Genomic DNA, 69,159 nt, shown 5'->3' on the forward strand with positions numbered 1-69,159 from the left:
GCCTACACATCACCCTCCACTTATTGCTCCTTTCCAAATGACCTCACTTCTGTCATCCCCTCAAATCAAAGTGTCTGCCATCTCGTCTGTCTCAAATCTCAACTTTATATTGTCTTCAATTCAGTCTCATACCTGTCAGGTGACCTGACCCAAGTCTGGATTACCAACAGGGCAAAGAGCGCAACTGTCCAGGGGCACCAAAAGCCCAGGCTTACTCTATATCATTCGGGTTTATGTTAGAGCTGCAATAATTGGTTGATTAATTGATTTGTCGATCAACAGAAAATTAATCAGCAACTATTCTGACAATCGAATGATTGTTTTAGTCATTCTTTTTAAAGGAAAAATGCCAAACATTTGCTTGTTGCAACTTCTTAAATGAAGCTTTTATGTATCTTAATAGTGAACTTAATATGTTCAGATTTTGGACTGTTGATCAGACAAGACATTTGAAGATGTCACCTTGGGCTCTAAGAAACTATAATAGGCATTTTTTTTTCTATACTGTAATGTTTTGTAGAAAAGGTTTTTTGAGAAAATAATTGGCAGATTAATTGATAATGAAAATAATCATTAGTATTTGCAATTATTACTAACTGCAAATTTGCAACACTGAAGTATAATGTCAACTACAGGCGGGTGACAAATTAAAGGAAAAACCAACATAAAGTGTCTTAGTAAGGTGTTGGGCCACCACGTGCCACCAGAACAGCTTTCTACAAGTCTCTGAACTCTACTGGAAGCATGCACACGATTCTTCCAAAAGATATTCCCTCATTTGGTGTTTTGATAATGGTGGTGGACAGCGCCGTCTAACACATCAGTCCAAAATCTCCCGTAGGTGTTCAATTGTGTTGAGATCTGGTGACTGTGAAGGTCATAGCATATGATTCACATCATTTTCATACTCATCAAATCATTCAGTGACCCCTCGTGCCCTGTGAATTGGGGCATTGTCATCCTGGAAGAGACCACTCCCATCAGGATAGAAATGTTTCATCATAGGATAAAGGTGATCACTCAGAACAACTTTATATTGATTTGCAGTGACGCTTCCCTCTAATGGGACAAGTGGACCCAAACCATGCAAACAAAATGCCCCCCAAAGCATAACAGAACCACCAGATCCCCTCACTGTAGGGGTCATGCACTTAGGCCTGTACTGTTCTCTTGGTGTACGCCTCACATGCACTCATCGCCTTGTCGAAAATATGAGGGATGAATCATCTGACTATATCACTTTTTTCCACATCTCGGTAGACCAGTGCCTATGGTTTTTGCACCACTGAACTCTCAAATGTGCATTCATCTTTGTAATGAGGGGTTTATGCACTGCAACCCTACTATAAAATCCCTCTCTATGTAATTGTCGACGGACTGTTTTTGCTGACACAGTCTGATCACGTCCTGCATTGACATTCTCAGTCACCTGAGAAAGTGTTGCTCTTCTGTTTTTCCTTACATAATGCACTAATGCGCGAGCATCATCGTCATCAAATGTGCGCTGTTGACCACAATTTCCGACCCTATTTATTGATGTCTTTCCCATAGTGACACTTTAGTAACTGTTTCTATTGAAACACTCGCCAGTTGAGCAGTCTTTGTGACAGAAACTCCCGCCATCCCTGCCCGAACAATGAACCCTCTTTCAAAGTCACTTGGATATTTTCCTCTTGCCATCTTGATATAAAGTCTGAATCAACTGGGCCTGCTCAGCATTGTTATACATGCCACAGAGCATGATTGGATGTTAATTGCTTAATTGTACCATGTAGTGCACCTGTGTGGAAGCATCTGCATTCATTATGTGTCTCCACTCATTTATTCAGGTTTTTCCTTTAATTTGTCACCAATCTGTATGAGCTCCATCCTCCATCTTGTGGCCCTGGTCCATGTCAAAATCTAGTTTTAAGACCTGAAATGTTTTAGTTTATATTGTGCTCATTTACACACAAAACTGAGGGCAAGGTAGTATTATTCCATCATAGGAGTACTGTAAGGCTGCAACCAACAATGATTTTCATTACCAACAGGTCTGACAATTGACAACAGTGTATAAAATGTCATAAAATAGTGAAGAAGTCCAAATTATTATATTTAAATTACTTGTTTTTGTCTGACCAACAACGGATGTTGAGTTTACCATCATGGAAAACTGGGAAAATGAGCAAATATGCAGATTTGAAAAGCCAGTTCCTGTGCATTGTGGTATTTTTTTAAGTTAATAAATGATTTAAAAAATTACTCAGGTATCAATATTGTTGCCAAATCATTTCTGTCAATCGATAATCAGCTAATCACTGTAGCTCTTGAGTCTGTGCCAAAATACGCTATAGTTAGACGGACTCTGGCCCTCCACCACACAGTCCCCATTCAGTCTTTTATTTTCAGTTTCACCTGCTTGGTAAGAAGCCAGACCACCTTCCTGTCTCTCACCACATGTGATTGAATCCAGCCTTTGAACAGTCTGAACATCACACCGACACAGTGTGGGGGCCTTAGACCCCTCTGTACTGTAGATCTGTACTGTAGATTTCAGACTTTTTGATTTTTGACTGGTTTGGAAGTTGCCATGGTTCCTGATTACAGTATAAAACCAAAAGCAATACAGTTGTGTGTTATCCTTGCACACTGTTAATCATTCATTGTAATTGTAAAGCATAGCAAGTTTATTTGCACAGCACGTATCAACAACAAGGAAATTCAAATGACTCTCCTATAAAGACTGTGTGTGTGTGGGGGTGTGTGTGTGTGGGTGGGTGTGTACAGGGTAGGATTAAAGCATTTATGTGTCACTGCCTGCTAGAAACACAGCGGAGTAAACAAGGTCAAACAAGGCCGAGATGTGAAGGAGACAGGCGAGCACCTGCAGTCAAGAGTCCCTCCGCTCATCATTTTGTCATCCCCCTTCTTCTCTCATGACATGCTAACCAAAAAACATCCTGGCATGTCATTACGGAGCCCGCAGCTGACGAGAGCCTCCAGACTGCTTATTAAGCGCGCACCATTTGACATGATCTGCATTTCTAGTGGTCCTAGCTTGTATTAGATCATCGCATATGGAGCCCCAGGACATGCAGAGCTGCTCGGTAGCAACCAGAGGCAGAGGCCCAGTGGTTTTCTGAATAGGGGGAATTCCACTGGCATTACATAAGCAGGTGTGAGTGAAGCAAGCGGGTTGGACCAGCAAATGCTCCAGATGTACAAATGCAATTATTGTGCTCTGGATGAAAGACATTCCTGCATAGTTTTGAGATGTCTAAATGGCAACACCTTTGTTAATGATCTGCCATTTTTTAACTATTTTCTTCCTCTTCTGTGTGTTTCTCTGCCTCTTAATAATCAGTCACTGGGGTCTTTAGGCTTCAGGATTCACACTCATGAAAGAAACTGCCCCCCCTAGACAGACAAGGCAGACACACACCCGTCTCATCCTCTTTGTCTGAGAGAGAAATGACGACAGGCTCCAAAGGTTCAAGAACAGCACGTAACCCTACACCTCTTCCGCCTAAAACAATAGACCACACCTCCATCCTCGCTCCCGCTGTCTCTCTCTCTTACTCAACCACTCTTGTGACCATATAAGGCAAAAAAAGACAGGGGAAGCCAGCGGCTGCTGAACAAACGGGCTGAGAGGCAGAGTTGCAGAATTCTTCTAGTGACTTCCAGTCCCAGTTTGCCTGCCTTCCTTGGAACCTCAAGCTGTTAATGTTTGCTGTGTGTTTGTTTGAAAAGAAATTGCCTGACTCTCAGCCAAATGCCTTTGCTCTGTGTGTTTGAATTACATGATTGTGGGCTTGCATTGCATGTTTTTTTTTTTTTGTTGAAGTGTGTGTATGTGTGTGTGGGCAGAGAGAGAGAGACTGCATAACAACACCCAGAACTGGCACAGCCGGAGAGTATTGTGTGTTTATAGTAAATACATAACTGTATTTATATTTTAAACACATGCTGCCCTCCACCGTGTTAGGTCTTCATTCTGTTCCAGACAAATACCAAGCAGACACCAGACAAAGCTGCTACTGTTGCTTTTTCTATCATTCCGTCTTTTTCCCATGCAACATAACACACGGCTTACAATACCACACCGACTTAGCGCGTGTTAGAGGTGTCGTCAAAGCAGTACAGATGATAAATGAGCGGAGACACAGCTCAACAAAAGAGGCAAAGCTTTGCGTACTTTCCCTTTGCTCCACATTCCCGAGTTTTGTGAGTCAACATGTGTCTTATCACTCCTTCCTGTGTACTGATTACTAAAGGAAAGGAGGAGGATGGAGGCGTTAGAAACAGGGTGAGACTAAAGGATAGAAGAGAGAATAAACAGCCAGTTAGTGCCATACTCCCATTATAGCATATTTTAAAAATGGAGGTTGCTCTAGATTGTTCGTTCTGGCCTTTTAGATACACACAAACAAACACTCAGCTTTGCTTGTTTTATTGAAGCAAGTTGCGTAAATATTGTAGACTTGGCAGAGGTTTGTATGACTGCGGTGTGTTTACACTCACATTCAAGCATGTGTGTGTTGAATTTCCTCTCAGTGTATGTCAGGTAAGAGGATCTGGGTCAGACACGAGCATTATATAACCTACAACATATATCAGATTTGACACAAATCTGAGCCGCAGCGTGTACATACAGATCTATATGTATGTGTGTGCATGCATGAGGACACAGGTTCTCACCAAGACCCTCAAGCGTGAATGCCCACACACATGAATTCACACAAGTAATTACCCAGTCAGTGAGTTAACATGCCTCACTTTTAACATGCTGACATTGAATGGGTCTCTTTCTTTCTGACTGGATGATATAATGGCTTTACACACCCTGAATTACAGACACACCCTGCTGCTATTACAACCGACTGAAGGAAAAAGAGAAAGAGAGAGAGACTAGGTCACAGTGAAAAGGAGAGCAGAGAGAGGGAGGGAGGGAGGGAGATAGTGAGGTCAGAAGTGTCCATATTTGGTAATTCATGCCTGCATTTTAATCCTACATTTCTTTCTGTGCCCCGCTCTGTTTATTTGGAGTCTTGTGCCGTCATTGTGTAATAGTGTAATATATGTAAACCCAGCTGAAATTCATGTACTTTTTTGACACACGTTTTTTATTATGTGTCCTTTTTTTAATTTTGAAATTGGCTTTGAATTGAAAGTTTTTTTCTTCTTTTTTTTTTTTTTTTTTTTTTACAACTGTCATGTGACAAGTCTCTCTTTCTCTTACTCCCCATCATTCTTCCTCCTCTCTGCCTCTCTCTCGGCATCTGCTCCTGCTCAAGTAATCGGACAGGATGACCTTTGACCTCTCTGCTGAAATTTCGGATATTTCCCATCTATCCCAGAGAGGGAACGAGTGTGAGATTTATTGATTTTTCCAGGCAGGCACGTTGAACATGTTCAATGTTTTGCTCCACATACATGTGATGCCCAGCTGCTAAACGTATAGGAAAACACACCGACACATTCCTTTCATAATGACACATAGCAAACGTAAATCACACATTGTACTGAAAATGTGATTTTCCTATGTTTTGTCAGGGGATGCCAGCCATGCCTGAGGCGCTGTTATCATATAATGTGACTTCTTGGGGTAAACGAGCACAAAAGTTGTCTTTGTGTGCCGTGCTGAATGTGTAAACTGATGGCGCTGTGTGTTGATGTCACCAACAGAGGAAATATTTGCATCTGGTCTTGTTGTTTATCTCTGGACATCACAACAGCATCTGGTTTGTATTCCTGCCTCTTATCAGAAATCACCCTCTTTAGTGACAAAGGGAAGACAAAACAGAAAGGGGTCAAAGCTTTTGGCTGTCTAAGCGGAATTACCTTTACACTTCCTTCCTGTTTCAGCCATTAAAGTCATTACTCGTCACAAAGTCCACAGTATAATCTAGATGATCTCCCTTTAATTAGAGCTACTGATTTATTAATCCACTGACAAAGTGAAAAATATTTATTTGCTATTGCTAATGTCTCCCTGCTGGTTGTGGCATGTGCGTTGGCCCCATGCCTTCAGTTCCACTCGCAAAACTGGGCTCAAATCTGAATCCCAGGAGTATAAGTGAGGTAAACAGGTTCACATTGTACTGTTCCACTCTTCTGTGTAGACTTTGGCAGCAACGCCTCAGAACTTTCATCTCCACATCCATCATTTCACTCATCTATTTTTTTTGCTCATTTTTCACGCACTGTCCCACCACCCTTCCTCTTTTCTACTAGTGTCACACTCAAGTCTTATTATTTCTCATTTTCTGCATCCAATGGAACAATCATTTTCTAGATATCTGTTGCTTTGTATGTGATTTCACCTACATAAACATCTGTTTTCTATATATAAATATTGCATCTTTTCCTCTTCCTCATTGCTTCTTGAGAATAACAAGTCAGGTATTTTTGAAGTGCAAAGGAAAACAAATGTCAAACGTGATTTAAAGACTGAACAAGTGTTTCTCTCCCCCACATTAATTAGATCATCGCCCACAGCGGTTCCCATGTTGTGTTAGCATGTCTGGTCATGTATCCAGGCTTACCTGTTTGAACTATGGGAACCTGCGAGAGTGAATCACATAACTGTACTGCGCTTTACTGTACGTTCTGTTGAACTAATTGTACTTTACATCTGAGAGGTGCACTGGTGCAGTTAAAAATATGCAAAACATTAATTCAAGTACAAGAGCACTGAGAGACATGCTGAGAAGTTTAGTGAAGAGTTTCACAAGTGAAATTGATGAATCTTATATCAAACAGTAGAGGAGCGTGGGAAAAATCTGATCAAATTAGCATATCATGCTAATTTGATCAGATTATCACTACCTTTATTACATACATATCATCTGACTTTTATTGAACCAAGATTAGAGTGTTTTTAACTGAACTATCCTTAAATTTACATGTAAAATACATTTTAAACATTTCCATATAGTTTGCTAAGATTTCATCCACCTTCACTTCTCTTCACTTGCATTAAAGAACTCAGGCAAGCAAGTAATTTTTGATATATTAGATTGTGTTGTATGTTGTACTGACTGTAAAGCAATGTGAAGAGAATTTCTGATTTGTGCTATGATAAATAAAATTGACTTGACTCGACCATAATTGCTGAGTGTTTTAAATTTGAACTTCAGCAGTGAGATGTTCCAGATCCTATAGGCCAATATCCACCCTGCCGACGTGTCCTTGGGCCTGACACTGAATCCTTACTAGCTCTGTGTGGCCCTGTTCTGCTGTGGACTGTGACCTCTGACCTCCTTTTCAATGGAAGAAAACAACAACATACAGGCATAAATTAAGACATAAATTAAGTACTATACTATTAATATAACACCTATGATTATATCATCTTTAGTCCAGTATCGGAGAGAGGCGGCAGAGGTGTACAGTTTCAACAAGCTTAAAACACTGCCAGAGTGTTTGTTACAAAAACCCCCCTTCTTTGTCTGTGGAGTTAAAGTATTTAAGCTAACAAAAACACACAATAGTGATATTAGTGGCAGTATTGAAAAGCCCAGTCATGCCTGTGTGTGTTGGGTTTGTCTGATTTGGCAGCTTTACAGCAGAAGTACTAGCCAATCAGGGCCGGTCTGTGGCATGGGCAACATAGGTGGTCACCTTGGATTTTTTTTTCTTACCAACTGATGTCCTTGTATACAGCTTTTGGAAAGATGGACATGTTCTCCCCTCTTAAAATGTTTCCTGTCTTTTTCCCCATTGACTTGCATGAGTTTTCATTGAGTTTTTCCAAAGCTTTACTGTTCAGTCGGTTTAAGCATGACAGCTACCAAACTTCATTTGCTACCCCAGACAATGCCATCAAACACTCATTGAATGGCACTTTGACTCCCACTTGAATTTTTGTCTGGAGGACCTTGGAGGACTTTGTCTGGCCTGGAGGTGCCATTGTGGCAATTTGTTTCAGTGTGAATTCATATTTATCACTTTTTTGGGGGCTCTGACCTAAATTTTTTGCGGCCTCAATCTAAAATCTCGCCTAGGACAGCAACATAGTCAGGGGCGGCCCTGTATCAAATAGTTGGAGCCATCACTGCCTCTTATTTTCAAAGCAGAAGTCAGACTAGACCCTGTTGACACATGAGGGAAAACCTGGATGATGCAGTCCATCCTGAGAGTGACTGGTACTTATATGGTCATAAAAATCCTTAGTATGCACATACCTCTCTCATTAAACACAGCTTTATCTGTACCCCCCTCCCTCCTCTAAGCTCTTTCAAGTTCATTTTTTTCTGCTCCTGTTGCCCTGCCCAGTGGCTGTCACCCCTCCACCCGGGTACGCCTTCAGCAGAACATGATTGGCCCAAAGTGGGAGAATTATAGAAGACACGGCAGTCATTGGTTCAGAGGGGCGGTACAAGCGGGACGGTACCCGCCTCGTCCAGGACCGCACCCCGGCTGGCTACGTACTGAGGGAAATTAAGCGAACCAGTGAGCAGCCAGTGGAAGAGGGAGGGCAGAAGGAAGAGGGGGAGAAAGAAAAAAAAAAGATAGAAAGAGTGACTGAAGCAGAGAAAGAGAGGGAGGTAGCGAGCACTGTAGTTTAGCCTGAACTCTCTGAGAAGCTGCTGTCGACTGGAAAAGAAGTTTGACTCACGGCGACGCTGACTGAGCCACCTGGTTGTTGTTAGCCATCCTCTGAAAGGCGTCCTGCACCCAAAAAGCAGGTAATACTCTCAACTTATTTCTGCCTGCCATGCTCTCTCTTTCCCTCTGTGTACTCTTTCATATAACTCATTCAATCTGCTCAGCAAGTGCGCCGAACCAGGAAGCACGGGTTGCTACTTCATCGTTGCAACTTCAGCAACCCGACCTCCGGAACTAATTTAAACCGGGGTTTCTTCAACTTTGCAGCACCACAGTACATATAAGTTGTTATTCAAGCTTTTAAACACGCACCTGTGTGCGACATGTGAGCTCTAAAGCTCGACAAAACTACATCAGCAGCAGCAGCATTGTGGCAGCTGGCGAGAAGCTGAAGCCATAACGGCAGAGCAGGAAGTGATTCGCTTGAATGAGTCGCAGAAAAAGGCCGGTGAAGAGTTTTTGAGACCAACCGGGGAAGCAAATTGAAGAAAAGTTGAATTGAGACTACATGGACACAGCGGGAAGTGTATGAGTCAGTTTGTGGTTAAAGTTTTTGGTGTGCAGCGGCCAGAAACGGACGCTGTGTGTGTGTGTGGTCGGTAATATGTCTGCTTGCTGGCGGCATGACGTCACTTGGTTCACCGGTGGACTGAAGAAAAAAGAAAAAAGAAAAAAAAAAAAAACGGCGCTGCGCTTTTCCGCCGCTGATCAGCTTACCCTCAGTGAAGCATGACATCTGCATGTCTGTGGACTTTGTCTTTCTGTCCCTATAGTTTCGATGCCAGCCTACAGGGCAACCTTCAAGAGGCTCTGACAAAAAGAGGAACACATTTGGCTGTGATTTAGTTCACAAGAGGTGAAAACTGATTATCCTCACCATGTGTTTCCTTCCCATTTTATGTAGATGGCTCATTAGATTGGACGAAATCATGAGTTGAAGTGATATGGTTATTTTTGCATGTTCAGTATATCTATTTGTTAATCAGTCATTGTTATATGTGATTTTTCAAAACATTGCATCATTTCTTTTTATTTATTCAACTTTTATTCAACCAGGATGCCTCTTGACATACATGATCTCTATTACAAGAGAGGCCTGTTGAAAATTGCAGCGTAGAATACCAGAGTCACATAAAATATTTAGAACATTCACACATAACATAATACAGGACTTGAGAGTTGCACTTTAGGGTTGGGCCATATATCGATATTCTGTTGATATCATGATGTGAGACTAAATATCATCTTTGATATTGGATATCAGGATATGGCATAAGGGTTGTCTCTTCCTGGTTTTAAAAGCTGCATTACAGTAAAGTGATGTCATTATCTGAACTTAACAGACTGTTCTAGCTGCTCTAGTATTTCTTTACTCACTTAGTCATTATAAACACATTACTGATGATTATTTATCAAATATCTCATTGTTTAAATATTTTGTGAAAGCAGTCATCCCTGCAATATCGTTGCAATATTGATATTGAGTTATTTGGTTAAAAATGTTTTTGATATTTGATTTTGTCCATATCGCCCAGCCCTAGTTGCATTCTTCATAAAAGACATTTCCAGATGATGTTTGGGTGTGTAGTGTGAAACTACAGTTGTGTCAAATTCAGAACAGAATTTGGAGACTTTGAAGATTATTCATGTGGAGTTCCTGGTCTGATAAATGAAACTGGAGAACGCATTTAACAGAACTAAATGAGTATTGTCATACACAATTTGGGTTTTTTTTATCAATTAGCCAGATTTTACTCAGAATAATTACTGAAATACACAATTATGTCATCTGAAAATGACCAGGTTTGTCTTCTAATTACCGTGCAGTCTGCTGTGACAAACATAAACCAGGCAACACAAGAGTTTTCCATGGTTTAAGAGATTTTATATCAATATAAAGCCAAGTTAAATCAATTATATTTCATAGCCCAATGTAATAAATCACAAATTTTCCCCAGCAAACTTTACAATCTGTAAAACCTACAAAACCTTCTAATCTTAGACTGTTGATTTTCATCAGAGGAGGAGACATGCAGTAAATGTACAAATGTAATATGGAAATATTAGTTCAAACATATTATTAAGAAAAAATCTTTGAGTGTCAGATAAAGTGTAAAAGTGTTTGGAGCGCAGAATGTGAATCAGTAAAAAACATCAGATAACTTTGTCTTCAGATTATTGTCATTTCTTTCCATATTACCCAGCAACAGTCAGGACATAAGTGATCACAGGCATTTCATTTTTATTCATTCAGGCTCATACAAAAGCACATGTTACAGCACCAAACTCCATTTTTTTTTATTCATGCAGACCAATCTTAGCAAGGTTCTTATAATCTCAGACTTGTCTCAGATCTGAGGTTTCACATTCTCTTCCGGCCTGCCTCTGCCATTTTATTGTACACCTACAACACAAGTGTTATGCTATGTCAGTACAATTTGTGTTTGCTCTCTCAGATGGGACATCATTGTATTTGCACTTTGGGAAGCAAACAGACTCTGGTATGCTTGCACACCCTTCGGATTTTAAGTCAGAAAGGCGCTGCGTGGCTCACTATTTGCAAAAAATTACTCATGAACTCAACCTCACGTCAGACTGTGCATCAAAGCGCTAACAACTCTGGTATTCCTCTACCAAACCTGCTTCTCATTGTACAAAGTGTTAGCGGTCTCACGGGGAGTGAGAGCAGCACCTTTTTTGCTTTCACTTGTAATCAGAGCCATAAACTTCTATCCAGCTGACGCTTGCCAACATGCAATTAAACCACAGTGTGAACATACCACATTAATAACTTTTGGATACTCAGGCATCCACATAGTGGTTCATGGTGAAATAGTCATTACAGTAGATGAATAAACAAACATATGTGTGTAGTCGTATGTAGCCTGTAAGCATTTCTTTATGAAGTTTTTCTGTGTCTCAGACGACACACCTACATAAAGCAGTGCTAGTCATTTACTGCTTGAGGAAGACATATCGGTAAATACTTATCCTTAAAGGGGCACGTTGGGTGACAGGTAGTATGTCATATCCTGTTATTGCATTTGAGTCATGAATTAAATTCAGCTCATGTATTGCGCAATGCCTTCTCTAGAGGCCAGTGATTCTCACTCATTGCCAGTTTTGGTGCAGTTATGGAGCCCCCCACGGAGAGCGTTACATTCCATCAGTTGTGTGTCAGCAGTGTCCATACTTGAGGCCCCCTGGGAGATTTACTGTAGGCTAGACAAAATTAAACACAGACATCTTAAAATCTGAAACAAGGAGCTGGCTGTTCAATCTTCTCAAAATGATACAGTCTGAGTGAACATGCCTGTGGATGTTTAGATTTCATTGAAGGGCAGTCATCCTGTCTGAGGCAGATTGCCTTCAGGCCCTTTGCTTTTGTTGTAAATGTTAGCACAATGTGAGGAGGGCAGCGTGACACAGTTTGGCACACTGCAAACCACAGTTGTCTTCCGCTATGAAGTTTCAAAGAGGTTTTAAAATATGTGAGGTATTTCTCATCTTTTGTTTGTTTGTGTGTATGTGACCTCTTAACTGCATTCACCGGTCCAATTATATCTTCACCTCTGATTGTCTGTACGAGGCTGACAGAAGAGACACATGATAACACAGGCTGGAAAAGCTCACAAAAAGTGCTCTAAGCTAAAGCTTGAGCTAGAGCTGAAACAATTAATGGATTGATAGATTAGTCAATAGAGAGCAAATGAATCTACAACTACTCTGGTCATGAATTCATCGTTTGTCATTCATGAAGCAAATATGTCAAAAATTCACTGGCTCCAGCTTCTTAAATGTTAATATTTGTGATAGTAAATATATATTTTAGGGTTTTGGACTGTTCTTATGATAAAAGCTATTTGTTAAACTGTGATGGGCGTATTTCCCTATTTTTGACAGTTTATCGAAAAAAAACTAACTAGCAGTAGGCAATAAGAATTATCGTTAGTTTCAACCCTAGTCTGAGCCAAATCAGTCTATAATGTACAATATGTCCACATATCTACCAGCTTGTCCCAAACAATGAAAAGAGCTGAAAAGGAGGCTGTCAGATGGGATGGTGCCAATGTTCTTTTCTCAGTACATTGCTTGTGCATTTTCTTTTAATACTTAATACTAGTAATACTTGTTGTTGATGATTGATAGGGTAGGGAAATGTCATGCATATCCTAGTTTTCTACAAGCCCCAGTCAGCTGAGATTCATTCATGCAGGCAAAACATTCCAGTCTGAGCGGAGACGGCTGAGATTCTCCATTAACCATGGCAGAGCTGATCATGCCACTCCTCGGTATGTAGTTATTGTGCTGCTTATAGTCAACACTGGGTGAAATTCACTTGTTTATCCAGAGGTAGACATAATGTCTGTTGTCAGACTGGTAATGGAGACGGTATCAAACAGACTTGGACACTCACCGTGAAGTGTGTGCACTCTTTACATTGTGCCATATTTCACTAATGTTGGTCTTTTAATTCAGGTCTCTCAAACAGCTACTTTTTCTTGAATGTTTTGTCTATTTATGTTCTGCCCAAAAATATTTCTTGGGGTTGACATGAACAGCATAATTAAGTTGCCTCAGTCAGAATGCTTGAACTGGCTTGGCTGGAGGATAAATTTGCACCAGTGTCTGCTGTTGGTTTCCCATTTCCTTTTACTGCTGTTTATTTCTTACATTTCCTTGTTGTCTCAGCCTCTTCATCAGACCTTTCTCAGTGCCCCCTGTTGCCTGTCTGTGTTCTCCTTCATTTTCCCTTCCCGGACTCCCCCTACCTCCCCCTCCCTCCCTCCCTCCCTCACAGCACGCACCTGTAAGGGTACAATAGAACTGAACAATACCAGGAAATGGCTGTGCTCTGACTTCAACCACATACAGAAAGGAGTTATTCAGACTTGTGATCCCAAGGATGGACCTTGACCATGCCTCTTTTAATGATAACTTGTGGCCCAGTAGATAATACTGCTGTCTGCTTTGTGGTAATAAAGATGAGGTAGTGCTCCATCAGAGTGACCTACAGTCAGTAGTCTTCTCCGGCGTGCCAGTTTAATGATCCCAAGTTCCTGTTCGTTTAAGATTAGGTCACAGTCAGCACCTGGCTGTCTACTTGCCAACATAACTCCCTTGTAGAGAAGAGTAAGTTTACTGTAGTTGTCAAACATTTTAGGGATATTCTTAACACACTACTGTTGCCTCGCATTTGGCTCGTTACTGTAAATACAGGTGATACCAAGTGAAGTAAAACATTTTTACAGAAGCAAGAGATCTAATTGGTGGTGACTGCGGTCAAGCACAGTTGTGTTACTGTGTCAGAAAATGGAGTCTGTCCATGATTTGGTGTGTGTAGGTGTGGGAGCTGCACACCTGGCGTGTTACTGTGTGAAGTGAGTGATACCTCAGAGATTGTGCAACACATTCACCACAGTCACTGAACTTTGAAACATGCTGCGTCTACCTTCTGGCACCCATTAGACAATATATTCCCATGTCAATCTAAATCACACTGCACATCTGATACCAAGGTTGTCAAACTAGCATGTGGTCCTGAGGTCTGTGAGTGCATCATTTGATGAGATAGACTTATATTGTCTGTTCATCATCTGAGTTTGCTTTCTTTACTGACTCAAAGGGAGTATCCCAGATAGAGATAACATGTGATAAGGCTAAAAAGAGCCATAAAATAATCCAGAAGGGTGAAGGAGATATAGGTTTAGAGGTGAAATACTGAAAGCAGATTGTCTTCACTGGGTCTGTCAGAAATGAACGACCGAGCTGTGCCAGTGCAGCATTCCTCTGAAAAAAAAAAAAATATTGCTGACAAAATTATTGCTGACAAACAGAAATGTGTATCTTAACTCCCCTCTGCATTCTTTCAGTGTCTGTTAAAAGGCTTACGTAACCCTCTGTCTATTTATTGAATGGGTCAATACTGTCAGGAGTGCTTTAGTAAAAGGGCAAACTGGTACTGTGCAGTATCTGTTCTGTTTTGTCAAAGAACCAGTCAATTGTGCACTCAGTGGTTTAATCAGATAGCTGTTTGAATGGTAGACATGGAATTTGTTCTATGACCCTGAAAATGATGTGCTTATCTCACCAACACCCTCTTTATAATTATCTGTCTTCCCTGTCATTTAACTTAAGTGTGCAACCGACGGTATGCAGAAAGTAAATTAGGGAGGAGTGTGTGAAAACTAGTTAGCAAGCGAGCGGTAATGGATATATGGCTGAAATAGGTGGCTAAAAGTAGTGAAGAAACAGTTGATTAGTTAAAAGTAACGGATAAATAGTTGAATAGTGAGCTTAAAGTAATAAACGGAGTGAGAGAAGATTCAACCCAAGTGGTGGTTTTGACTGTTTAATTATATTTAAAAAATGTAACCCTGTTATCTGTCCATTTATCATCAATAATTAAATAAAATCCAATTAAATCAGTTCAGACTTAACATATTTGGAACATGACGGGTCGTTTCAAAGAAGGGGCACATCTGAGAGGGCTGTTGGGGTACATGAGACAAAAAAAAGTTGGGAACCACTGGTGTAGGTGAAGTACTGAGAGCTTTAGTAAGACCTTGAATGGGCCTCTAGTTGTAAATGGTGGATGGCATTGGCCAGCTTACAGTTCAAAGTGAAATTGGATCTTGGTCGGGGCAGGAATGTGAAAAGTAATGTGGAAAGTGATGCAGATCTGTCATGCAGTGCGGTTATTTTCCAGCAAGGGCTTAATTTACTTCTCAGTCTTCGGAGCCGCTCAGCGTGCGCTCAAGAAAACGCCACCTTCCCTCCTCCTTGAAAGACTCCACAACAAGTTCCACAAATGGCAAAATAGTTTTCTCAGTTTGTCATTTCCTCTTTTCCTCCCCTCTCTTCTCCTTGCCACACCCTTCCCACTTTCAGGGAAGGAGAGCGAAGGGGAGAGAGAGAGAGAGAGAGAGAGAGCGCGCGCTGATGTGTGAGCCCATAATGAATTTTGACTGACTCAGTACCCTTCCAGTCTTTGTCTGGCACCCACTCTCTGTTGCATGAGAGAGCAAACCACCAGTCGGTAGATCATTGGACAGTGAGGGGGATGAAAGTGGTACAGCCAAGACAAAAGAGGGACAGCAGTATTTGTTTGAAAGGGGGAACATAAACAGAAAGCAGTGACAACAGTACAAAACAATATCCACAGCATGAGGAGGACAGCTGAGGACTGGCTCAGGTTAAGCCAGCTGGGATGTTGTGATGGGATGCAGTAGAGTGTTATTGACTGTGCTGTCATGCTATTAATATTCCTGTCAATGGGGCAGTCAACACAGCACAGCTAGTTTATGGGCTCCCTTAAGCCGGGCCAAGAGGGGAGATGCACAAATTTGACTGTACATGGTCATGCTGTGGTAAAAGTCGTCATTCTTGGGTTTTTACAGTAACTCAGGGAGAGTCAGTGTGGTGGAAAGGAATGAGAGGGAGTCTGATGGACGGACGGACGGACTCAGACTTAGAAAGACCAGGGTTGACCTGATTTCTAAACAGGACAACAGTGACGGAAAAGGACGCTCCGTAGCGCTTCCCTCTTCCTCTCCTCTCCTCGATCCTCCTCCACCTCGCTCTCAAAGTCCTGCATTACTTCCTCCTTGTGTAACCACATTCTGGTCTCTGTGATGAGGCTAGTTTCTAAAACCGGCCTCCGCTCTCTTCCTCTTGTTATTTATTTTATGGTTCCTTTTCCTCTTTCATGTAGGCAGCTGCTTTGACTGGATACTTCCAACTCTGTTTTCATTTGGGCATTTTTAAAATATAATCCCTTAATGGTATTTCAGTCAGGCTCCATAAAGTTCAGAGATTTTTGGCAAGGTTTAGTTTTGGGATGACAGTGTCCTACCTACTGTCATGTATTCAGTTAATTGGTAATCCTTGTTATGATTAACTCGACCAGCTAATCTCATCATGAATGGGTCTCAACAGAATAGATGGTGAATGCTTTCACAGCTGAGCAGTGTTCGCAAAGTGACAAGGAATCAGGGAAAACCTTGATTGTTACAGGATTATGGAGAACCTGGCAGGGAGGCAGTGGGAACCCGAGCCATGAACTTGAAGTGTTGGGTGGGCGTGATTAATTTTATTGCACACCGTTTTATCTCAATGTCAAGTCATCATCCATGTCAGGCTCCACAAGGAAAGGCCTAGGTCCTAAATTTGTCCGATGGGAGTTTTTTATCCATCTTCTTCTCTCTACTTTCAATATAGAGCAGCGCTTGTCAAACTAGAATAGCTGAGTAATTTTAGTCCTCATGCCACTCTCTGGAGAGGTAGCTTGAAGTGTGTCACCGTTATCTGTGTCAAGCATGTGTGGCAGACATCAACAGACTGGACTTGTCTTTTTTTCTCCTTAACAAATAATGTCAGCAGCTTGCAGAAATATATAGTTTAGCTGTTTCTGTAGTGAAACATAAAACTCCCTGCAGTGAATGAACTTTGGTTCACGATTTATTAAGGTTGCTTCCTTTAAGCAATAGATGCTTAAATCATTTGAACAGTGAACAGATGGTGTCTGTATTTGTTAAAAGTATTTGAGATGCTGTTTTCATGGTGGCCTCCCTGCACTCGAAGCATGATGTTAAAACATAGCAAGCTAAAGCAACACCAGAGCCTGTGGGTGTGTTCAGTCTGTTCTATTTCACATCTTGTTTTTGGCAAACAACAAAGCAACAGGGATTATAATCAGCCATGGCTCATATTCAACCCTGCATGGGGCCAACTGATCCAAATATACTGGAAAAAGTAAAGGCGAAATGGACTCTAAAGGAGCATGGGAACATAGTCAAACACACACATGGACTGAGAGCTCTCAGGTCTGTTCGATCCATGCAGCAATGGGATGGGTGTGTGCTTTCAGTGCGAGGTGATGCTGATCTCTTCTGAGTGATGAAACCCCTGAAGGCACACATGACCTTCTGACGTGATGGGAATAAGGGGAAGGCAAAAACAGGAAGGAAAGCCAGAGAATAGGTCTGAGAAAGATGTAAGGGGGGACATAATGGGACAGAGGACAAAAAATTTGTGGAATTCCTTTGCTTGCCGTCTCTCCTCTGATAAAGAGTGAGTATGGGAGGAATGTGACCCTGAAAAGACTGGATAAACAGGAGAGGGAGGGAGGGAGGGAGGGGAGGTGGGGGGGGGCGGGGGCAGTTAGGATCCTGGAGAGGGAGAGGAGTGTGACTGAAGGCAGAGGAGGGCGAGTGGAGCCAGCTGAGAGGTATAGGAGGACTAATTTGCCCTGCTCTGTTACAGGATGGGGTCTGTAGACTAGAGATGAGTTTAGAGGGGGGGGGTGAGCAGTGATGGACGTCAGCTGTAGCGCAGCCTGACAGTGTTGATGGAGGATGGAGAGCGGCAGGGGTCATGAGAAGAATGGCTCTGCCTCTGCTTTCTTTCTCACAGATCAGGGTTAATGTGCTGGAACAGACGCAACCCCATTAAATTCAGCGACCTCTCTTTCGAAAGACTCTCAAGGGTCTGTCACCTCTTCTCAATACAGTTGTGGAATGTGTAGTTTCTATTTTGACAAGAGCATTGCCCTAGTTGATGTAACTTTGCAATATTTATTACCAGTACCCATTACTACGATGATGGTAACTAAAATAAAAGTCACTGTTATTTTGGAGAGACAATGTGTGAGCTATGCAGACAGGTGTTTTTTTTTCCCAGTCAACTTTCTTAGAAATGCTTAGAAATGTTCATTAATAAAAGTATTATTCTTGCATCGACTACACTGCACTGTTGTTTCCAAGCAATTTTTAAAAATGCTGAGCATGAGAATCAGGCACCAGTGTCCCATCCCACTGGACCACATTGCAATGCGAAATTACTCCCATGGATTATTTTAGTCATGATGAATATAAGAACGGGCTGAACCCGACCTCTGCTGTGATTTTCTAAGTGTTTGCATATGCAAACATGGCACTGCTCTGGGGACATTGAGAAAGGCTATAACGACCCTGGCAGTGGTGGGAGAAAGGTGTCACGCTCCCGCTGTGCTTAAATGATAATTGAGATGGTAAAGTCTGGGGCAACGGTGTCAGTGAAAGCACACCATGTTCAGTTAATTGCCCAGAGTCTCTCTGCACTCGCTCTAGTTGGGCTTCTCACACGGCCTTCCTCTCCCTCAATACTGGTAATACTTGTCTAGTCACTTTCTATGTGGGTTGAACCGCAGTACTCCCTGACAACATGTTATTTATGAGTTTTCAGGTGTATTAAAGCAGCTTGTGGAGCACTTATGCTGGCTCAAGATGTATACCAAAATTCAGCATGTAGTGTTCAATATCAGGACGTTTAATCTAGTTTGACAATTACCCTCCTCTTCAATCTGATCTGCTTATCAACCCAATATTAAGAAACAAATTGTTTGAGGACAGTCCTCCTCAAAGCGCAGAATCTGTGCAGTTGTTACATAAGTTCTGTCTTTTAAAGCGCTCAGCAAGTCTGCTTCACCAGTGACCCTTTTCCACTGCAGAAACCTGTTGGGAAATAAAGAGTTTTACCTGCATGGTGACTGCAATAACCTAGCCCCAGCTGTTCCTGCACCTAAAAAGTCACTGCTCAAGATGTAGCATTTACTGATGGGTGGAGATCACTGTACATAACGTCTCTTACTGGTTAAACACAAGCCTCAAGACTGCCACAGCTCACGGTCCACATACTGCCACAGCTATTAACAGCATTCATTCAGAGTCATTGGTTGTTGTTAGTATCAATAATAGGACTCAGGATAGGAATATATTCAAGTGTTTTTAACTTTAAAACAAACACAGCACCTGATATCCCAACTAGACTAAAAAAGAGCAACACAAAGAGATACTAGGCTACAGAGAAACAATGAACAAGACAAACAATTCTTCATTTACTAATTCTTATGTACTAAATAAGAAAAATAACCAAGAATCATTACTTGAATACCAGAAACTGTAAAGGAACAAGATGACTTTGGGTGTTGTCTGCAAGACATAGTGACTCAAATGAAGCTTTCCTCTTTTTAATCCTTCATCTCTTATCTTTGATCTTCACAGTTCTTTGAAGCAGAAAGAGACTTTTGATTCCTGATTTAGTAACCAGTTTTGGTTCCTGATACTATTTACTTGATAAGGGCCATGCCATTCCTGCAGAGGTATATGTTATCTCTCCAAGATCACCCACTGAACTCCCCTCCCCTCTCTGAACAGGCGCCCTGACCAACCCAGTAGAAACATTAATAAAGACATGCTCCTTCACAGGCTTCCGAACCAGCAGACAGACGTGTGTGTGTGTGTGTGTGTGTGTGTGTGTGTGTGTGTGTGTGTGTGTGTGTGTGTGTGTGTGTGTGTGTGTGTGTGTGTGTGTGTGTGTGTGTGTGTGTGTGATTGTGTGTGTGTGTTGGAGCACTCAGCCAAGCTGGAGGCACCTCTGCTGTGAGATGGACATGAGTCCCTGTGATCCTGGGCAAATGTTTCTCCTCTGTCACCCAGATGGTCCAGCAGCTGGAAATTTGATTAAGTATCCACAGCAGTTGAGCAGGGAGCAACATGAAGCCTTGTTTGACATGGTTGTGCTTTATGTCGACCCAACCTAACTCGAGCAGACATTTCCTGTTGCACATCACATCAGTGGTGACCTTTGCATTCCTCAGATAGCATGTGAAGATGGAAGAATAGCAAAGGTCTAGTGCTGTAAACTCAACCTTTTCTTACACAACTACTCTGCCTTTTTTCTGCTGGATATTATTGAAGAAGTGTAGCAATAAGCAAATATGCCCTACATATATATTAAAGCAACAAACATAACGAATGGTTTGATGTCAGAGTTTCTGACCTCTGTCAATGATAGTCTTAATTTTGTAGCACTGACCACAAACATTCTTTCTTTCTCTCTCTGAAACAGCCACCATGTCAGACGCAGACAAGTTCCTGTATGTGGACCGCAATCTGGTCAACAACCCGCTGGCACAGGCTGACTGGGCCACCAAGAAGCTGGTATGGGTGCCCTCGGAGCGCCTGGGCTTCGAAGCCGGCTCTGTGAAGGAGGAGCGCGGCGATGAGTGCGTGGTGGAGCTGGCAGACTCTGGTAAGAAGATCAGGGTGAACAAGGATGACATCCAGAAGATGAACCCGCCCAAGTTCAGCAAGGTGGAGGACATGGCCGAGCTCACCTGCTTGAACGAAGCCTCCGTGCTGCACAACCTGAAGGAGAGATACTACTCTGGTCTCATTTATGTGAGTATGGAGCTGTCTTAAACACAAAAGGCCTTGAACAAAGCATTGATTCATACATTGTACCTCTTCTCTTCATTGGATTGTACCTCATGTTTGCTGAAATGCAATGCAGCAGTGATGCATGAGGCTAATTTTAGTTTCTGTCCCACTTCTGGTTCCAGCGCTAGTGTATTTTTCCAAGACGATTCTTTGCAGTCTTCATTAACATTTTTAATGCCTATCTTGAGTTTTAGAATAAAATGCAGCTACATGTTATATTTCACATCCCTAGCGTTATGTTCCTGCTATTACGTTACCATTGTCCGGGTAATGTTTTGGGTTGGTCTAAAGCATTTCCTTTAAATTCTTATGTAATCCCACTGGCTTATAGAAAATGATCTACCATGGCCTGTCTCCAAACCAATTTATCTCTCTGTCCAACCTCCTAATTACCTCCATTAGGCCCCATTGTTTTAGACAACCCATTGTGTGCAAATTGTCACAGCAAACAAAGAGTGCAATATGTTATTGTATGAATGGTATGCAAGCACTCTTTTCCTTCACCCCCTAACTCTGCCTCTCTCTTTTTTTTTTATTCTCTCTAATATCTTGTTAGCTCCCTCTCTCTCTCTCTCTCTCTCTCTCTCTCTCTCTCTCTCTCTCTCTCTCTCTCTCTCTCTCTCTCTCTCTCCCTCTCCCTCTCCCTCTCCCTCTCCCCCTCTCTGTGTTTGGAGTTATCTTGTAAACAGGAAGCTGCAGGGAACAATGCAGTGTGGGGTATGAGATGTGAAGACATAGCTGGGGAAGGAGGGAGGGGTTTCACAGTCCATTTTTTTTTTTTCAAATGGACTTGGAATGTAAATGATGTTGTAACTGCTATTACTTCCCCCATAATTAATGCCATTTATCCCCATGTCCCATGCTGGGAGTGATTTGGTCTCCCTGACTGTGTGGTGTGACCGAGGTCATATCAACACACCCCTTCCTCACTCCCTCCAGAGATCCAGGCTACGGTTGGCTGGAGTGCCTCTACGCTTTGTAGTCATTAGATTAACCATCTCTCAGGGGAGAGCGGGTACACAGCAGAGGGGAATATGCCTGGTGCAGAAATGTTGGAAGGGCAGCACAAGAATCCAGCAAGTTTTAGAAAAAAAAAAAAAGAAATCTGAAGTTATGTTAGGAGTCTAGATACACAATCTGAATGTGGAAGAAAGAAAAGATTTACTGGAGTTTATAGGAAGGAATGAAGGAGGGATTTACTTTTGGCCTCGAAGCAGAAAAGACAATTTACAATATACAACTGAGATAGCACTTGGCTAGCCTGTTAAGTAACTGTAGTCGTACATCGCTCATCGGTTTTAACTTGTAGCAGGGTGGGGTTGAGATTGCATAACGTAGGAGAGGACCAAATCAGAGTTCATGAGAAACTTTTAGCTTGGTGTTAAAGGGGGATGGGTAGGCTCAGCAAATGGAGAAACTTGTACAGCAGCATATGAAATAACCCAATCCATGATCTTGATCCTGCACTGCACACTATTATATAAATCTCCATTGTGGTACATGTCCAGTTTCTAGGGTTTGGCTTAAAATCATTTCATCTATCCCATTTAACTCAAACACCCTCTTTCACTGGTACCTTCACCCTCCAGGTCTTATGCCATGTTCAAGTGCAGCTTTTTTTTTTAACCACCACCTCTATCTGTTCTGCAGACATACTCTGGCCTCTTCTGTGTCGTCATAAACCCTTACAAGAACCTGCCAATCTACTCAGAGGAGATTGTCGACATGTACAAGGGCAAGAAGAGGCATGAAATGCCGCCCCATATCTATGCCATCACTGACACATCTTACAGAAGCATGATGCAAGGTAAGTCACTGTCGCAGCGCTGGCATTGCAAAACTTGCACAAGAACAATAAAGGCTTTATTGAAGAAAATATTATAGTGATGTTTGAAGGCTGTTGGCCTACAAGATGTTTTTTTTTTTCCTTTTGATTCAAACTTTTTCTCAAGCTTGTAATATGAATGTCTTTTAATATTGCATTGTTTTGAGTGGTGACACACAGGGCTATACCTGCAAGGCTCCTAGGAAACAAAGTTTTATGCATACATACTGTAATAATGGCAGCTTATTTGCATCAATACCCTCTTAAAAATGAACTGAGGTGTATGAGAGTATCCTCTATATTGAGTTTGAACCTTCAAATACAAGACAAGGGAGCTGCAGAGTATTGGAGTTGATACTAGCAGAGTATTTCATATGATTTACTGGCTCCACTGGCCTCAGCAAATACCAGACTCTAAATTCTAGCTAAGAAGGGTTGTATTTAATAAGAGGCCTTGTGCGGGAGAATGTACAGGGGATGGAAAAAAGTAAATCTGCAATAGATATTAATTTTGTTAAGCTCATATTTCTTGCTCTGGAGACAGATTTTGAAGACAATAGTTTACAGCCATTATGTTAAACAAATATCCTGTCATGTGCTCCTCTTCCTTTGCTAATGCACATTTCCTGTGTTTGGCATACTGTATGTCATCTTACTTTTTTCCTTTTTTTTTTTCCCTCCCTCTTACTCTTACCGCATTTTGTAATTATGCAGTGTTTTGTGACTGATGCACCAGTGAGTTGAATCAACAGTTGTGACAAAAACCTGAACATTACAAGCACCTAATTGGTATTTCCTGCAGGGCTATTGTTTTGTAGTGTGATTCTTTAGTGCACCTCCTGTATGTATTGTCTTAGTTTGGCAGCACATCCCCATTTTAGGCCTGTTTCCCTGATGTGCTGAGCTCTGTCATCTGTCATGCGTACCACCCAAACTACTCCCCTTCCCACTAGTGCTCTTTTTCTCCATTTTTGGCTCCAGGAAAGAGTTCAGACCACAACGGGTAATTAGCCAGTAAGTTTGAAACCCAGCAGCACCTCCTACAGTTACAGGAAGCCAGATATTGATTTCCTGTCTGTGGCCAATGTACTTCCTGTTGTACAGATGAACTGTATGCGCTGTGGCGATAACATATGCTCGCTTGGAATATGCAGCATTGTTGTTTTTGCAAAGTTTGAATGATCAATATTTGTACTTCTTTTCTGCAGATCGTGAAGACCAGTCCATTCTTTGCACGTGAGTTACACACATCACATACACACATTAAAGAAGCAATCCTTCTGTTATATTAACTTTTTTTAATCAACATTTTGTGTTTTAGAACATACTTTTCTCAGTCTATTTCTGTACCTCTACTCCCTGTTTAGTTTTTGACTCTCTATTGTTCTCTGTTTGTCTCATATAGAGGAGAGTCTGGTGCTGGTAAGACAGAGAACACCAAAAAGGTCATCCAGTATCTGGCTCACGTGGCCTCCTCTCACAAGACCAAGAAAGATCAGGTCAGTCCTGCTTCTCATCTACCCTGTTCATCCTTCAAACCTTCCTCCCATTACTCTTTTACATCACCCAGTTGTGCCTTTTTTATCTTTCATCTTACTCTCTCATCTCTCACTTCACTCCACTCCTCTTTCTTTTTTATTTGATTCATTTTCAAGGGAGACACAAGCCCTAATTCCTTCAGTCCTTCAGTCACAGGACCAACATTTTCCTCGTCCTCTGCTCACTTCACCAACCAACTTTTTCATTGTTACTATGATGTGTATCTGTGTGTGTGTGTGTGTGTGTGTGTAAGTGTTCACCAGTGCTACTGGCACTTAACATTAAATGACTGTTAATCCATCATTACATTGTTGTATTCAAACAGTTTATTTTCTGCAGTAGCTGCCACAGAAAAAGAACTGCCATCAAAGGAAAAATGGGCAATCAAGATAATAGCCCTGGAGGTTCAGAAAAACAATGGTGCAGATTTAAAGGCTGAACTGAAAAACTCCTGGCACTGACATGTTATATAGACCAGAGGCCTTACTTCATCTGTCATGTATTCGGTTTTGCTGATTTAACCGCATCAAAAAATAAAACTCAGTCGACCACCAAGAGTCGAGCATTACATCAGACTTCACCGGAAAACTTGCACCACTGTTATCTGAACTGCCAGCGGTATGATAGATGCTGCTCAAAGTGACCCAGTGGGGTTCAATAAAAAAAAAAAAAAAACACATCAGTATCTATCATCCTTTTTTTTGAGGTTGTTGTATTTCTCTTTTCCCATCAACAGAACAGCTCGATCCTGTCACATGTGAGTTAACTCTCTCCCTCCATTCGCTCTTCCTCCCCACCTGCTTCTATCATCACCCTCTTCCTCCAACCCCGCCCTCACCCCTCATTCTCCATCCTCCTCTCACTGGAGCGCACTTTTGTGGTCGCTTTGTATTCAGGGGCAGAGGTGACGTGTTTTGCTAGCCAATAGGAAGTCAAGAGGAAGTTTGTTTGCAGATCAGTGGCAACCGTATGTGTTCCTGTGAAAAATTCAGCCAGACAATAGTAGGATAAGAGGGGAGGGGTCTTCGCTGAAAAAATACAGCGCTTTTTAGACCGTGTGTCAAGAGCTGATAGTCTGGTTGAATTTTTCATAATTTCTGTTGCTCTGTTACTCTGTTCGTGCATCTCAATCCAAAATTTAAGTGTCCTTCTATCTTTGTGCATAAGAAATTTTGCTTGAGAAGCGTGTGTTCATATGAGATCTGTTGCCAACATCCTGCTCAATTCCTGCTGATTATATGAGAAGCTCTGGACAGACACACTGCTGTCTCACGGAGCCGAAATGTCAAAGGTATCAAAGGTTTATACAAAGTGACATGATGAAGAAACAGAATCAGATTTGCTGTATGGCTTGTGAAGAATTTAATAATCCACGGCCTTCAGTCTGTGATCTTTCAGAATCACTCAGGAAAACTTCATAAATTACGCTCAGGTTCACTGCCAAATATGTCTCTTTCAATACTTTTATACACAGCAGAAGGCCATTGCTATGAATTCTTACACCTTCATGTATCTCAACATGTAATATGGTCTTTACCTATGAATCAGTAGAATGGTAGCTTTTAAATTTTAGCTGATGCAATTCCATATTTTTCCTGGATGGATATGAACGATCATCAGCCAAATGGGAGTGTGAAGTTATGCATCTGTGGAGATCTGCTGCAACAGAAAGGCCTTTCTAAAAAGCACATATGCCTAGAAAACCAGTTTTTGGAAAAATGCTGGGTAAAAACATGCAAGTTTATGCTTTTGCCTGGTGTGGAGTAGATGCAGAGACTTCATTGTAAGATAGTATATATTTAATGTAACCAGGTGACAAATTATGCTGAAGCTGGAAGGGGGTGCAGTTTGCTTGTTCTCTCTGAATTGTTCTGCTCTGGGTATCGGGTGATGGGTTACTGATGAGGCTCACAGGGTCTCTGGGTGTTTGCAGATTTGGGCACTAACATGACATTATGTGTGGGGGAAAATGCTTGGGTGCAATGTGTGTGTTTGTGTGTATTTCTGGTGTGTGTGTGTGTGTGTGTGTATATGGTATCCCTACTTTTTTCTCTCTTTTTAAAAAAATGTTTTGTACAATGTTGTCCCTTCTCCTTGGACGTAAGTACATGTTGTGTAAGTTATCACATACCACCATGTCAACATGAACCAAACTAATTAGTTTCTCACAATGAAGAAACATTCTAGTAATTTCTAGATCATAATCTAGATTATTATATAAAGTTTCCACAATACACCGCAGTGAATTACTCAACGCAACAATTCAACAGTGCAATTCACACAAAACCAAAGGTAGTGTTTAATGACGGGCAAATGGAAAAATGGAAAAAAGTGTTCTTTATATTTTGCTTTGCTGTTCTCCTCATGTCCATCAGGGGGAGCTGGAGAAGCAGCTGCTGCAGGCTAACCCCATCCTTGAGGCCTTTGGAAATGCAAAGACAGTCAAAAATGACAACTCCTCCCGATTTGTAAGACTTAGTGCCACGTCTTGTTTTTAAGACTTCTTACAAACTGCCTGTTGTCCAACTGAACTGTTCAAAACACCTTTTTTTTTTTTTCTCCTCCTCAAGGGAAAATTCATCAGGATCAACTTTGATGTCAATGGTTACATTGTCGGTGCCAATATTGAAACTTGTATCCTTGATACTGTGTGGTCACTGCTTCTCTTTTGAATCGAAGACATTGTATTACTTGATCTTGTTTTCAATGCAAGATCAATTAGTCCAAGCATTTAGGATAACTGCAAGAATTTGAAAGTGTCTCACTACAACATAAAAATTGGTTTGCAGAGCTTTGTCGTGCCTAGTATCAGAAAACTTGTCCTTAACTGACTGACCACTAGACTTGTTGGAGAAATCCCGTGCCATCCGTCAGGCCAAGGATGAAAGGACCTTTCATATCTTCTACTACTTGCTCACAGGGGCTGGAGATAAATTGCGTGGTAAGCATCATATTATATGACGCTCTATTAGATATAAGAATTCCTTAAGGATTTTCACAGTAGTGGTGATTGTTTCCTTCTGAAAAGTTACATTCCTGTAAAGATTTTTACCTGCCCTTTGGCTGTTTTCTCACTCTGACCATCATTCTCTTTCAGCTGACCTTCTCCTTGAAAATTACAACAACTACCGTTTCCTTTCCAACGGGAATGTCACAATTCCTGGACAACAGGACAAGGACCTGTTTACAGAGACCTTGGAGGCCATGAGGATCATGAGCATCCCAGAGGATGAGCAGATAGGTTAGGCAGAGAGCAAATTATTCTTCTGTTCTTTAATTGGGACTTTGCCTGTGTTTACTTACATATTGTTAGTGCAACATAAAACAGTTACCATGTTTGTTCTCTTGTGCAGGCATGCTGAAGGTGGTGGCCTCTGTGCTGCAGCTTGGGAACATGAACTTCAAGAAGGAGCGCCACACAGACCAGGCCTCCATGCCCGACAACACGGGTAAGTCCGACCTTAACTCTCTATGGATCATGGGTCTGAAATAGCTGGCAGTGCTAGAACCTTACAGAATGTTTACAAGAAGTTGATAATCCTGAAGTTTCATTTTTCTTCTCTTTTTCCTCTTAACTCCCATCATCCCTGTTTTCCCCCTCTGCTCTCCTTTCTTCCCCCCGTTTTCTCTTCAACAGCTGCTCAGAAGGTGTGCCACCTCATGGGCATGAATGTCACAGACTTCACCAGGGCCATCCTGTCACCCCGGATCAAGGTGGGCAGAGACTATGTCCAGAAGGCCCAGACCCAGGAGCAAGCAGAGTTTGCTGTGGAGGCCCTGGCCAAGGCCACATATGAGAGGATGTTCCGCTGGCTGGTCATGAGGATCAACAAAGCCCTGGACAAGACCAAGAGACAGGGAGCCTCCTTCATCGGCATCCTAGATATCGCTGGCTTTGAGATCTTTGAGGTAAACAAGTGGTACACTCTAAATGACTTGCCTCCCTGTATGCATCCTACACTTGTGCTTTAGATCAACAGTGTTCCTAACCTTTTGTCTCATGTGTCCCTCCAGTTGAACTCCTTTGAGCAGCTGTGTATCAACTACACCAACGAGAAGTTGCAGCAGCTCTTCAACCACACCATGTTCATCCTGGAGCAGGAGGAGTACCAGAGGGAGGGCATCGAGTGGAGCTTCATCGACTTCGGTCTCGACCTGCAGCCCTGCATTGATCTTATTGAGAAACCTGTGAGTCCGCAAACTTTACTCACCTGTCAAGCTTTCATTTCTTTATTTGACCAGGCATTAATTGATATTATGTATGCAAACGTATTTTTCACAATTATTTGTTTGACTTTAAGGTTTTTGTACATATTTGTTATTCCAATGTGTTCAGCACTTCAGAGTCTTTCTATTTCATGCATTAAGACCTGCCCTCTCCCTACTGTGTCCAGGCCAGCCCCCCTGGTATCCTCGCTCTGCTGGATGAGGAGTGCTGGTTCCCCAAGGCCACAGACAAGAGCTTTGTGGAGAAGGTGCTCCAGGAGCAGGGCACACACCCCAAGTTCTTTAAGCCCAAGAAACTGAAGGATGAGGCAGACTTCTGTATTATCCATTACGCCGGCAAGGTAAACATACGGAATTCATGACGCTGCATCGTCACGTACTGCCTTCTCATTAATGATTATTTACATACATTTTGACCTATTTTACAGTTGAACTTGCAGTTTTCCAAAGATATGAGTCTAAAAAAGTCGTAAAGACATCTAGACAACAATTTCTGCCTGTTACTCCTCAGGTGGACTACAAAGCAGATGAGTGGCTGATGAAGAACATGGACCCCTTGAATGACAACGTTGCTACACTGCTCAACCAGTCCACTGACAAGTTTGTCTCTGAGCTGTGGAAGGACGGTGAGTTCAGGCAAATGAAAGTTTGTTGTGGTAACCCAAGAATCACTAGCCCCTTTTATACAGAGATCCTGCAAATTTGCCAAACAAAGCCGGCATAATGCTGCCCCTGTGTGTGATTTTTAGATAGCATGCAAGCGTTCCAGAATCAGAGGCGTGACATGTAACACAGCAGTGTCTGTGTTTAGTGTGTGTAATCCCGTCATGCCAGCTCTACCTTCTTACACAGACGTCAATCTGGCAATGTAACTACCTCTTCTGTCAACTTAATGGCGGAACAACAATACCCCCCCCCATTCTGTGTTCATGCCTTTTTATACACAACAGCGAGGTAGAATAACGGCACAACATTCCCGCTTTGAACAGGCTGTGTAAAAGGAGCTACTGTTTCACTTGGGGTGGTGCTTAATATGGGAATAGTTTAACGTTGGTTTCCTGTTCCTGTTTTTACATTTCATAGTGCTTTCTTTCTCTTTTTATTGTCTGGTGTGTTGACCTTTGTTTTTACCTTTTTTCAAATCCCATCCATTTCTTCCTCTGTACGGCCCCATTTTGTCTGTCGTTCTTTTCCAAATTTCTTTTACTGGGTCTCAGAGGTTCAGAATTGTCAGAGAGCCTATTTTTATCAGCGTTTTCCTATTCTACACTCAGACTCAGGTGACAAGGTTTCTTTTTCATTTCTTGAGTCTTTCCCTTTTACTCCGCCTCTTTGTCACGTTTAAACATGCTTATTTCCACCTAAATCCTTTTTGCCGTCCGTGGTGCTTCCATCCATTTCTCCTAAATGATCAAAGCTGTGTTTGGGTTTTAAGCTTCCTTTCAAAAGATGTCAGTAAAATTTTGTGAGCTGCTTTTGTGTGCAGTAACGTATCTTCTGGTGGACTTGAAGCTCTGTCATTGAACTCTCCTTTTCTCCCCTTGTGTAATAGTGTTGTTTGGGACTCCTGGTGTTGGTCATGGGTACTGCAGCGATGGGTATATACTGCATGGGCTTGGTTTGATTTGAAATTTTTTTTTTTTTTTTTTTTTTTTTTTTTTTTTTGTCATCACAAAAATACATTCCCACTGCAACCCTCAAAGTTTGTCACCTTTCCGACACACACACACACATTTAAGTGAACCACCACACATAATTTTCACTCAGAAATACAAACTGGCAGTGTTAACAGTTTAAGTCCACTCACAGCACTATCTTTTTTTTTTCATTATAGTGTGACTGTCATCTCCCCACGCTTCACTGGCTTTTTGTGAATCCCCTCCGTCATCTCCTCCTCATTGGTTTCCCTCCGCATTCACTCAATGTTTGTGTGTTGTCTCACTAGTTCTGGTTTTTTGAACATTACTGCCTCTATTCTCTCCTGGTGTATGTTTACCAAGAGGAAGTGGAGAGACAGCGGTCATGCATTTGGTTTGAGTTTGCCTGGTTAAATATTCAAATCATTAAATGAAACCCACTGACTTCTTACAACAAGTCTCTCCTCTCTATATTTCTCTCTATTGTTCCCTCTTTCAGTGGACCGCATTGTGGGTCTGGATAAGGTGTCTGGCATGTCAGAGATGCCCGGTGCTTTTAAGACCCGCAAGGGCATGTTCCGCACAGTGGGTCAGCTGTACAAGGAGCAGCTGTCCAAGCTTATGGCCACTCTGAGGAACACAAACCCCAACTTTGTCCGCTGCATCATCCCCAACCACGAGAAAAAGGTATCAGAGAAATACTGGCATTCATGACACCACTGAATTGAGTTGGTGCTGTATCTGTTTGCTGATCCGCAAATATTCCTCCCTTCTCTTTTCTCCTCCTCCAGGCTGGTAAACTGGACCCCCACCTGGTTCTGGACCAGCTGAGGTGTAATGGTGTGCTGGAGGGAATCCGTATCTGCAGACAGGGCTTCCCCAACCGCATCGTCTTCCAGGAGTTCAGACAGAGGTAACAGAACGATGAGCACATTGTTCCCATTGCTGCTTGCTGTCAGGCAGGTATGTGTTAGAAAATACAAAATCCTATCATCTTCCCCTCTCCAGATATGAAATCCTCACTCCCAATGCCATCCCCAAAGGCTTCATGGATGGAAAGCAGGCCTGTGTGCTCATGGTAAGGCTGTACAACATTCTGGCTAAGCTCCACAATATCAAATCCTAGAAAAGCCAAATGCATCACTGTTCAGTGGGATTGATCAGCACGTTTCCTGTCCTGTCAGATCAAAAGCCTGGAGCTGGATCCCAACCTGTACCGGATTGGCCAGAGTAAAGTTTTCTTCAGAGCAGGAGTCCTGGCTCACCTGGAGGAGGAGAGGGACATGAAGATCACAGACATCATCATCAGTTTCCAGGCATGGTGCCGTGGCTACGTGGCCCGCAGGTAGGAAGAGACGAGCATTATTGCGATCCTGTTCAGTAGCTACTGACAAAATCATTTGGAGCATAATTTGAGTGACAACATTTTGACAACATTATCCTTCTACATCCAGCTGAGCAAAAATATCAACATAATTAATTAATAATAATTGTGTATTGATAGATAATATATAATGAAAATTTGTTATAAACTGTGTCTGTTGTGAAACACATATTAATCTTTTTATTTGATATTGCTCCATAGGGCTTTCGCCAAGAGACAGCAGCAGCTGACTGCCATGAAGGTGATCCAGAGGAACTGTGCTGCCTATCTTAAACTCAGGAACTGGCAGTGGTGGAGGCTCTTCACCAAGGTGAACCTCAGTCTTCTCCTCCTATAACATCTTCTCCAACATCTTTGCTAATGTATTTTTCACAAGCTTATCCCCTCTTTGCACATTCATCCCTTTTGTGTTTTCTAACCCCCCCTCTTTTGTCACCATTATGTCCTTAGGTGAAGCCCCTGCTGCAAGTCAGCAGGCAGGAGGAGGAGATGCAGGCCAAGGATGAGGAGCTGAGTAAGGTGAAGGAGAAACATCTGTATGCTGAGCGGCAGCTCCAGGAGATGGAGGAGAAACAGCAGCAGGTAAACTTTAAGAAACCACGTTCTTGGTTAATTTCGTTTTCTGTCCCATATCAGGAATTGATATGAAATGTAGAGTTTAGACTAAACGCTGTACTCAATGATAGATGTTGAATGAAGATGCTTTTCTTGACTTAAACTAACTTATGCACAACATTAAAGTCATCCTTTTTCGCTTCTGACCTATGTTCTACATCTGAGTCAGGTATTCAACACCATACCATATTGATAATTTTGCTCTGCTTGCAGCTGAGTGCTGAGAAGATGGCCCTGCAGGAGCAGCTTCAGGCAGAAACAGAACTGTGTGCTGAGGCTGAAGAGATGAGAGCCCGTCTGGCTGCCAGGAAGCAGGAGCTGGAGGAGATCCTCCACGACCTGGAGGCCCGTGTGGAGGAGGAGGAAGAGCGTGCCTCTCATCTGACAGCAGAGAAAAAGAAGATGCAGCAAAACATTGGAGTAAGTAGGGAGAGTGAGAACGAAACACACATGAATCTTTCTATACACCCACTAATTAAGTAGACACTGTGAGCACTTCATAGGATAGTTACTGTTTGTCAGCCTTGCCAACCCTGCTGTCATTTTTCTGGAAATAGGACTTGGAACAGCAGCTGGATGAGGAGGAGGCAGCCAGACAGAAGCTGCAGCTGGAGAAGGTCACCCTGGAAGCCAAGATGAAGAAGATTGAAGACGATGTCATGGTTCTAGATGACCAGAACAGCAAACTCAACAAGGTTAGAATGAAAAGAACGATAACTATGGTTTTCCAGCTTCTGGGCATTGTGACACGCTACACTTTTTTACAGACTTAGTGACTACTTCTGTGCTTGATTTGAATCTTCTTCAAATTTTCTGTGAAAATAACAAAAGTGTGTGTCACCTGTGGGGATACTTATCATTTACCATATTTGTGAATACAGGAGAAGAAGCTGTTGGAGGAGAGGATCTCTGAGTTCACAACCAACCTGGCTGAGGAGGAGGAGAAATCCAAGAGCCTGCAGAAACTCAAGACGAAACACGAGGCCATGATCACCGACCTGGAAGGTAGGATTACATAATGGGGACATGATGGCCACTATAGATCCCACTGGTTTTAACAGGAGAAGTTGTTACACAGATTTTAACGTTCTCATCTCATATTTGTTCTTTTTCTTTTCTGTCAGACCGACTGCGCAGGGAGGAGAAGGGGCGCCAGGAACTGGAGAAGAACCGGCGCAAGCTGGAGGGCGACTTCACTGAGATACACGACCAGATTGCTGAGCTGCAGGCCCAGATTGCTGAGCTCCGTGCCCAACTAGCCAAGAAGGAGGAAGAGCTCCAGGCTGCTCTGGCCAGGTCTGTATGGACTCTACAACTCATTGTTTTGTTGTAATTTGGAGGTTAAAACAGTTTAAGGGTATGTGTTTGAACTTGTTGTCCTATACTCAGTTATCAGTCAGTAGTGGTATTGTAGATTATTTTAATGAAATGGATAATGGATGGATGGTAGTTTGATGGCGATTCCCCCAGCTTCTGCTCCATTACTTATTTTTTTCTGACCTACTCCTCCCTGAAGGATTGAGGAGGAGGCAGCGCAGAAGAACCTGGCCCAGAAAAAGATCCGTGAGATGGAGGCTCAGCTCTCTGAACTCCAGGAGGATTTGGAGCTGGAGAGGCAGGCCCGTACCAAGGCAGAGAAACACCGTCGGGACCTGGGAGAGGAGCTTGAGGCCCTCAAGACTGAGCTGGAGGACACTCTGGATTCCACTGCTGCTCAGCAAGAACTCAGGTAGACATGTTTGTACAGGGATAACTCTGATAGCTGGAACTGTACAAACTTCTGCCCATCATGTTATGTGGCATTACTAATAAATCTGTTTCCCATTTGAGGCCATTTTACATCTTGACACAAGTAAATTAAACTCTCGTCTCCCTGCTCAGGAGCAAACGTGAGACAGAGGTGGCACATCTTAAAAAGACTCTGGACGAAGAAGCCAAAATCCACGAACAGCAGCTGGGTGAGATGAGACAGAAACACGGTCAGGCCTTCGACGAGCTGAATGAGCAGCTGGAGCAGGCTAAGAGGGTAATTTAAATCTTTTTTTTGCTTGTTTTTTTTGTTAGCCTTCTATTCGCCTTAATTTCTTTCTTTGTTTGACTTTTTTCCCCCTCATTTTTTTGCTTGTCCCTCCCTGCAGAACAAAGTGTCAATGGAGAAGGCCAAGCAGGCTCTGGAGTCTGAGAGGAACGAGCTCACCATTGAGCTGCAGTCGCTGATGCAGGGTAAAGGAGACTCAGAGCATCGCAGGAAGAAGGCTGAGGCCCAGGTCCAGGAGCTGCAGCTCAAACATTCAGAGAGTGAGCGCCAGAGGGTGGAGCTGGCTGAGAAACTCTCCAAAGTGCAGGTACTTTATGTGCTAACATTGCTAAATGATAAGTATAAGCCTTAACTGACTGATTATTCCACACATTGTAAATGCACAGGTCCATACAAACTGAAAACTTAGTAGATGATTAGTCTTTTCTATTCAGTGGTTCACTTGTTGGTCCTTTCTTGTCCACAGGCTGAATTGGATAATGTCAGTGGTGTCCTGAGTGAGGTGGAGGGCAAGTCCATCAAGGCAGCCAAAGACTGCTCTGCTGTGGAGTCCCAGCTGCAGGATGTTCAGGTACGCTGCCACAGAGCAAACACATACATACTTCATACTTTATACCCTCCTATATGTTCAGAAATGACACTGCTGTGGTCTAAAACTAAATAAAACTTTCCCTCCCTTCAGGAGAGGGAAAAGAGACACACAGACCATATCCATTTGACTTGAGATATTAATGATTAAACCCTCGCCCGCAGCTCTTTATCTAACATTTATTGTTATATTGTAGGTTACAGCCCTTTTCTTTTAGTGCACTTAAATCTCATCTAATTTGAGTTTTGCTGAATTATTAGGTTTAATCTTTAAAAAATTTATATGGCCAATTGTTGTGAAATGAGAGGCAGAACAGAGGGATTCATTCACTTTAATTTATCATTCAAATCAGTGTTGCAAAAATATCTCATTCTAGTCATTACATGGTCTTATTCATGGAATAACACACATTGTTGTTTCATAAGATGTAAAAGATTCATCAAGTGTCAGATGAACAGTAAAGGAAAAGTACTTTAAATTTTTAATGTTAAAAATGTTATTCTGTTGCAAACATCTTCTTACTTGATCAAATGGTCTGCTTCTAATAATTCAGCTTTACATGTCTTTGTTTACAACAGGAACTACTCCAGGAAGAGACACGCCAGAAACTGTCTCTGGGCACACGTCTGCGCCAGCTGGAGGACGAACAGAATAACTTGAAAGAACAGCTGGAGGAAGAAGAAGAATCCAAGAGGAATGTAGAGAAGCAGCTTCAAACAGTGCAGGCTCAGGTACGGAGAAACACAGATCGTCTGCTGATAACTTAGATGTTCAGACCAATAGGTTAGACTTCAACTAGCTGCAAGTAAAGATGAATTATTGTTCGATAAATCAATACGTTTATAGAATGTCACAACTAATAGAAAAAAAGCATTTGGAGGTGCAGCTAACAGCAAAAGTTATGTTAAATGACTTTTTATGATTAGCTCATTATTAAAATTGGCAACAACTTTTGAGTGACATCACCTCTCTCGATACAGCTCGCAGATATGAAGAAGAAGCTAGAGCAGGATGCAGGTTGTCTGGAGACTGCTGAAGAAGGAAAGAAGAGGTTTCAGAGGGACCTAGAGTCAACCAGCCAGCGCCTGGAGGAGAAATGTGCAGCCTACGAGAAGTTGGACAAAACCAAGACACGTCTCCAGCAGGAGTTGGATGACCTGCTCGTAGACCAGGACCACCTCCGACAGATCGTCTCCAACCTGGAGAAGAAGCAGAAGAAGTTTGACCAGGTGAGGACACACTTTTAAGTTTTTATAGACTTTAAAAATTATGATTAAGATTTTAGGGAGCTCCAGTCACGTCTGTCTTCATTTTTTGCTCCACAAACCATTTATTTAAACATTGTCGTCCTGGCTTTCTCCAGATGCTGGCAGAGGAGAAGAACATCTCTGCACGCTATGCAGAGGAGCGTGACCGAGCTGAAGCTGAGGCCCGTGAGAAGGAGACCAGGGCACTGGCTTTAACCCGTGAGCTGGAATCCCTGATGGACATGAAGGATGAACTGGACCGCAACAACAAACTGCTGCGGGCTGAAATGGAGGACCTGGTTTCCTCTAAGGATGATGTTGGAAAGAACGTAAGTCAACACAGTTCCTTCCAGAGGTGTTTGTGCACTTAAAATCATGTCTTTGTCCTCCTGTCATTACAAATCTTCCTCGTCCCACAGGTGCACGAGCTTGAGAAGGCTAAACGTGCAATGGAGCAGCAGCTGGAAGAGATGAAGACTCAGCTGGAGGAGCTGGAGGACGAGCTGCAGGCCACAGAGGACGCCAAGCTGCGTCTGGAGGTCAACATGCAGGCAATGAAGGCTCAGTATGAGAGAGACCTGGCAGGACGAGATGAGATGGGCGAGGAGAAGAAGAGGGCTCTGGTCAAACAGGTACTGTCATCGACTAGAATATCGCTGTAGACTAAAATGCCATTTAGCCACTGGGTAATTGACTAATTTGAAATCAGTGATACTTCTAAATGAAATTCTTTGAATGACTGTCTAAAAATTTTAACCCTGCTAAGAGGTTGTAAGCATACAGGCTCAGTTGCTTGGCTGAAATTAAGTGTGCGCCCTTCAGGTCCGGGAGATGGAGATGGAGCTGGAGGATGAGAGGAAGCAGCGTTCTGCAGCTGTGGCAGCACGCAAGAAGCTGGAGCTCGACCTGAAGGAGCTGGAGGCGGGCATTGACATGGCCAACAAGAACCGTGACGAAGCCCTCAAACAGCTGAAGAAACTCCAGGTGAATATTTGTTGAAATAAACAAAAATGTTCATCTGAGTGTTTGACCAGCAAGCATATAGTTTGTTCCCAGTTTCTGAATCTGTTTCTCACTTTTTTTTTTCTTCTCAGGCCCAGATGAAGGACCTTGTTAGGGAGCTGGAGGACACTCGCATCTCCAGAGAGGAGATTCTGGCCCAGAGCAAGGAGACTGAGAAGAAGTTGAAGGGCATGGAGGCTGATATGCTCCAGATGCAGGAGGTCGGCATGCACACCTCTTCAACTTTCTATTCTATTACCCCGCCTCTGTTGCAGCAAACCTTGTCTTTTAAACACTTACTTGCTGTAACTCTGAACTCATTCAAGCTCATTCATCCCTGTGCAGGAGCTGGCAGCTGCAGAGCGAGTAAAGAGACAGGCCCAGCAGGAGAGAGACGAACTGCAGGATGAGATCAATAACCAGGCCACCAAGAAGTAAGATGACTGTCAATCTCCAGCGCTGTCAGTCGCTCACATCACCTGTTATCGACCCACTTTTTTTCTGTAACCCTATTTCATTTCTCCTCTCCCTCTCCCCTTTCCACATTTAATTTCAGTGCTCAGATTGCAGAGGAGAGGAGACGGCTTGAGGCTCGTATTGCTCAGCTGGAGGAAGAGCTGGAGGAAGAGCAGTGCAACACTGAGCTGGTCAACGACAGGCTGAAGAAAGCAATGCTGCAGGTCTGTAGACTCACAACTGTGGGAAAGCAGCTTTTAAAAACGTTAAACCATCTAAATTCTATCATCACAGATTTTGATGTGAATTTTTTCCATTCTTTAAGAAACAATGAATCCTTGCCATTTATGGTACAAAAATGGTTGGATTTTAAGATGTTAAATGCTGACTCAACATATCAATCGAGAAGTGTTGAGCACAAACTGAAGAGTCCCTGTCCTGCTTTTTTAGACTGACCAGATGAACGTGGAGCTGACTGCAGAGCGCAGTGCCTCTCAGCGCCTTGAAGGGGCTCGTTCCCAGCTGGAGCGTCAGAACAAGGAGCTGAAACTGAAGCTGCAGGAGCTGGAGGGAACAGTCAAGTCCAAGTACAAGGCCAATATGGCCGCCCTGGAGGCAAAGATTGCTCAGCTGGAGGAACAGCTGGACATCGAGACCAGGTGAAAACCTTAGCCATAGAAATCAGAGCTAACCCAATAAAGCAATTTCATGAATTGTTTCACGAGTGCTTAGAAAAGTATCATAGGTATTTGAGCTCTATAATATTCTTCAAGTAAGACCTAACTAAACTTTGTTAGCTCGACAAAGATTCACTGCCAAGCTCAAACTCTCATGTTGCAGATGTTCGGGTTATACTATCTTACAGTATGTGATACTGGAGAACATCTTTAGTCTGACCAATGTTGTGCTCTTGATTTTAGGGAGAGGCAGGGTGCCACCAAGCTTGTGAGACGCACAGAGAAGAAACTGAAAGAAGTCATCCTGCAGGTGGACGACGAGAGACGCAACACAGAGCAGTACAAAGACCAGGTTAGTTTTCCATCACCATTGTCTATCTGTACACCTGTTTTATTGAGGTCAGTGTTGCATACTTACATCTAGGAGAGAGAATATCGGTACCTTTTTGCACATCTAACTTTATCTGTGCTCGTTTGTGTTTTCTAGGTGGACAAATTAAACTCTCGTATGAAGCAGCTGAAGCGTCAGCTGGAGGAGGCTGAGGAAGAGGCTCAGAGAGCCAACGCCAACCGAAGGAAACTGCAGAGGGAGCTGGAGGACGCCACAGAGTCGGCAGACGCCATGAACCGTGAAGTCAGCAGCCTCAAGAGCAAGCTCAGGTGGGCAAAGATATCATAGTTTTTCTGCAGCTCTACAGATCTGTTATTTAACCTATTTGAATTTAGCAATTCTAAGCAAGAATAAGTGCAAGATGGTATTCTTTAAAGTGCCAACAAATAATTTTTTTTCTTTCTTTTTTAGGCGTGGCGATCTTCCCTTCACCATGCGCCGCATTGTCCCTCGCACTGGCGTTGAAAGTGACGAGGAGGGGGAGCCCAAGAGCGAGACCCCCGAGCCCAAACCTGAATGAACAGCCACAGTGCCACCTGACTCCTTAGACAATTGAACTGCATCATAAATAGACCGACCCAAACACACACATGACCACACATTACTGTACCTACTGAACAGAGAAACGTAAACAAAAGAATGTTGTCTAAGCTAGAGACGGAGACCAAGTATAGTCCTGTGACAGTCTGATCTCTTTAACACTGACAATCTATGCATTCTTAATACACTTTGACACAAAACAAGTAAACTCGGACAATCACCATGCTGACAAATACACACATTACCTTTGGGCCAAAACTTTCTTTTGCTTCATTTTTCAGTCTCTGGGAAAAAGAAAAAAGAAAATATTTTTATAAGGAAACATTCCAGTTGTAATAGTCCTGGTGTAGGATCTATTTTTCTAATTGAAGAACGAGAAAAAGAAAGAAGTATACATAAATGAAGACAGATTACTGGAAGGGGACCAAAGTAATTCTCATCTATAGAATTGTATTTTATGCAGAAGTTTTTATAATGGTTAAAAATGGAAGTACTACCTTTTTATTACAGCTCTTGCTCGCGCTCTCGCCTTTATAATGAAGGTTTATATGCTGAAATGTATCCAACGATTTAGCTGCAGTTAGTACTCGACACGTGACTACGCTTTTGGGCTTAATAATTTGATATACGCACGTTTCATGTGGAACTTTGGAGGCAGATTTCAAGTAAAACAATTGGAGAGTCAATGAAGTATACTGAAGGCATTTGATTGTGACTGTGCGGAAATTTCTTAATTTTGCACTGAGGAAAAAAAAACAAACAAACACTTTAGCCTAAACATTATAAACCACTGCATTTGTGTGTTTCATTGAAACATTGATGGAGAAGCCCAGAAGTTTTTGAAAGCCTTCGCACATGTTCATGTACTTAGTGCACTGAATGCCAACACACACTAAGGCCTTAAATGCAGCGCTGAATTCTACTGAGCAGGGCTGATGGCTTTCTTTTTTCTGGACATCATTGATTTTTATGTTTATCACTATCAGTGTTTTTGGTCATGTTCAGGGTAAAGTTTAAACGGGGTGGTGGGGTAGTTTATTACTCGCAGCACACACTGTATTCTCAGGGCACAGCTTGTGGAGGGAGAGAGAGCTGAGGCTGCAAAACAAAGGTGGACTGCACGGATCTGGGGACATATTTCATCACTGTAACCTACGTACGCTATATTCTGACTGGCGGATAGGGCTCAATATAGACTTGGATAGTTTAATTGAGAAGATGTACCAGATGATCAGCTCTTTTTTTTTATGTCACGATGATGTAAACCCCTCACAGGCTGTGCTCAGGGGCGGCTTTGGGCTCACACTGCTGGGAAGTGAGAGAAACATGTTGTTACTAAAGAATAACAGCTCACAATTAAAAGGATCATTCTCTTTCGCACTTAAAAAGAACGGAAATTTGAAAAAAAAAGCAAGAGAAACTGCATCTCCTCAATTATTTTGTAATGTTTGTCTCTGTACCTCTGGAATGGAAACAATGTTGTGACAATGTTGGTCTTTGGTATTGCAAATTAAAGAAGCTTTCTAAACTGCTACATGTTTCCCACCTGTGTCTTTATAATCATTTCATACTGATGTCTGTTTGCTGGGTTTTTTAAAGTCCGGAGAGCAGGGGTTAAGAGTTCTAAAAGTCCAAAACTTGACTCCTCCTGAGGACAAAGTTGTTTTTTATTGAAATGATGCACGATCACCAGCAGAGGGCAGTCAGGACTTTTTCACTCCAAAGAGACAAACGGAGCATAGCAAGTCAGAACCGGTTTCACCCACTGACTGTATGGAGTAAAATATAGTAAACAAGAACATTTGGGTGAGAATGCTGTTTTTCTAAGTATTTTGTATTTTTTATGTTACTGTTATTTTGCAGCTTTTAGTTGAACACTTCTAGTCAAGAAATGACAGACTAATTGAAACAAAAAGATATAAGTATTAGAATTTGTGTTAGAACTACGTTTGTGATCCAAATATACATATACATGCTGCTGGTATAGTTTAATGTAGTATATTAGAAATAGTTTTTGGTGGTCTTTACTAAGTAGCTTTACCTCAAGTGTTTGAACTGGCGACCAGGTGACGGTTTCGAGGAAGTTTGAGATATTTTCATGTTTTGTCAGAGGAAAAAAACATTTTAAATTCCTCTTATACACTGAGTGTATCCACACTTTCTGGGTGCAGTTTTGTATTTCACTAAATACAAATGTCTTCTGTCTACAAGGTGTATTTTGAGATGATGTTGACTAATTTCTGGGTCAGTATGTGCTTATTTCCCCAGTTAAGAGATCAATCAAGTGTGAAAGCCTTGTAGTGCTCTTTCATCAAGAACGTTACGGTCAGCTGGAGAACCAATCAGAAGGCAGCAGCTGCAGGGTGGGCGCGACTTCCTCGTAGTTACGTCTGCCTCGTCGTTAAACAGGAACCGGCCGTCAATTTTATTTCCTAGGATGGCGAAGTCGTGACCCGCCCTGCTCTGCCTCGGATTGGCTAATACCCGTTGGGTGGGTTGGTTTTACAGCTCTTGGTTCACAGCCGTAAGATTTAGGTATGAGGACTGCGATTGGTTAAGATTAGGGCAAGACTCTCAGGGGCCAATCAGAGGCAGAGCAGGGCGGGGAATGACCTCGCCTTCCTAGGAAAAAAATATCTCGAACCGGCCGGTTTAACATGTCAGCGAGACAGCACGTTATCGCCCTTTATGTTATAACGCAGACCTTTTGTGTCTAGGACCCTGTAGGGTCCAAGTTTGTCTGTTCAGTAGTTATTCCAGTCGGTCTGAGGGATTTACGCAGAGATTTAACCTCCTCGGTGGTGGAAAGGAAAACTTCACTGCGACAAAATATCAAGGTGGCCTGTTGAAGAAGACACGCTTGATAAACACACCGAAGCCGCGGAAATAATCATGTTTGCGTTTATTGAACCTTATTAACCAGTGTTGTGATTAATTATGCAATTAGCGTAGCGATGTATTCAGACTTATAGTATTCGTCTCTGCAACGGTCTCCTCATACTGCAGACATTTCGAGGAGAGGCTACTGAGGGTAAGCAACAGAAGAACAGACCTGCTGTAATTATGTAATTTGTGTTTTTAATATTTAATGATTATGGCACCACACCTAGGTACCACACAGTGACCTTTCAGCAGCCCCATAACCACACATATCGTCCATAAACTTACAGTATTGTGATAAGAAAGCAAATACAGAACACCTGAGCTTTGGTTCTGTCTTTTTATACGGTTGACCTGTATCCAATTAATGTATTATCAAATAATATTGGGGTTATTAGGTTGTTAAGATGATGGACTTAGTCTGTTGGTCTCTCCACACCTTTCATTTCCTTATGCACCTATTTGGCAGAGTGTTTAAATGATCTGGAGCCTTATAAAATAACACTAAGACTGCTTGTGTTCTGTTTAAACCCACAAGCATCCATTTGGAGATAAATTACAATAAACAAAGACATCACTCACTCACTCAACCAAGTGAAATAGAAAATAACACACACATTGCATTAGTACATAATGTGTTCAAACTCAGTCTCACGTGTAAAACAGGCAGCAGGGTGATATGCACCAGATCCATGCTCATCCTAATATGTCGCGCAGTGATCTTTGGTTAGTTAATGAGTAGCTGTGTGTTGTGTCAGGTGGTTGCAAATAGGAAACACAGCGTCGGTCAGGTGATGTGTGTATTTAGTCTGCTCTGTGTGAGTGAGCAGCAGCAGCTTGGTGCAGACAGTGCGACTGTACACATGCTCCAGCATCTCTGTAGGTCAACACTGTGGCTTGCAGCATCAGCATTGAAAAAATAATTAAGCTGTGTGGTTTAATCATCTAACCCCATTACTGAAAAACACAGTCTGTAACTTCTTTCTTTCTCTTCTTGGCAGGAGTGATTTGCAGACGTTGCAGAGTGGACAGAAGCTCAGTGAAGACTGACGAGGGGCAGAGGAACAGAACATTTTGTGTGCTGAAAAAATTTTGTTATATCTTCTCATCATCCTGAAGGACTATGGAGCTGTCACTGGTAAGTTTTAAAGCTGGAACAGTTGTGCACAGTTTCTGAGACTGTGCACAACTGTGCAACTAAAATACTCATTCATGTACTTGATATTATGGTGGAACTGCAACCTTTTCCTTTCAAGTCATTAGTCATTAGTGATGTTTTTTTTTTTTTCTTTTTGGGGGGAGTTTTAACAGAAGGGACATACTTGTCGTTGCTCCTTTTGTTACTAACTGGAGGTCAGGGCATCCTGTCTGACTGCGTAAAAAACTTTCTATTAACTGATAACATCATTCTGACATACTGATAACGTTCAGCCTCCTTTCCCTGTTGGGACACACGGGGAGTCCGAAGGTGTTGGCAGGGCTGCAGATTCAAATCAAAATGAGGGAGAGCAGGTGAAAGGCTGCTGGATTATTAAGTTCACTGTGGCAAAGTACTACTGTGTTTTTACATTCAATTTAATTTTATTTATATATTATTATTTATTATTATTATTTATATTTATCACTTAATGCCTTTCTGGGGAAATACAAAATGGTATTAATTATTTAGAATTAAAGACACAACATTAGAATAAAAATGTACTTATTTGCTTATCTCATTCAGATTGAATAGTGTTGTGTAATGTCTTGGCGTCTAATCAGTAGCTGTATGGTCCTGGTTTGCAAGACCTGAAGAACAGAATCATGATAATGCTGCATGTGTGGTGTAAAAATACTACTGTGTATGTATGAACTGTACACACTATCTCTGTATGACTCAAGGCGTTTAATACAGATAATCCAGGAGATAGAGCAGGGAAAATATCTCAGTAAAGAGAAAAGCAGAGAGCAAGCATTATCACTTGTGTTTTCTCTGTGCTTTTTGCTTCCAGAGTATCAGCCTTAAAATGTGTTTAATCAGGTTCACTATGTTCCTTTTTCTGATTTGAAATTAAAATGATCTTTCCACCTCCTCCTCTCTGCATCCCCTCTTTTCCTCCCTCTCTCTTTCTCTTCTCGCACTTCTTCAACTCCATACCTCTCTCCTTGTTTCTCCCCCTCAGGCTCACCCAGCTATCAAAGCCTTCATGTGTGGCTCCTTCAGTGGAACTTGCTCCACGCTGCTTTTCCAGCCTCTCGACCTCGTCAAGACCCGTCTGCAGACGCTGCAGAACGGCATGCAGCCTGGGTGAGTGTGCACTCTAAACACACACAGTTATCAGTATCACTAGCATGCATTATCATCATTAAGTAGCTAACCGTCAGTTTGTGTAACTGCATCGCCTGTTTTCTTACCTTATGACCTCCAAATATTGCTTTATTGACTGAGTGAACATAATAGAGAGTTTGACCTTGCCTTACATCACACACGCAGCACATACAAGAACAGTATTGATTATTTACCGGTGATTATCTTTCTGTCAGCATATCTGAATATTCCTCTCATTCTTTCAGTTCGGGCAGAGTGGGGATGGTGACGGTGCTCCTGAACGTGGTGCGGACAGAGAGGCTGCTGGGACTGTGGAAAGGAGTTTCACCGGTTAGAAAGCCATACTACTTCCTCTCACTCCTGTTTTATTGAAAGTCTCCTTTGTGTATGAAATCTTCACAAGCTTCTGTTTTTTTCATATCTGAGCCAGAATGCACGTGTGACTCTGTTCTCTCATCCGTCTGCTCCTCCAGTCTTTTGCACGGACCATCCCAGGTGTGGGGCTCTACTTCAGCACCTACTTCTCTCTAAAGCAGCACTTCTTCCAGGAGAAGAGCCCGGGGGCCATGGAGGCTGTGCTGCTGGGAGGCGGGGCCAGGACGGTGGCAGGGATCTTCATGCTGCCGGTCACTGTCATCAAGACTCGCTTTGAAGTAAGCTGCTTGTGTGTGTGTGTGTGTATGGAGGAGGTGTTGGCTGTGGTATCCCGTTTGAAGCATGATAAGAAGAGCAAATGGGAAATAGATCAAAATTCCCTGAATGGGTCCTCTAATCAAACGTTTGCCCCCAAAACTGTGACGTAAACTAATTGGCCACAGCTGTTGGTCATACGGGCACTGTGGTCTTCCAGTGGATGGGTCTGCTGTGGGAGGGGTTAGGATCAGAAAATAATAAGGGTGCAAGGCAAAAAACAGACCACAGAGCTGCAGAGTGAAATTATATGCAGGTCATAGATACAAAGATATTTATTAGAAACCTTGTAGATACTTAAAAGCTTAACAGCAGTATGTGTGTGAAGAAGTTTAAAGGTAATACAGTCTTTAATGATCCCATTAATATCCATGAGTTGAGCTGAAATGTAGGGGCATGCAGTATGATGAGTGCCTATGAGAGAGACGATAGTAAAATGTTTCCACTGTGTGATTGAGTTTAAACCAGACAAACCTCAAAATGCCAGAAATCACATTTTTATTGGCCTTATATTCAGAAGAGCGTAGTTTGAGTTGCACAGTGTTTTTTTTCTACATTTGGACCACTGTGTTATGTGAGTATGTAACTAAACAAAGTGTTTTTGTCATTGTGCTTCAGTGTGGCAGGTACAGTTATGGGAGTGTGACCGGGGCTCTGCGCAGTGTGTGTCAGACTGAGGGTCCTGCAGCTCTGTTCTCAGGCCTGATGGCCACACTCCTCAGAGACGTTCCTTTCTCTGGTATCTACGTCATGTTCTACAGCCAGACCAAGAACTCGTTGCCAAAGGGTAAGTACAGAGGAGTCATTCAGTAATGACCAGCAGCATGTAATTATTTCAAATCATCATAGCTGAAGCTGTTCTTTTTTAGATTATATATTTTTTTTTTGTACATGAGTTGATGCACAAGGCGCTTGGAAAACTCAAATTCAAACATGAGCTAAACAGATGCATTGTTTTTGATGTTTAAATTCAAATTATACTGTGTCTTTTCCTTTCTAGAGATTAGCATGTCTGCTTACGCTCCCCTGGCTAACTTCAGCTGTGGGGTCCTGGCCGGTGTGTTGGCCTCTCTGATCACTCAGCCTGCTGATGTGGTCAAAACACACGTCCAAGTCAATCCTCAGCTGAGGACAGCAGAGGCTATCAGATACGTCTATATGGTAAGTCCTCATCTTTCGCTCAGTTTGTCAGGTCAGGTGGTAGCAACGGCAAATGTTTTATACTTTATTATCTTGTTATTTATGAATTTAAGACCAGCAGTAGCTTTGCTCTGTTAGGGGAAAGACCAGCTGTAACAGTGTGATGTGTGATGCTTTTGACTTGATTTGTATGTAGGATGTTAGATTTTAGGATGTTTGACCAACATCATGAATTCAGTTAAGATATTTCCAACATGGCAAAACATGGAAAACCACCTTAAACACATCGTGAACAGAAATAAGATTTAACAGCACAGTTAATGGCTGCATGATACTATTAATAACAGTAAAGATCTGACTGTCCTTGTTTTTCCATCCCGTCCTCTCTCTCTCTCAGGAACATGGACTCCAGGGGTTCTTCAGAGGGGCAGTTCCACGGTCGCTTAGGAGGACCATGATGGCCGCCATGGCGTGGACAGTGTATGAGCAGATGATGGCACATATGGGACTGAAGTCCTGAAGAGGAAAGTTGTTGAGAAGCTTGTGAAAAAAAGAAGACATGTAGTCAAGTCACTGAATGACGAGAGGAGTGAGTGAACAAGGAGAAAATGCTCCAGTGGAGTTGCTCAAAAACCTTTGATGACTTATAATATTTCTTGGAAACAAGTGATGCAGACTGATGAGCAAAGAAACTTTCCACTTGTTATCTAAATGACTGACATGACATTACAAGACAGATATGTGGAGAGTTGGCTCTATGAAGTGTTTTACTGGGCTCAAGTTTGGAAATCAGATTTCTGCCCCGAATTTTGTTTGCTGTTGTCCGCACTACGTGACCTCGGGAAAAGTATTTCAAAATAACACAGCGATGCTGTGATGTTCTGTTTGCACTACAAGTTGTACATAATTTCTGCTCCCTAATGAGTATGTGGACTCAGACATTAAATGAGATTTTGCACGTTTTAGCAATGCTTCAGTGGGAATTCCTGCATCTGTTTTTCAAAGTTGTGGAACACATCCATGTGATCTCAGAAAGACTGCACTGACACATTATTACTCAAGACAGTGTCCCAGATAAAGCTCAGACTTCTGTAATGCACTTTAACCTCAGCAGCGCTGTCTTGGCTCTTGGCATAGTTTAAAACCTGAGTCTCTTAAAGGTGTTAATGTCTATGTGCCTTTTTAATGTTGTTAAACATTTATGTTAAACACAAATGTGATGTTTTATGTAAAATAAAGTAATATGCCCTTGTATTAATTTTACTCTCTGATTAATCTGCCTTAAAATTGAATATTGTTTTGTTTTGATGTTTGTTTGTATTTTAATAAAAATACATTTACCATTATTAACGTATTTACATTTTAATGATGTTTTCGTACAGATTTTAATAAAATAAAACAATGTATCTACAGTATGTGGAACATGAATCTCACTGCTTTCCTTCTTGACTGTAAATGATTCAACAGAAGAAAGTGACAGCTTCACATTAACCCCTGACCTCTGAAAGGCTGTCATGCGTTTATGTCACGACCTAGCGTTCCATCTGTGTCCTACTTTGTGCAGAACCAGAAATAATCTGCTGGATTATGTCATTTGGATCTGTTTTCTAATCTTTATTTATTAAATTAAGAGGACTGATACCAGAATGGATAACCTCTCCCTCAACAAAATAAACATTTCGTCTTAAAAACTCAAGTTTAAGTTCCTCTTGATGAACTGTACTTTGTTCCTTTTCTCTCATTAAATAAATACGATATTAAACGATGGCTGACTGGATGATTCAGCTGTGGTGTAAAACTTTGAAGAGATTAGAAAGCCATGTTGCTCAGCATATTGCAGCAGACTGAGAACACACGAAGGCCAGAGACTTATCACAGTGCTGTGACACAGAGATAAGCAGGAGAGGGGGAGTGGTGGCATAACATCAAATAGGAAATAAGGACAAGGAGAGTAGCATGGTGAGAAATTAAGCCAATTTGGGTGGTCTTCACTGAAATAAGTGACTTGGTTATTCATTAAACACCAGATACTTCGGTCTGTTAAAAATGAATATCTCTGTTATGTTAGGTATTAAATGGCACAGGCCTCAGTGGCTTACACACATGAATTGAGATGTCTTTTAAACTTCATATGACACCAACCGAACTAGTAGTTTCTCTCATCAAGCAGTAATAGTAGTTTGTGTCAGAATTATGGAATTTAGTGTGAAAATTACAAAATTACAAGCTGTCCATGCATTTATTGGTAGTGAACAATTCATACATGAATTATGAGGTAGTTTCCTTACTGTCCAAAGCAACAGACTTTGAATATGTTGACAACCCAGATTGCTTTTTCCATTTATTGTTGTTTCCCCTTGCTTTTCCCAGAACACAACTCCAGAACATGCTGCTTGGGTGTCACACGGCACCCCACTCCTTCTGTAGCCTTATTTGTATGTCCTATCATCTCTAAAGTCCTTGACATTCATCCAAAGTTTTATATAATCAGTACCAATTAAAATCTGCCAGAGTGTCTGGTCAGTATCCCTCCACAATGACCTTTAGGGTCATTTATGCCAACAGAGTCCTTACATGCTTAGCAACATGCATTCTTAATTTTTATTAAACAGATTTATTCAAACAAGTATACAACAAGTTTGAAGAAATGTATTGTTTGAAATGTACAGTCACCTCTGAAAAGTTTGGCTTTGTGCTTAAGAATTTTGATTTTGAATATAAAATTTGGTCAAAATAGTAAAAACAAATTAGTCAAATAGAACTGCAAGCAGAGATTCCTGTCATATTCAGTGAATCCAAACATTTTTCCAAAGCAATAAAAACTGAGGGTAGATATGGTCAGCAATAAATTTATTTTATTTTGTATGCAAGCAAGACCAAGTAAAATGTATTCTTAAACATCATACTCTCATTTCAATTATTTCTCAATATGCTCCCTGACATTGGGTACATATTGTTGTCCCTTGGCCTAGAACTCTTTATCATCAGCAAACACACTTGCAACACAAGGTCGGTCCTTCACCGAGAAGTCAGCGTCTCAGCATTGTCTTAATATGGTCTTTCCATCGCCATTGTCTTAATATGGGATCCCCATCCGACCCGTGATCCGACCTGCAGTTACCTCCCTGATCCTGTCACCACAGCATGTGGATACAACTCCACTTAGTGGTGAAATTGCAAAACTACAGTCGTTCTGTTCGCAAAAAAATCAGCCAATCACACGCTTGGAAATTTGGTATAAATACTACGTCATTTCCTCCCAGCGCCCTCTTTTTCACCGTGTGGTCAGATTTCCATACGGCGTTGTTTCGTGGTGAGTTTAAAACTGTTATATTATCTTAACAAACATATAAATATCGATGAGAACGAAAAGTAACGGCAACTTAAGCTAAAAGCACCCGACGGGGCTGTATAAACGCTACCTGTCACGTCTTTATCGTCTTAAATTTCGCTGTAACAATTAATGCTAACGTCTGTAGCTAACTTGCTAGCCACTGACATGCGGTCGTTTCAATGTTCCCTCTGGTGCCTGAGTCTAAATACTTAATCTTAAATCATTTTAAACTCATTAAGTGTTATGAATCTGGAATTCAAAGTGAAAATAACGTAAAGTGGGCGCACATTTGATTGTTAGTGTGGTTTCACATTTAGACAGGCCGCGTGTCAACCGGGTGCTTCTAGCAGGAGACTAAAGTCTCATTAGCTTCACATCTTCTAGCAGATTATACCCTCTAAACTAAAGATTGGCTGAAATTGTCGGAAAGGGATCAATTCAGTAAAACTTGTGATGCTTGAACAGTGAAATACATTATGTAACGTTATGCTGTCGTTGCAAACATTGAGCCAATAGCATACGTTAACTGATTTCACTTTGCAAGCTGAGTTTAATTTAATTCCGAGTTAAGGGAAACGTAAACATTGATATTTAGCGGCTGATTTTCCTTTTTTCACCACTTGTGAGAAAGTGTTGGACATCGTAGCAAAAGCCTTACCGCTGTTAAAACCCCCTCAAGTAAAAAGGAGGTTTCATTTGAACAGAAAAGTGATTTCCCCATCCAGGTACAGATCAAAAACCCCTATTCAGGCTTGTCAAATCTTAATATAGTCCAGATTTGACAAGTCCTATAGTGGTTTTGTTCGGTTTTCATGAGCAAAATAAAGATTTCACAAATCAGCCGTTTATATCATTTGTTTCCTTTAACTTTCCCATTAACTCCAAATCGGAAGATCACGTTGGTGTCGGTTTCACTCTGCAAGCTGACATTATGACAAAAACTTGGCTTTTATCTGACCAATGCGCTTTTTAATCCTTTTCCCAGCTCTCCCATCTAATCGTAACGCAGGGAAAGCGGTCACGATGTCCGGAGGTCTGGATGTCCTTCAAATGAAGGAGGAGGATGTGCTGAAGTTCCTGGCTGCAGGAACCCATCTGGGAGGCACCAATTTGGACTTCCAGATGGAGCAGTACGTCTACAAGAGAAAAAGCGACGGTGAGTGTTGGAACAATTGTATTTTGACGTACACTGACATGATCATAGATAAATTAAGCAGGAAACCAAGATACTCATTTTTATCAGTTCACTCCTGTGTGACATACAACTTACCACTAATGCACAAAATATAAACTAAGAATTTCCCTACATGCTTGCTTCAATCACCAGGTGTGTATATCATTAACCTGAAGAAGACCTGGGAGAAGCTGCTGCTGGCAGCCAGGGCCATTGTTGCCATTGAGAACCCAGCTGATGTGTGCGTCATCTCCTCCAGAAACACTGGACAGGTAAAGTAAAATGCTGTAATGTCTACATCACTAATAAATTTTTGTTATGCACTCTGTTAAAGCCGGGCACTGTTGTCAGTGTTCAGGTGTCGGAAGTGTGCAAGAGAAACCAGGCCGGGTTTTCGCTAACACCATGAGGACTGTCGTCCCATGACTGGGGTTTGATAGTGACCTGAGCCACAATGTCTATTTGTTGCTTTCTGAAGTTAAATTAAAGCAGTCAACAGAATTTGAGTACTGAGTGTCATTTGTTGGTTCTGCCCACTGTAGAGAGCTGTGCTGAAGTTTGCCTCTGCCACCGGCGCCACCACCTTCCACGGTCGCTTCACCCCTGGAACATTCACCAATCAGATCCAGGCAGCTTTCAGGGAGCCCCGCCTCCTGATCGTGACAGATCCTCGTGCTGACCATCAGCCACTGACTGAGGCTTCCTATGTGAACATCCCCACCATCGCTCTGTGCAACACAGACTCCCCACTTAGATATGTGGACATTTCCATCCCCTGTAACAACAAGGTGAGACAATCAGTAAAAGCAATCATATTGAGTAATTCTGACCCCGGAAATCTTCTCTGGATACTTCACATGTTGCACACTGTTAGAGCCCGGCGCTGTCCTGTCTGTGCAGTGCTGGGTGTAGGATGTGTGCTAAAATAATGCTTGGCCTTTTAACCTCCTCTCTGAACCACACAGAGGGGAAGGGGTAAAGGTCTTGCCACAGAAACAAATTTCTACATCTTGATCTTTCTGCCTTTGTAGATACTATGAAAGTTCAGCAGGTATGAGTTTAACTCAGTGGTGATCCATGGCCTATCTGACTGTTACAGGGTCACCACTCTGTGGGTCTGATGTGGTGGATGCTGGCCAGGGAGGTTCTCAGGATGAGGGGAACCATCTCCAGGGAGCACCCATGGGAGGTCATGCCTGATCTGTACTTCTACAGGGATCCTGAAGAGGTAAAAAAAAAAAAGTGTACAATGGACTTAGGTTAAGGGTTTACATGTGTGGGTTTTTTTTTTTTTGGCACATTCTGCTTACACACTTGCTAACACACATATTTTTGATGCAGATCGAGAAGGAGGAGCAGGCTGCAGCTGAGAAGGCTGTTGGAAAGGAGGAGTTCCAGGGTGAATGGACCGCTCCTGCAGCTGAGTTTGCCCAGCCTGAGGTCGCTGACTGGTCTGAGGGTGTTGCTGTGCCATCAGTGCCCATCCAGCAGTTCCCTGCAGGTAAGAACTTTTTTCCTTTTTGACCAAACTTCATCTTCAACCCTTATAATACTGCAGTATGTTTGCTTTTTTAATTTACATGTACATTTTAACTTTTTTTTAAAAAAAATAACTTTGATCTTCGTTACAGCTGCTCAGCCTGTGAAGACCGGTGAAGTCTTTTCAGGTGAGTTTAGATGAAATGACAAATGAAATGAAGATGTATTTGGTGTTGCTTTCCTCACTCTTTGCTAAATTGAATTTGTTTTTTCCTTGCAGAGGACTGGAGCACTCAGCCTGCCACGGAGGACTGGTCCACTGCTCCCACTGCTCAGGCTTCTGACTGGGGTGGCGCCACTTCTGATTGGTCTTAAAATATTGACTGTGGCAACAATAAAAGTGTTTTGTACACATTGACTTATGACTATTCATTTGATATTAAGTTCACTTCCTGCTGTAATGTGCCTCTAACTCAACTTCAAATGCAACACTACACTTATTAAAACCAGTGGAATGTCAAGAGACAGAATATATAAATACTGGTCCTGTAAATAAACATTGCAACTGCATGAAGCAGAGAACATGCATGCAAATCCTTTAATACACCCTGATTAAAAGGTAATTAAAATATTTACTGGTTAAAATGGTGTATGTGTAACGACATAACATGAGGAACATTTGGCTTTACCTTCTATCCAGGTAGAACCAGTAAATGGAGTCTTGAGTGTTTGCTTAGACTGGCAGCCATCACACTGTTAGAGCTGCTGCTAACTTTTGTGTCAACACTCGATAAACCATATACATGTTGCTGTGTGCGACTTGGCATACAGTACTGGTTTCAGAACAGTATGCATTTATAAAAGGACATACTCCTCGCTCCTCAGAGGACTAAGATTCATAGGAGCTTGAGTTAAGTCCATGAGTGATTGAACAGTTTGCAAAGAGGAAGCATCTTAAAAAGTACCCGTGTGTAACATACACCATTGCATAACTTAAAAAAATATATATTTCTGAGATATTGGACATTAAAGATTTGAATTACTAGCTGGGATATTTTATTTTAAACATTTGACCCCAAATGTTGAATGGTTAAATCAAGCTTTGAATTTCATGGAGAAATGCATGAATGAATAAATTGAAAAGCTATTGATGAACTTGAAAACACTGTGACACAAGCACAGTCTTCACATATGAAGGAATGAGATGAAAGTTGGATCAGGAAAAGATAAAACAGAGGAGAGTCTGCACGCTAAGTTATCTCTGCAGTTGTTACAATGTGTATCAAAATGTGACTGTAGCAATAATTTTATTGTTCAGCGCTGGAAATGCCATGATGAGGATCCATATATTGTGTGCTAAAAAGACACTTTGCCCCTTTATTTGAATTTTGTACATGGATAACTATAACATTAACATATTTTTTAAATATTGATAAATCTATCTCCAAAGAGCAGAACTCCATATTTGAGAAGCTGTGACCATGTGTTTGCTGTGTTTACTTGATAACTGACATTAAATCCACTATATAAAACTGTCATCAATTAATTTTCTATTGATTCAAATTATTTCAGTAGAAAACTGACAACACAAGTGCACTGAACTTCCACACTAACAGTGTGTCAGAGTCTAGTCTAGTCTTGTTGTGACACTGAATGACAGGCCTCTTTTCTCCCAGCTTGGGCTGGTCAAGGTTAAATCAATGTCACACTTATTTTTTAATTTTCTATTCGTTAAGATCATTATTCATCAACAAGCACTTCCCCCCAGCTGTCTTTATAGTTATATGAATGAATCCTGAGGATAGTGCTAACTCTCTATTGTATTTTATATTACGTTCAACTGTTTTATGCTTTGTTTTAAGTACTATGTTTTTTTTCTTGTCTTTATACTTGTGTACTGTAATGTACTTCATACGGTCTCAGTGGTATCTTGTTACCACGTGTTCTTGTGTTACTTGTATATGTTGCATGTTGTCTTGCTTTTATGATTTAGTGAGGGAAAGTCAATTTTCCACTCTGCTTGAAAACATGTTATTCTATTCTAAGCAGTAATTGCAGGGTATGAAAGCAGAGCAACAACCAAAGTAGAGAATTTGACCTATAACTGCAACTTAAAAAACAATAAATGCTCTTCTTAGTGCAATAGCAATTTTCTTTTGCACTTTTCTCTGTTTTTAGGGATATGTTTAAGTGTAAAAAAAAGTTACTGTCTTTGTCTTTGGTGTGGTTGCTCATGCAAGGACACTATAACACAGAGACTGGACCGGTCTGACTTGTATCATCATGTCCACAAGCAAAAATGAATCATTAAGTGACAATATTTTCTGGAGTTTTATCATATACAGTAATATGCACTGTACATGTAATATGGTGAAACAATTCTCATTAGGTTTTGTAAAAAACAACAAAAAAACAAAACAGAACGCTTTACTTTCTGGATACATGGTACATCTTTGTAATAGGCACCAGTTATAAAGGGTTTAAAATAGTCACTAGTGGCATGATTAATGGTTAATAAATCATTGACTAATACTTTATAGATCCGTTATATTACTTTTTAGTAATAATACAGCTATACATTTTGGTAATCCATCAATAAATGCTCATGTTTTCACTTTGTAATATCTTCCCAATGTCTGCAATTATAAACAATGTCGTTTTGGTCCAGCAAACATTTCCATTAAGTGTTCTATGGTACATCCTCCTGATAAACTAGAGCTAAAGCAAGTCATGCTGGAGGATAAACAACAGCCAGAGAGATTTTTCACAATTTGGCAACCCAAAAGTTGTTATTTTAAAGGCTTATTACTTATCTATAATGCATTTGTAAATCATTTTGTGATGAAGCCATGTGGGACATTTCATAAACCCTTCATGAGGGTTGCCTTATTTTGGTTCAGGATACATTTTGTGACTGCAACGTTTTGCTGTTGCTCATTTTGAGATCTAATCATAGGGATTGATTTATTTTCACTTTCATTACATCCATAAGTAACACATTGACAGAATGTAAGATTATTTTGGTCATGGGTTTCATTATCAGATGGGTGATCCTGGGACAAAATCGTAACAAATAGGGGTCCGTGGTCTATTTTGTGTCAGTTTAGGGGTCCTAGACGTGAAAAAGTTTGAGAACCACTGGTCTACATAATCTGGGGGGCAGTACTGTGGACACTGCAGGTGCGGCAGGGGTGCAGTTGCCTTTGTGTTGTCGCTGTAGTAAACACACAGTAGAGTCCAAACATCCCGCCCGTGAAGAACAATCACCTCCTCTACGTTCGCGCTAGTCTGTCCGGTGGGCGTCTCCCGGAGCTGTTTCAGCTGTGCCATTGGACAAACACTGCTCCCTTTCCTCCCCGGCTTCCGCTTTCTTTCATACGCACGCCCAACCACGGAATAATGATAATAATGATCAAGATGGCTACTACAGAGTCCTCCTTGCGGTAGCTAACAACCAATTTCATGGAAGCACTCAAAACTGCGATTTCCCACAGTTCAAGTCCCTCGTAGGTGACGGGGGCTGCGCCAGGGGCACTACTATATGGATTAATACGGGCTGAGAGGAGATAAAAGTAACTGTGTTGCCGGCAGCACTCATTCTGAGGAAGCTAACTAGCTAGCTGTAGCTGTCGACCGTCTCCAGGTTTAGCTCTCCAGCCGCAGAGGAGTGACGCGCTCCCCGCGTGCCCGGCCGGTAAACGGAGAGCGTGAAATGGCAGAGCCGAGGAAAGTGCCGTTCGTCACCATCTCATCCTTCAACACCTCGCCGCCGACCCCGGAGTCCAGCAAGAAACGCCGCCGCGAAGATGAGGCCGTCGACATCACTTTTGGGAAAGATGGAGGTGGTGGAAGTGCCGCGGCGACCGGGTCAGGAGGAGGCTGCGGAGGTCTGCTCGGTAACACGAAAGGAGGCGACGCCGAGACCGGGGAGACGAAGCCTACGGTCCGCCTCAACCTCCCTCTTAGCGAGCCCAGCGAGCGTGGCTCCGCTGAGTTCAGCTACAGCGAGCTGGTCAACTCAACTCTTTCTCAGGTGAGGAGTTACTGTTGACCGGAGACAGCCGGCAGGGGCCTAACCTGGCATCCCCCCCTAAGGGAGAGACGTGCGGGTCAGCTTGTCCAGCTGAGATGACACACTTGTTACTTCCTCAAGAGTGTCAATTATGCTCATGTATTGTAAATGAGGCCCTTAACAGTGAACCAGTCTTCTTAACATGTGCTGAAGGCAGCACAGACCCTAGACTCTTTTAAAATAGGCTTTAAATCTTTCTATTCAGGAAGGCTTTATCATCTTAACTCTTTCTTTATGTTGTGTGTTGTATGTTTTTAACGCTGTAGCACTTTGAGATTCACTGTGAATGAAAAGCACAGTACAAATTAAATGTATTACGATTATTTTTATGCTCAGTAGTTTATTATAACCCTTCCCTAAAGTCTGGACAGGTACATTAAGATGATTTTGAATGATGAATTGAAAAGTTGTATATTGATGCAAACCTGACTGATGAGGTTGATGGTTGTTTGTGTTTGCTTCATGTCGTTCCTCTTTACTGTTGTCCTCAGGTAAAGCATGCAGGTTCAACAGTCCCTAAAGGACTCGCGCCTCCCCTGGACCCCAACGACCCCTTTGCTGATGATGAGAGGGAGAGACGGGAGGTAGAAGAGATGGCTAAGAAGTTTGAGAGCAAATATGTAAGTGTTATTAGTCTCAAGATGTGTCTATATATGTATATTGTTGCAGCTGTATGTGCAGAAGGATGTGTGATTTATTTTTAAAAGTTAATGGTCGTTGTGTTCTCCTGTTTGCAGGGTGGTAGCTCAAAGAAGAAGAAAAAGGACAGGATGCAGGATCTGATTGACATTGGTTATGGTTATGACGAGACTGACCCCTTCATTGACAATTCAGAAGCCGTGAGTTCCATTTTGCACAAATTTCTTAATACCTCACAACCCAGGCTGTGTTTGTAGTCATTGTATCTGTATATGTAATTAACTTGTGAGCAGCGTTGGTTCATCTCAGATGTTTTCAAGTGTGTTTTGGACCGAAACTTGTCGACCGGGAACCACGTTGACTTGTATCCTGTCTATCCACAATGCAGTTCTTCTTATCACCACTGATCTAAATTTCACTTGAACACAAAGTCACATGCTGTGTCCCAGTTCCAAACTGTGTACTAATTCTGAGTGGATTTTGAGAATATAGTGTGATTACGCTGGAAAAGTGATTAAAATCAAGTATTACTTAAGGATATAGGCCTAAAATTTGCTTGATTTAACAATTAATTTCTTTTTTTTTGAGTGTAGTGTTGATGGACACTGATGTTTCACAATGCAATGTGCAAAAAAAATGAGATATATCTGGAAAAAAACAAAATAATTAACTGTAGTCAATGGTGAAACTACTTTCGAAAGATCTCAGATTATGAAAAATCAAGTTCGAGTTTTTTAGGAAAACATTTGTTTATATACAAAGACTGTATACTATGAAGATTAAAACTATGATATGTAAAGTTTAATGTTATTATGTGAAATAATTTGTTTATCTAAGCAGAGGCAAAATGTTGTTGCAGCACACAGTAGTAGAACTAAATGAAGAGTAACTGTCAATCTCTCCTGACCACAGTATGACGAGCTGGTACCGGCCTCTCTTACCACAAAACATGGAGGCTTCTACATCAACACTGGCACTCTGCAGTTCAGACCAGCATCTGACTCAGAGGGCGAAGGTGCCAGCGCGGAGAATAATCACTTCAAGGTAGGTTCTTTCACCTCTGCACTTGTATGAACACATAATAAAGGAGAGCAGCTGTATATGCAGGCAGATTATACACATTAGTCAAGGAAAACAATTCTACTGTAATGAAAACTACAGCTGTCGTACCGTAACACTAAACCGAACTTTTTGTTTTTGTTTGTAGAAGATGATGAAAGATGGTGAAGAGCGGGTGATTAAAAAACGTCGGAAAAAGCAAGACGGTGGAATTCTGGAAGACAAAAAACCCAGGAAGAATAAAGTACCAAAGCCCGGGTGAGCTTTTCATTTTTCTTCAGTGTTTCATCTCAGGCTTGTGGTATTTTCCACTAAGAGAATATTTTTGTGTGTTATTTCCTCTTTTCAGAAGTCTGTGTGGTAATGCAGTCAAATGTTGAGATTGATTTCCAATGTCAAAATTCAAATATAGGTTAGAAAAATGGCTTCTCTAATGGGAAGTTCACAAGAGCAAATCTGACACCTAAGGGCAAGATGCGTCATGGTTTCCCATCAGCGCCCCCCCCCCCCCCCCCCCCCCCGCAGGAGTTACACCACTAGAGATTAATACATGCTCACCATGCAGTCAGTTAACTGTCTTTCCTCTTTTTTTGTCTCTTCTGCACTGGCAGGGTGTCAGCCCTGAATGTTCATCGACCAGAAAAGAAAAAGAGGAAGAAGCTAATGAAGGATTCTCTGCACCTGGCCAACATGCTGCGCCGCTTCACCCGGGAGAAGGAGGAGATGCGGAAGAGAAACATAGCCGCAGCCGCCGGTCTGCAACGACCCAACGCCAAAGTGCCCAGTGCCAACAGTGCACTCATCAACACCCACAACAAGGCTACCAGCGGCAACGACTGCAGCATGGCTGACCTGACCTCCGACCCGGCCGTGATGTCACTGCTGGGGTCAGCCAATAACGACATGCTGCAGGACATGATGGGGGACCTGGACTTCGGGATGCTGGACTCTCCTCAGCCCTCCAGTCCAGCACCGGGAGAGAACGGCTCCTTTGGAATGGGACATAAACAGGGTGGAGGTCGCGTGTCACAGGGTAATGTGATGCCCCCTCCTCCCCTGCCCAGCGGACTCCCAGGCCCGCTCACAAAACGCATTGAAGACCTGAGAGCGGTACGAGCTTCAATATCTCACCGGATCACATGTTTTAAAATATCCGTTAAATCTTATTTGGTGTGTTCAGGATACACGTTAGGCTCTTATTTGATTGCTGTATTACAGACAATATTTGGCACATAGGAGCTGCTTCTACTTTTTGTTAAACATGTCATCTCACCTCTTTTTCATAGCCGTGTTTGTCAAGAATGTGACTCATCGCTGACGTCACGCTCATTGTTTGTTCCTTTTCACAGGCCTCCCGTCTGTTTGATGAAGAGGGCAGGAAGAAATTCTTCACATTAGACATGAACAACATCCTACTGGAGTGAGTAACATCCACATTTCTCATTTTTGCAGGCTGTTATAAAATCGACAAACGTAAACCTTCATCTGTCTCTCTGTGCTTGCGTGTGTGCGCGGCAGTATTGAGTTGCAGGTTCAGGAGCAGCCGACAGAGGTGCGTTCAGCCGTCTACTGTCATCTGGAGGCCTTCGTACCCTGCAATAAAGAAGCTCTGCTCAAACGCCTTAAGAAGCTCAGCCTCAACATACAGGTGTGTGGGAGTGATTGATTGAAAATGTTGCCGCTCCAACCGTACCAAACGAGGACTGCTCACCACATTTCAGTTTTCGAAGGATATGTGATGCGCTTTAAAAATAGTCCTCTGCAGAATTGAATGCCTAGAAATTTTGTAGTTTCTGAGCCGTTGAAACGAAGCATTTGTAAAGTGAACTGTTTAACCAAAGAATATCACCCTTTCAGTTAGTTTCATTTGATTGATTAGCAAACGATGCCTAGAAGCGTATGTTGTCCATTATTTCACAAGATATAAGCAGCAGTTAGAGTGTAACGGTGAAAGCCAAGTCATTGTTTTTGTTACAACCGTGTCAGCCTGTTATCACGGTCTATATTTAGACGTGAGTGTGCCTCCTGTCTCTGTGTCACATTTCTGACTGCGCTTTTCACTGTCGTCCAGGATGACCGTCTTCGAACACCCCTGCTAAAGCTGAAGCTGGCTGTGTGCAGCGTGATGCCAGAGCAGATCGCTCGATACAACATGGACTGTATCGCTAAGGTGGCAAAGTAAGGACAGTTCTCATATCGGCTGCGACTCTTATTTCAAGTACAGCATTATTCTGTCTGCTTCTCAACACATCCATCCGCATCATTTATAAATGTTTGATACATGATGTTTATTTCTCTGTTTACAGGCAGCAGTCTGAGGAGGGAGAGAAGAACGGTTCAGAGGATGACGATGAGGAGAAACCAGGGAAGAGGGTGATGGGACCTCGAAAGAAGTTTGTCTGGGATGACAAACTCAGGTCAGTTTCACCGAGGAAGTGAGGTTCATTTCTCATTTGCATGTAGCTGTATGTGTTAGGGCTGTAGTCTGCTGGTCGACTGGTCGATTAGTTGGTCGATATGCTCTCGTCTGACTAAATTCTCATTGGTCGAATAATCTCTGTTATTTTCATAAGGAGAAAAGTGCTACATCAATAGCTTTCCAGGAGTAATCCATTATTTCCTGCGGCGGGAGGGACAGACTAACAAATTACCTGTGAAAATGGGGGTGTATTCAAAACACCCCTGTTGTTTTCACAACTTCAAACTTGCCCAACCTAATGGAGACTGCTGGGTCTAACTGTACTCAACGTTTACTGAACGTTTACTGAATCTGTGTTTCTCCATAATGACACGAGAACCCCCGCCAGGCCAAAAAATATATTTTTTAATTAAATCAATAGCGTTTGGGAGTCTCTGTGCAGCGCTGTTCCGGTATGTGAGTCAACCTCTGTCGTTGCCTGGGAAACTGTTGGTAGCTTGGCTCTGTTAAGGAGTATGTTTGCGTAGTGAGTGGTAAAGCGTGAGGGGCAGAGAAGTGACGGTGGAAGCGAGCGGGGCAGAGGAAAAGGTCAGTAGTAAGTTGTCAGTCTGGCAGTAAATGTACAGTACAGACTACAGTGTGTCAGTTAATAAATGCTAAAAAGTCACGTCTGTTGTTTCTCCAAATGCTGGAAAAGTGAAGGGGGTTAGCTCCAAAGTTAGCAAGAATGGGTTAGCATAACCTGATACACAAAACAGAGAAATAGAGAACAGAGAAATGTGTGACTGCCGAGTTTACTGTGCACTCTGTCCCGTGATGGAGTACCTGGACTCTGTGTGTGTGTGTGTGTTGCAGGTCACTGCTGTGTAACTTGGTGCGGGTGAAGCTGAGCTGCTACGAGCTGGAGGGCAAGAACACGCTGTCTCTAGAAGACTACCTCAAAGCCTTTATGGAGACTGAAGTTAAACCTCTCTGGCCTAAGGGCTGGATGCAGGCCAGGTGGGTGCCTGTTCTGCTAAGATGATGTTTCAGCAAATTTGTGATAATCACACTTCATTCTTACTTTCTATCTGAGTAGTAAATTCTCTCATACTGTTCATCTTTTATTAATATTTCTGACATGTTTTTGTTACAGGATGTTGTTCAAAGAGAGCATCTTGGCTCATGGTCACCTTACAGGCTACACGTGAGTCATGCTACTTATTATAAATAAGTTTCTTCATAATTGAGTGGTCATCTAGCTTGTTCTCACTCACTTATATCGTCTTTTCACTCCAGAGCGAAGAAAAAGATGGTCCCTACTCCCAAGGCCAAGCCAAAGGTTAGACTTTTCTGTGCCATTAAGTTTTACTTTCAATGCAATATATTTAATATCACGTTGTGTTGAAAGTGCTAGCTTTTAAGTTGATTGCCCTTGAAGGGTTTAATTAGAGGGTAATTCTGGTATTTTTCAACCCTGTTTTCCTATCATCTGGGATCCAAGTGACTAATGGGGACAGAAAGTTTTGGAATTGGTCCATTATTGAGTGAGATTGCTTGGCTGGCTGCAGTGTAATCCTTGGGGGAAAATGTGCTTGTCAGAGTATGTCCACTAAAAGCATTTGTTTTTGCCACTGACAGGCTCAGATTGTTATTATGTGTCTGACAATGAAAGTAAACACAGGAACTAGCCGCCTGTAGCAACATTATGATTAACTGCATAGGGAACTACATCCGGGGCAGTTTGCCGGCTAGCCGAACCACCCCACATACTCGTCCACACACACCAGTTTGTTTACATGTATGAGGCTGACTTTCACTGCAGTTAGACAGTAAGGAAACTAAAAAAAACTAAGTACAATGACGGATAAACTTGTGGATTATTATGAGGACGATTGTGAGTCATTTCCATACTTTGATGGGCGCAATTGCCCCTAAGGATTACATTGCAGCCTGTTTTGCGGCTGCTGGCTGAAGTGTTCTTGCTCTACCAGGATTACCCTTTAAAAGTTATCATCAAAAACCAGTCCATAAGTTTTTGGTCAGCAGTGACCAAGGAGTGGAGTTTATTTTTGGCATAAGATGTTGCTCGTTGATCATCATTATCATAAATTAATGTTATCAAATAGTTTCTGTAATTGGTATTTTTTTGGGATCTATAATTCCAGGAGGCTGTGTGGGCTCAGCGGCCCACTCCTTCAGTAGGTGCCACTCCGTCCCCTGCTGCCCAGGTTGCCAAGCGACCACCTCAGTTACCGTCTGAGCCCATATGTCTCGATTCCCTCGACGAGGATCTGACGGCTCCCTCCTTGGACTCCATCTCCCAGGCCCTGGCCATCCTTGGCAACGCAGCCAAGGGCCTGGCCCAAGGGGACAGCCCCCCATCCCCAGAAGGACCCGACACGGCCAACAACCCCTCCTCCCTTCATCCCTCGCCTCTCATCCAGCAGCAGAAAAAGAACTCTGTCAGCACGCCCAGCTCCAACACACCTCACTACATCTCTACCTCTTCGTCTTCCTCCACCTCTATGTCTCGGCCTCCCTCCATCACGTCCTCTCCTCTGTCCTCAGTGAGGGTGGATGGGATGGGGGTCGTTAAAGGCACGGCGCAGGTGCACAGACACTCAGTGTTGAACACTCACAGACCGGTGGGTGTGGCTAAAGTCAACATGCCTGCCTCAGCCATGCCATCTAAACCACGCCCACCACCTACTGCGTCTCCGCTTGTGCCCCCAGGATCAAAGATGGGGGTCTCCACTACCCCCTCTGGCCTCCTCAAAGCCAGCAGCAATAATAGTAAAGCCAACAGTGGTGACACTCTCATCATTACATCGCCTCAGTCTCGGCCACACACGCTTTCATCAACCGTGCACATGACCCCAAAAACCTTCCAGGCGACTCGCCTGCCCCAGACCCCACAGAGCAAATCCTCCCCCTCCCTCTCTCAGTCGCTCACTGTAGTTCAGCCCCAGCAGCAGTCCAACTTCATCACCCCTATGCACGCCACTCTCACCAAGTCCACCCACAGCAGCATCCCGCCCATCGTCAAACTCACTCCCCGTACCCCCAATCCTGTCGTCACTGTCACCACCTCACCCTCACCCTCCATCTCACAAAGCCCCAGGTCTCAGGCAACCCCCACCATACACCAATACACCCCCAAAAGCCCAGCAGGGTTCCGCCCGCCGTTCTCAGGTGCCCAAGGAGGAGCAACCAAGCCGGGGCAAGGCAGCTACACTCCTCCAGGAAGCCAGAAGACCCCAAACAACAATAGCACCACCAACACCAGCCTTATTAACACCTCATCCATAAGCAAGCATTCAGGATCCAGTGCCTCCCCCACAACGGCCTCTGCCAACCCAGGCCAGCGTCAGAGGCTCGGGGGTGGGACACCTCAGGGGGCCAAGCCCATCGCATCTGTCCCGTCGCCATCCGTCTCTTCTCAGTTGCCACAGGTTTGTACTACGAGAATGTCAGATAACCGCCAAATTAACATATGTGGTTCCTGTTGTCCAAATGAATCATTATTCAGTACATTTACATGCACTTTAGTAATTTGATCATTGCCCACAATCTGATATCTGACCAAACTGTCTGCAAAGTGGGATTTGAGTTATCAGACTTATATATTTTCAGGGTTTTGCCCACTTGCCTGTCTTCAAATCTTCCACCTGTTTTTGCTCAGGTTTCCACGGCAGGTAGCAGCAGTCTGCTCGGCTCAGCTCCGTCTCTTCCCCTGGGGTTTGGGATGCTGGGGGGCCTGGTGCCCGTATCACTGCCCTTCCAGTTCCCCCCGCTGCTAAACCTGCCTCCACTGGGTACAGCAGGCTCCAGTACGGCAGCCAGCGGCTCCGCGGCCAGTAGCAATGCATCGTTTTCTACCCTGACACAGAGTGAGTGACGCACGCAGGGCACAAACATGGACACTACAGCAATAAAACTTAAATGATGCACCACACACACATATTTAACATTGGTGGCAGGTATAAAATAAAATGAATAGTATAATGTGTAAAAGATGAGTGAATTAAATGTGAAAAAGACAATCTCAACACATTAGACAGGCGCTCTGTGTGTTGCCCTGCTGTTGTCTGTTTGGGTGTTCCTGTGTAGGCCTTGTTATGTGTTTTATGTTATAGCATCATTTGTTTTTACCATTTTGTGAGTCTGGATGTAAGCTTGTGACCTTTCTCCTGTTTGACATTATTCCATTTTGTTTGCTTCATTTCCCAAAATTTCTTCTGTTCTCCCTTTTTTTTCCCCCCGGCTCTCCTGCCAAAATTATGCCAATCCTGTATTGGTCACTCATTTGGCCCTCTATCTTTGTTACCCCCCTCCGTTTGGCTGTCATTACCCTCTCTCTGCTATCTTGTTCCTTTTCCTTTCTGCCCTCACTGCCATCTTTTCTTCCTTCTCCTCAACTCTCATTGCCCCCCCCCCCCCCCTTCTCATTTTGTTGGTATCTGTTTCGCCCTCTTCTCCCTTTCCCTCGTTTCTTGTTCCCCTGTCCTGTCTCCTCAGATCTGTATAAGAGTCTCCAGTCAGGGTCTCAGGTTGCTGTGCCTCCTCACTTGCAGCTCGCTTTCTCAGGTAAAATCTGACCCTCCCTCCCCCACAAAGCCTGCTCCATTTACTTCCTCCCCTGCCTTTTTCTCTCTTTTCAAATGTCTGGTGTTTTCTGTCTCGGGTTGTCCTTTTTCCGTCCGGTCCTGTTCTGTTCTCTGCTGGTCCGTTGGTGGCTGCATGCCTTTTTTTATGTAGTCATTTTTAGCTGTCATCCGATCTCTGTAATAGCTGTGGCCTTGTGTTTGTCTGTCAATGCTTTTTCACTGACATTTCAAGAACTCTACTATTCCTGTTCAGATGTCAGTCAAAGCCAGGGAGGAGATGCTAAGAGGAAGACTCTATGATGCAGCTGGATTTCAACACCCAGCGGATGCCGTCTAATGAAATGACGAGATGTTGGGACAAATCAGGACGGAGCATGGCTTTGAGTGACAGATGGACAGACCACTCATAATCGGGGCCTGAAATAAGGACTGGATCGTACTTCAGATGTTTGGTCTGAGAAGATCAAATCAACTTTTCATGAATACCAGTTCAATATAACTTTTTAAAAAACAATTTGATAACTTTTAAATACTATTCATAGAATTGTTAAATGAAATGACAAACAGCTTGTCAATGTTTACAAGATAGACCTATATCACTGTGGGCAGGGGGAAGGAATGAGTGAGATATTTTTAGGTGAGTGAGGGCATATATGTGTGTGTGTGTATGTGTGTGAGGGTCTGAATGTGTTTGACTGGATGTATTGTTTGGTGGGACTGAAAGTGTGCCTTTGTATGTCTCCCTCTCTGATGCATGGTCAGTGTGTCTATTTGGTGCTGTTTTTATCATAATGTAATTATCACTGATACCTGTAAGAAATGTAAACTGCAAATAGTTGATTTGAGCTTTTTTTTTTCAATGGGAGCTGTACACTTTTTCATTGTTCTTGAATTCTTGAATGAATTCTTTTCTGTATAGAACTCAATACTTTTAATTAAATTTTTCCCTTCACAAGGTAGTGATAATTTAAGTTTCATATTTAAGGCTGAAGTGAGTTTTGTTGTCAACTGAGTTTGATGACTCCAACATTAAAAACCATTGTTTCCTCTGGACTCCATACAACACAGAAATCTTGAGGCAGCGTCTTTAACAGATAAAAACTTAACACAACTGATGCACATGATATCACCACACATCAACGGGCAGTGTAGATTTAATTGAAACTTTGATTTGGCTATTAACAAATCAATTCCAATTATCATTGAACCCTAACTTAAACCAGACAATTCTGAAAGTATTTAACAATAATGATCAATAATGTATGCAAAATTTCAGAAACACCATTTGACACCAGACCAAGTTACCAGAGTCCATCAAATAACAAGCAAGACAAAAACAATACAAAAACAGAAAAAATGGGTTGTCAATCAAAGCAGTTTATGAAAGACTTAAAGGTGCAGTGTGTAGAATTTAGTGGCATCTAGCGGGACGGACTTGGCAGAAATATAGGAATATAATATTCATAAGTACATTTTCATTAGTATATAACCACCTGAAAATAAGAATTGTGTTTTCAGTACTTTAGAATGAGCCCTTTATATCTACACAGGGAGCAGGTCCTCTTCCATTGAGCTAGCCAGAACAGATAAACCAAACACTGGCTCTAGAGAGGGCCTTTTGTGTTCTTTGCAAGTTTTGCGCCCACTGTAGGTTCTCCTATATGCTTGGAAGGGGAGGGGGAGGGATATTCAGTTGGTTGCGATCTGCAGCCTCACCGCTAGATGCCACTAAATCCTACACACTGCACCTTTAATGTGAAGGGTAACTTGAACTGGCAGTATGAGAAGGTCAGGATTGGCCGGCCCTCCCAGAGCTTCTCCCAGGTGGCTTCCCCTTCAAAACATTGTCGCGCCATGTTCGTCTTTTGGGAGCCTACTTGACCAGAGGCCTGGTTTTATCGTCGTCGCCACACTGGTGGGCTTTGTACTTTTTCACCTCAGCCATGTACTTTGACCAAGCATCGCTCTTGCCTGGCTCAGCCTGCAGGAGAGGAAGCACAGGTGATTAGTGGTGCAGTCAAAAGTACACAACTCAAGTCGACAACACAATCATCATCATCATCAACATCCCCGCTTACTTCTGTGTCCTGTTTCTGCTTCTTCGCAACCATGCCGGTCTTTAGGAACACACCGCCTCTGCGCTTCCCCACCTGGGTTAGGGGATAGAAGACTGAAACCGTTACAGGAGCCCTTGCAGATGGGACTGCCAATGAAGGAGACTACACCAGAGCAGGTCTATATTTAGTCTCCTGCCGCACCACCAGCGAAACCATCATCAGTGAGGAGCATCCCTAGTCTTGACTCATCTACAATTTGTTACATATTGCCACAGTGTGTTTATAAAAATGTATAGTACAAGCACTGCATGAGTCTGAGATGCTACTGGCAATTAACACTGAAATGTTGGACATTGTTTCAGGATGTACTAACTCAAGGGCCAATCAAGTAAGACTGTCAAATCAGTGCATGGTGCTTCAATTTGGATGTGTGGAGAACTATTGCTATCTCATCTTACAACTGCCAAACCCCTTACAAAGCTCGTCACGGGAGGGGGCTTCTTTTCCACTGGGGTCTGTCCTTGCTCTGTGGGTCTCGCATCTCCACTTGTTCGCTGCGACTCCTTTTTCCTCCTCTCCTCCTCCTCCATCATCTTCTTCTTGAACATCTCCATGAAGCTGCCGTCGTTGGCGAACACGTTACCCGCGGACACCGGTGCTTTGCTCGCTGCCGGTGCGGGGCTGCTGGAGGGGGACCCGGGGCTGCCGTCGCCACTGGAGTCGCTGCTGCTGCTGCTTGTTTGAGGTTTGCTGTGTGCGCGTTTTGGATCCATGTTTCATGGGCGTAATGTTCATAAACAGACACAGTCCAGCAGCTCCCAAACGACTATGGTCGTGTCCGCTTTAAGGCTTTGTTGTGAAGTTAAACAACACTGACAATCAGCTGAGAGGCCGGCTGCACCCCCGAGCTGCAATATAAAAAGCACCGGGGTTTATCTGTACAGGCAGCTACACCGTTCAGTCCAGAAGATATTATATATCCTCGAAAAATAAGGCGAAAAACAGGCTTCAAAATGACGTAAATTTCCGAACAAAAACAAAAGCGCCAGTTGCTAACGTGGCTAACGCCTGGTTAAAGGCCTTTACGGGCGAACTCAACCCAAACCGCCAATTCGTGCGTAGGTTGTATAGATATATAAAAATGCAGTTAAAGCATACTACAACGTTCAAATACCTTCATCCAAAAACTACTATGTTTCTAGATTTTATTGATGCTTTTCGCTTACTTTCGCCATCCCTCACTTGCTTTCGGCCATGTTTCATTTCCACCAATGACGTCACGTGGCGGGTGGGTTTTTTTCCCCATCCGCATTCCGTGAAGTCCCGCCCTTCTCTGCCTCTGATTGGCTAGTACTCCTTACCTTCATTGGTTAGATTGGTTAGGTTTAGATACGAAGAGTGAGACGGTTGGGTTAGCGTAAGAATATCAAGATTAGAGCCAATCAGAGGCGGAGCTGGGCGGGTCTTCGCAGAATGCGGGTGGAAAAAATAACGTCGGCGGGTGTGGCGCCCCCTGCTGTGTCGGAAGTGAAGCTGACATTTGAAAAATAATAGATTTTCGCCTTAGCAATTTTTAACTCAAAACTTGCTGCACTTGCTCTGCGTAGGTTGAAACATTCGGATATGTTGAACTTGCATTATATATTATCATTATGATTATTATCATTATTATTATCATTATAATGTTGTGTTATAATGTGTGTTCTATGTTGTTCTATGTACTGTAGCAGTTTCACTATGAATGAAAAGTGCGGTACAAATTATATTATACATGCGCTACCTCTTGCACGTGTATAGGTGCACATATACTTATCATTTGTACTTTACTATGATTTGATAAGTAGGTTCCTGTGTCAGTGTCCATTTATAGCTGTTCTCTACCCTTTTGAACTGTCCCCTTGGGGATTAATGGGATCTTACATTATTTTATCCTGTTGTTCTGTCATTATTATCAATCAAGGCTTGTTGTTAGGGGTGTGTAATATTCGTCACAGTGGATTTCAGGTAACAAAGTCAAGCTGAATTGTTTTCAGCTTCATTCTTTAGTCTCATCTAACTCCAGGATACATCTGCATAAGTAATTGGTAACTGTACCACAACTTTTAAAATTAAACAAACAGGAAATCCATTACATACCAGTGTTTGTCTCCAACACGCCAATGTGTCTGTCATGGTTTTTCTTTGTTTCCTGGTGCTTTATTTTGTTGCATGCTACATTACTTTGTGACTTGTTAGGTGATTTATTGTTGGCTAGAACATGTGGGTATGCCTGTTCTCTATAAAGTCTTGAGACACAG

At 42.5% G+C, this 69,159-nt stretch overlaps 5 protein-coding genes across 8 annotated transcripts; 4 read left to right on the forward strand and 1 right to left on the reverse strand.

Moving 5' to 3' along the window:
- Window positions 1-8,414: 8,414 nt before the first annotated feature.
- LOC121883403 (myosin-9-like) lies at window positions 8,415-40,556 on the forward strand. 2 transcript variants are annotated; one of them, XM_042391643.1, is made up of 41 exons: window positions 8,415-8,675; window positions 20,485-20,816; window positions 22,506-22,662; window positions 23,889-23,916; window positions 24,086-24,179; window positions 24,956-24,976; window positions 26,595-26,687; window positions 26,790-26,853; window positions 27,062-27,160; window positions 27,317-27,460; window positions 27,573-27,668; window positions 27,857-28,128; window positions 28,234-28,407; window positions 28,614-28,787; window positions 28,958-29,072; window positions 30,583-30,770; window positions 30,875-30,996; window positions 31,092-31,161; window positions 31,268-31,428; window positions 31,669-31,777; window positions 31,918-32,049; window positions 32,296-32,502; window positions 32,640-32,777; window positions 32,964-33,087; window positions 33,207-33,378; window positions 33,599-33,811; window positions 33,964-34,108; window positions 34,221-34,427; window positions 34,587-34,691; window positions 35,288-35,440; window positions 35,690-35,938; window positions 36,073-36,285; window positions 36,376-36,588; window positions 36,779-36,940; window positions 37,051-37,179; window positions 37,304-37,392; window positions 37,515-37,638; window positions 37,865-38,073; window positions 38,335-38,443; window positions 38,579-38,751; window positions 38,894-40,556. In XM_042391643.1, the coding sequence occupies exons 2-41, from the start codon at window positions 20,490-20,492 to the stop codon at window positions 39,000-39,002; spliced, it is 5,883 nt and encodes a 1,960-aa protein (XP_042247577.1). In that variant the 5' UTR covers window positions 8,415-8,675; window positions 20,485-20,489; the 3' UTR covers window positions 39,003-40,556. The 2 variants fall into 2 exon arrangements, with proteins under 2 accessions (XP_042247577.1, XP_042247578.1); XM_042391644.1 differs by lacking the exon at window positions 24,956-24,976.
- Window positions 40,557-40,757: 201 nt separating this feature from the next.
- On the forward strand, window positions 40,758-47,005 carry LOC121884116 (mitochondrial glycine transporter A-like). 2 transcript variants are annotated; one of them, XM_042392734.1, is made up of 8 exons: window positions 40,758-40,828; window positions 42,904-43,040; window positions 44,065-44,189; window positions 44,456-44,540; window positions 44,684-44,863; window positions 45,519-45,687; window positions 45,901-46,061; window positions 46,438-47,005. In XM_042392734.1, exons 2-8 carry the CDS (start codon window positions 43,026-43,028, stop codon window positions 46,558-46,560), a joined length of 858 nt encoding a protein of 285 aa, XP_042248668.1. In that variant the 5' UTR covers window positions 40,758-40,828; window positions 42,904-43,025; the 3' UTR covers window positions 46,561-47,005. The 2 variants fall into 2 exon arrangements, with proteins under 2 accessions (XP_042248668.1, XP_042248667.1); XM_042392733.1 differs by lacking the exon at window positions 40,758-40,828 and adding an exon at window positions 40,873-42,053.
- Window positions 47,006-49,247: 2,242 nt separating this feature from the next.
- Window positions 49,248-52,445, forward strand: rpsa (ribosomal protein SA). The gene is made up of 8 exons (XM_042392403.1): window positions 49,248-49,353; window positions 50,360-50,530; window positions 50,702-50,820; window positions 51,091-51,336; window positions 51,648-51,776; window positions 51,890-52,049; window positions 52,180-52,215; window positions 52,308-52,445. The coding sequence occupies exons 2-8, from the start codon at window positions 50,398-50,400 to the stop codon at window positions 52,400-52,402; spliced, it is 918 nt and encodes a 305-aa protein (XP_042248337.1). The 5' UTR covers window positions 49,248-49,353; window positions 50,360-50,397; the 3' UTR covers window positions 52,403-52,445.
- Window positions 52,446-54,415: 1,970 nt separating this feature from the next.
- Window positions 54,416-65,876, forward strand: ubn2b (ubinuclein 2b). 2 transcript variants are annotated; one of them, XM_042392400.1, is made up of 17 exons: window positions 54,416-56,060; window positions 56,591-56,719; window positions 56,837-56,938; window positions 57,651-57,782; window positions 57,946-58,055; window positions 58,409-58,907; window positions 59,147-59,217; window positions 59,316-59,445; window positions 59,869-59,975; window positions 60,104-60,214; window positions 61,072-61,215; window positions 61,352-61,402; window positions 61,495-61,537; window positions 62,364-63,650; window positions 63,881-64,088; window positions 64,717-64,785; window positions 65,059-65,876. In XM_042392400.1, the coding sequence occupies exons 1-17, from the start codon at window positions 55,740-55,742 to the stop codon at window positions 65,103-65,105; spliced, it is 3,561 nt and encodes a 1,186-aa protein (XP_042248334.1). In that variant the 5' UTR covers window positions 54,416-55,739; the 3' UTR covers window positions 65,106-65,876. The 2 variants fall into 2 exon arrangements, with proteins under 2 accessions (XP_042248334.1, XP_042248335.1); XM_042392401.1 differs by lacking the exon at window positions 64,717-64,785.
- Window positions 65,877-66,486: 610 nt separating this feature from the next.
- Window positions 66,487-68,148, reverse strand: trir (telomerase RNA component interacting RNase). The gene is made up of 3 exons (XM_042392943.1): window positions 67,339-68,148; window positions 66,884-66,955; window positions 66,487-66,786 (listed from the first exon to the last, which is right to left on the reverse strand). Exons 1-3 carry the CDS (start codon window positions 67,633-67,635, stop codon window positions 66,679-66,681), a joined length of 477 nt encoding a protein of 158 aa, XP_042248877.1. The 5' UTR covers window positions 67,636-68,148; the 3' UTR covers window positions 66,487-66,678.
- Window positions 68,149-69,159: the final 1,011 nt, after the last annotated feature.

Source organism: Thunnus maccoyii, chromosome 18 (assembly GCF_910596095.1).
Source record: "Thunnus maccoyii chromosome 18, fThuMac1.1, whole genome shotgun sequence".
Lineage (NCBI taxonomy): Eukaryota > Metazoa > Chordata > Actinopteri > Scombriformes > Scombridae > Thunnus > Thunnus maccoyii.

Excerpts from the sequence above, each read along its gene's own strand:
- trir (XM_042392943.1), bottom strand. The coding sequence starts at position 67,635 with ATGGATCCAAAACGCGCACACAGCAAACCTCAAACAAGCAGCAGCAGC. Across the intron at positions 66,956-67,338 it reads CCCCTCCCGTGACGAGCTTT|GTGGGGAAGCGCAGAGGCGG; the intron begins GTAAGGGGTTTG and ends CCCCTAACCCAG. Across the intron at positions 66,787-66,883 it reads AGCAGAAACAGGACACAGAA|GCTGAGCCAGGCAAGAGCGA; the intron begins GTAAGCGGGGAT and ends CCTCTCCTGCAG.
- rpsa (XM_042392403.1), top strand. The coding sequence starts at position 50,398 with ATGTCCGGAGGTCTGGATGTCCTTCAAATGAAGGAGGAGGATGTGCTG. Across the intron at positions 52,050-52,179 it reads CATCCAGCAGTTCCCTGCAG|CTGCTCAGCCTGTGAAGACC; the intron begins GTAAGAACTTTT and ends TCTTCGTTACAG. Across the intron at positions 52,216-52,307 it reads GACCGGTGAAGTCTTTTCAG|AGGACTGGAGCACTCAGCCT; the intron begins GTGAGTTTAGAT and ends TTTTCCTTGCAG.
- LOC121884116 (XM_042392734.1), top strand. Across the intron at positions 44,190-44,455 it reads CAGAACGGCATGCAGCCTGG|TTCGGGCAGAGTGGGGATGG; the intron begins GTGAGTGTGCAC and ends TCATTCTTTCAG. Across the intron at positions 46,062-46,437 it reads CTATCAGATACGTCTATATG|GAACATGGACTCCAGGGGTT; the intron begins GTAAGTCCTCAT and ends TCTCTCTCTCAG.
- LOC121883403 (XM_042391643.1), top strand. The coding sequence starts at position 20,490 with ATGTCAGACGCAGACAAGTTCCTGTATGTGGACCGCAATCTGGTCAAC. Across the intron at positions 20,817-22,505 it reads ACTACTCTGGTCTCATTTAT|ACATACTCTGGCCTCTTCTG; the intron begins GTGAGTATGGAG and ends TCTGTTCTGCAG. Across the intron at positions 33,088-33,206 it reads CATGATCACCGACCTGGAAG|ACCGACTGCGCAGGGAGGAG; the intron begins GTAGGATTACAT and ends CTTTTCTGTCAG.
- ubn2b (XM_042392400.1), top strand. The coding sequence starts at position 55,740 with ATGGCAGAGCCGAGGAAAGTGCCGTTCGTCACCATCTCATCCTTCAAC. Across the intron at positions 56,061-56,590 it reads TCAACTCAACTCTTTCTCAG|GTAAAGCATGCAGGTTCAAC; the intron begins GTGAGGAGTTAC and ends TGTTGTCCTCAG. Across the intron at positions 61,538-62,363 it reads CTCCCAAGGCCAAGCCAAAG|GAGGCTGTGTGGGCTCAGCG; the intron begins GTTAGACTTTTC and ends CTATAATTCCAG.